The following is a 71244-nucleotide window of genomic DNA, read 5'->3' on the forward strand; positions in this document are numbered from 1 at the left end:
AGATTGCTCGTGAAGGACGGCCGAGGAGCACATGCCACACCCCACCAAGAGTGGGTAGATGCGGGGTGGTCTCCCGGGAAAGCTTGGGCCCCCTCCTGTGGGAAGGCAGTGGGAAGCCTGGGAGCGCCTGCCGTAGGTGGATGCCGGACCGGGTCGGCTGCGTCGTGGCAGAACGTGGCCGCGCCGGGCACGGCTGCTCGCCTCTGGCACTTCCCCCTGGCCTGTCTGTGGGTGCTCTGTATTTGCACGGCCCGGGCCGTTCCTCCTTTTGACTTCTGGGACTCCTCCGAGCAGGGCTGGCGGGGCTGTGCATGGAGCACGGAGAGTTTTCACGGGCTTCTTGGGATTTGGGGCGGTTTTGGGTTTGGGGTTTGGTTGGATTTCGTTTGGTTTGTGCGTGTCTGTGAGTGGTTTCTTTGTTGCTACTGCTTTATGTTGCCTTTTTTGTTTGGAGGTGTTGTGGTTGGGGGTGTGGTTTTATTTGTTTGTTTGTTGTTTTTATTTTGCTCTTCCACCGCACTGCAAGTCGCCCTCTTCCCAAGTATCTCTAGCTGCTTGGTAAGCAGTGACCTTTATTAATGCTACTCCTCTCAAAAGGCGCGTTCCTCGCCCCTCGCCAGGCAGCTTTGACTGCTAGTTTGCGTGACCCTGTGTGGAATTCACATTTTCCTCGAAGTCTTCCGTGAAAGTTTCGCCCCGCTCTAGCGCGACGCCCCCCCACGCAGCGGGGCTGACATTGTGCTTCTCTCCCTGCTTACTGTGTGCCAGTACAGACGGTCAGAGACACCCAGAGTCACTTTCCGAGCGGGAAACCATGCATAATTTATTCCCGTCTTTTCCCTGTAACGCGGGCAATGCCTTATTCGGGCGAGGTGAACTAATCCTGCCGTTCGCACTCGCTCAACGGTGACCAGCATCCCGCGAACGCCCGCTCCCCAAAAGCTTACTTTGGAGCAGTGCAAGCCCTAGCAAACACTCCCCCCGGCCCGATCCTCCGCCCGCAGTGCCCGGGGAACGGGGGGCATCCCGGCACAGCAGACCCTGCGGCCGCCCCTGTGCGCCCGGCTGAGACGCGGCTCACGGCGGGTTCCAGCAGCTGGGCGACAGCGCCGTGTCCTCCGGATGGCTCTACGTCGAAAAGTCGAGAAACGCCAGCGGATTCGGGCCGGTTTCCAGACCGCCCCCCGCCCTGCCCGGTCCGCGGGGTTTCTTTGGCCCTTTGGCTGAGCCGGTCCCTTCCGGCTAAATGTTATTTGCAGCATATGTTTTGCACATTCACTCTCTTTCGGTCTATTTTTCTGGGCGCTAACTGCTAACACCTCATAGTCACCTTGAAATTTCCTCTGCTATTTTGCAATTAAAAGCTTAATAGCCCTGGAAACGGAGTTCATGTGGTGCAGTTTACCATCGCTCCGTCATCTGAAAAGCTTTCTACTGGGATCCCATTATGTGCTTGAATAAACCTTTTCGGCGAGCAGAAATGGGAACCGGGGTTGTCAGGTGTTGGGTTACAATGGACTTTCAGGCAGGGGAGGTTTTGCTAACATAAATACGAATCTGGCCCAATGGGTAGATGTTGTCAAATACTAGGACATGGAAACCATTCCCATCAAATATGAGAAAAGGATTACAGCATTATATCAAACGGTTATTTCAGCCTAAACGCCCGATGTGCAGCCAAGCGAGAGAGGGGCCCCCGGCCCTCAGCCAGCCTACCGCCGCGTCGGGCATCTCGGCTCGGGATCCGGCAGCCGCCCGGCCGGCTGCGGTGGCGGAGGCGCCCCGCAGGACCCTCTCCAGCTAGTGAGGAAGTAGGGTTTTCCACCATCACCACCACCCCGCAGGCATTTGCACCCCGTTTCTTCGTTTTGAGGGAACAGATTTCCAAGGGTGGGTGCGCATCATCTTTTACGTAATTTTGTGATAGTTGAATGTTTGGTCCACTTCTTTCTTTTTCTCCCCTCTGTGGGGACCCCCGAGTGGGCAAGAGACGACGCGGGGGAGGCCAGTTGCGAGCTGCAGGGTTCAGTGCATGCACCCCGGCAGCAAAAAGGTGATGTTCCACTAGCGCTGCGAGAAAATGCACTGTTCCCCGTATCTGATGCAATTCACCTCCCAGGCTCAGTGCGATTTACAGATGGAGTGCTCATCTTCCTCACGTTCCGCGCACGGCCCTGGGGAGAAAGATCGCGGTGAATATCTCTTCCTCTAGAAGTAGAAGAGTAATGAGGAAAAGAGCCTAGTAATGAAATACCACGCAAATACCTTTTCAGGATACACTGTGACTTTTATTCTCTCCAGCGAAATACTTCCAGAGTTTTAAATCTGGTTTCGTTATTACGTAGCCTCGCTAAAAGCTTTATTTCGTGTAGCGGTTATGGTGGAGGGAAGAGCAGGGGAGATCTTGAGGCAACGAAATGGGTTCGGGTCCAAGCACCAGCCCCTGCCCTCCCGCGGACGCTACGCCGCGGGCAGATGAACGCTTGCAGTAATTTGTTTCCCCCCAGCCAAAATGCATATAACTTTATCTTTCTTTTTTCCCCCACCAATATATTACATTTGGATTCAAGGTTCTCGCTGCCACACGGGAAATACCCGTGTTTCAGTGAGAAACTCCTCCGCGTACGGAAATGCAGAACATTACAAGTCCGCCGTATGAGACATATCATTTAGGTTTCAAGCAACCTGATTTGCCGTGAATTTCACGTTCCTTTCTATAGCCATCGTTTGCGTTTAGGTAGCTGTCTTGCCGCGGTATGCAGGAGAGGCAGCGGAGCCCATGGGGGCAGGTGCCTACCGCGGCTCTCCAGCTCTGCGGCGCGATCCCGCCGGGACGCGGCCGCAACCCGATTCGGCGCAGTTGTTCTGGGCAGCTCCTGGTCCCGGGCAGCTCCTGCTCTTTGCAGCTCTTTGCAGCTGCAAAACTTTAATAAAACTTTGATCTCGACTCCCTGCCACTGCCTCGCGGCGCTGGGCCGCAGGCGCTAGCAGCCATACACCGTGCCGCCGAACCCGGTGTCCCGTGGGCTTTCGAGGCGAGGTCGACGCAGAGCCCGGAGAAACCTCCTAGACCCCGCTCATCCCTCAGCCCTGGGTGCCTTCGGGGGGTGAGCCGTGCGGAGGCAGGGGGTGGGTGGCAACAGCCGCGGTCCCGGTCCGCTCGGGGACGAACCCCTTCGGCACGGCACGGGCATCGCCGCCGCCCCGACGGCGGGGCAGAGGCCCCCCCGCGCCGCTTCCTTCCCTCCCTCCTTCCCTCCCTCTGTTCCTCTATCTTTCTCTCCCTCCATTCCCCTGTCGGCGCCGGGGAAGGAGGGTGGCGGTGGTGGCGGTGGGGGCGGGAGGGGGGCGGGGGCGGACTGAGGGGCTCTGGGCTCAGCGGGGCGGCGCGGGCAGCGGCAGTGTCTCTCCGGCCGGCGGCAGCGCTCTGCCCGCCGGTGCCACCGCGGCGGGCGGTGCCTCTCCTGCCGGCCTGGGGTCGGAGCCGCGCCCCCCGCAGAGCCCGCGGGCACAGCCGCCCGCCTCCTCTCCTCCATCGCCCCGGCCTCCTCCCGCCCTCCCTGAGGCCTTCTCCTCCCCGGAGCCGGCTGGGCTCCTCCCGCGGGCATGAACGGCTATGGCTCCCCGTACCTCTACATGGGCGGCCCGGTGTCGCAGCCACCGAGGGCTCCTCTGCAGCGGACGCCGAAGTGCGCCCGGTGCCGCAACCACGGCGTGCTGTCCTGGCTGAAGGGCCACAAGCGCTATTGCCGCTTCAAGGACTGCACCTGCGAGAAGTGCATCCTCATCATCGAGAGGCAGCGGGTGATGGCCGCGCAGGTGGCGCTCCGCCGGCAGCAGGCCAACGAAAGCCTGGAGAGCCTCCTCCCGGACTCCCTGCGCTCCCTCCCCGGGCCGCCGGGCAACGCCGAGCCCCCCACCCCGCCACCGGGGCCGTCGCCGTGTGCCGCTCAGCCGCGGGCCCCCGCCGAGCTGGCCGCCGCCGCCGCCCTTCGCTGGGCCGCCGAGCCGCCTCCCGCGCTCCCGGGGCCGCTCCCCAAGGCAGGTGAGGCCGGGCCGGGCCGGGCTGGGCACCGCGGTACCGGGGCAGGAGGGAAGGGGAGGGCCGGGATCCCGGCGGTCGGGGCTCAGGGGATGGGGCCAGAACGAGTAAAAGCGAAGGCTTTCCCTTTCTCCCGACGGGCTCCGTGGAAAGGGAATGGACAGGAATTCCGTCGGGTGCACTTTATCGCTCTTAAAAAGCATGGAACCGCACAGCGACCGGCCCGCTCCCCAGCCAGAATCGCTTCCACCGCGACTAGTGGTCGGCGAACGTCGCCGCTGCCAACCGTCTCCCCGACGTGCCGCTTCTGGGCCCGTTTCCCAGGCCGGCCGGGAACGGGCCGCATCCCGCGTGGATCACAGCCGTATGTCTTTTTGCCGCTCCCGGTCCCGCTCCCGGGCTGGAGTCGGTGCCCGGCTTCCCGCATCCCGGGCATCGGGCTGTGGGACGTCGTCCAAGACAAGACCTGCATAGAGAGCCTCGGACCAAAAGCGGCGCCAGGAGCCGGAAGGCTTCTGCGGAGCTATGACGACCGGGGAAAGCCGGGTGGTGGCAGGGGATGAGCGGGACAACCCAGTCCTCCTGCGCAGGCCTGTCCCCGGGGCGGTTTGCGACAGGTCGGGGGTGCTGAAACCACCGCCTGCAATGGGCACCTTGTAAGTGCGACCTGTCGGTAATACACGTTTCTGAAGGCAAAACTAACGCTCCGGAACCGCTGTCGCGTTCCGTCCGTTGTCTGAACGGGAGCTGACAGTCTTCCACGATAGGGATACTCGGCAGGCAGGCCGCTGCCAGCCCATTGCGCTCCGCTGACAAGCTGTGACTAAATTTTACGCGGTACCCCGAGAGGGGAATGGCGAACCCTGGGCTCCCCCTGCGCGGGCCCGTGCGGGCTATGGAGCCAGTCCGGCCACGGAGGCGTCCACCAGGGCCCCGGCATGGCGCTCTGCTCCTCCAGTACCGGAGCAGACGCACACGGGGTCCGAGGCGGCTTCACGGCTGACTCCGACAGTGTGGCGAGGATGCCGGTGGTTTGGGACCCACTTTCCCTTTTCCGGCCCTTGGCACCGCCTGCCTGCCCTCCGGCAGCCCCGTCCCCCGCATCGCGGCCCGGTTCCGCCGGCCTCTCCCCAGGGCCGGGCATGGGGGTGTTTGCCCAAATTTCCCACTAGTCGTAGCCTCCCGCCAGCGCGGACCCTCTCCGCTCTCCGCAGCCGCGGCGGCGCTTGGCCGGGGCCGCCTCCCTGCGTGGAGGTGGTGGGGGGTAAGGCCGAGGAGGTGGGGAGAGAAGGAGAAAAACCCGCCTTGCTTCTTCGAGAAAATGAAAGTTCCCATGCGCCAGCACGATATAAATCTGTCGGATAGGAACGATATTAACTTGCACTCTCAACTTTCCTTCACCCTGATATATGGACTTCCCGGTTTAAAAGATTACAGTAATCACGGGAGGAGAGTGTAAAATCGAATCTGATAGCAATAACTTTTGGGGAAGGTCAGGCTCAAGTGAAATGTTACCAAGCAACAGGCATTTTGTTTGCAAAATACAATCAAAGTGTATTGATGAGAAATTCTTCCTTGCCAGACAGTCAGCACTTTCTGATAACAGCTTTACGGAGAGAAAAAACAAACAAACAAACAAACAACAAAACATAACGGAGATCTGTATAAATCAAGGCCCTCGGCGCTGCCTCTGCCCCCGTTCCCGCCCGCGGTGAGGCCGGGCTAGGGGGACCGGAGCACCCCGGGACCACCGGGGAGCCTTTCTAGTTACACAGAACTCACCCGCGTGGTCCCCGGTCCCTGATTGTCACCGACGGTTTTTCCCCCAGCTTTTTGTGAACATGAGGATGCATGAGAGCAAAGCAAAAAATATTCTCCTTAGAGGTTCCTCCTGTCACCTGCCACCAGACGCTGTTTAACCACAAGGCTTGTTTATTTCCAACTATCCTGCGTGCTCGTGCTCTGAGCGGCAGGGTTTTCTCTTTCCTCTCTCCCCATTAACTGTAAAAGTTGCCGTAAAAACAGGGGATGAACCTCCTGTCTACCCGGTTTCTAAAACACACACGCGACCCCTTCCTTCTCGAGGACGTTATTCTCGTGAAAAGTTTTTTCACTGCCGAAGGGATATTTCCCGATGTTTGGAAAAATCAGATCCGTTTGCTTTGATTCCTGCTACAATCAGCCATTTCGGTGGGACAGTTCCGAAGTTCTGTTCTAGAAACAACCCCTGTTGCATCTGCCTCTGCTGGCCTGGAATGATTCCTCCTCCTGATACCATGCTCACGAACTTTCCTTGCCCACATGAGTGCATGTTGCATTTCTCTTAGTAGTAGTTACCAAGACTTGTAAACAATATAATGCTATATTCGGTCGTCTGATATTTTCAGAGCCAGCTTCTTAATGCAGCGCAGCTGTCTCTGTGTTAGTTTGAGAACAGTCATTAGTCTCCTACAGAGTATTTAGACCTTCGAATATAGGGAAGAAAGTCTAAAGTGAAAGTAATAAAAAAAACCCCAAACCAAAAACAATACCAAAAGAAAACCCCAACAATCCAAATCAAACTAACAAACAGCTCACTCCTCCAGACAGACAGCAAAAGTAAAAAAAAAAATCAAACCCACCAGCCAAAAAATTCATCCAAAGCAAACAAAAAAGGTCCCACCAAAAACGTAGCCGTAGCTTTTTGTGCAGTTGTGGTATCAGTCTTTCCTAATAATACGACTAAGGAAAACAGCAGGTGCTTTTGAGATAAAAGAAAATCTCTGTTGCGAAAAGAGCTGTCCTAACAATCAAAGAACAAGGTGTTTTAACAGGGAGTCAGCGGTGGGAATATCGAAGAAGCAAATTTGGTTCCAAAATATTAGACCAACTTTTCCAGACAAGTTATTAACTTGAGGAGAATAACTTTTTCCTCTCACCTATTTTAATTTTATTTGGCCCCTTTACAACACTTTACTCACGATTGTTAATGTATAAATAATCAAGAAGAACTGGGGTAAATATCGTGCCAAATTCGTATCAGCTTTATTTATTAATTTGTATTTTACTGTAAATGCATGTACAGTTCTCCCACTGTTCTGTTTCACGTGTATCTGTATTTGCATTGCATCTCTGTAGATCTGGGTTGGTGTCTCTGCACACGTATTATTTGGTGAATACTCCCCATCTTTTATATCAGTAGGAAAACAGTTTCCCTAGTTTTCCCAGGAATCACAAACTAGGTACTTAAATGCAGACAATTTCAAATAGAAGGTGTTGGGAGGAAAAAAAAACACCCAACACACGCACAGACACAGAAAAAAACCCAACAAAACAACCCTCTCCCCCCGCCCCCCCCAAAAAAACCCCAACCCCAGAACCACACAAAGAAACACCCCCCCAAACCAAAACCAAAATACCCCCACAGAACGGCAAAACAAGCCCCACCAAAAAAAAAAAAAAAAAAAAAAAAAAAGCAGCAAACCAACCAAACACCAGCACCACTAAAATACAGCAAAAAGTCGAAGCTCACACAGAATAAAATACAACACCCAAACACCCACGAACGTAAAAAATGTCTGAGGATGAGATTTCTTTCTTGAAGTCTAGAACATCCTCATGTGAAACTTACGAATTACGGGGGGGGGGGGGGGGGGGGGGAAGCTTTGGTGAAGAGCAGGAGGTTGTACGTTCTAAATATAAAATTATTTTTGTACCTGAAAATACAAACATTTGCAATTAATACATGCATGCAATATGCCTACAATTCAGTGCCCACGTAGGGACATTTACAATGTATCTTCACAAATTTTTGTTTATTTGACGATGTCTATTTTGTGCCAGTTTTAAACAAACGAAAATCCCGGTCGCGGCGGTTCCCATGGAGGGTTGGGGACAGTCCCCGGAGCACGCCTGGTTCTCCCGGAGCGCTCAGCGTAGCGGGCAAGGGGTGTTTCGATGGGGAAAAAGCAGTTAAAGCACAGCCTAGCAGACAGGGAAGCCCCGGGGCCGGCCAGGTGAGCTGCCGTGCGACAGGCTCGGGCCCCGGGCTGTGACACCGCGCACCGCCCCAGCCCGGGAATGGAGCCGCCTGACACCGGCAGCCAGAAATGCTCTCAAAAAGCCAGAGGGAAAAATACAACAGCCTTCATGCTCAGTGGTAGCCAACAGAGGGTAATTCTCCGTGTGTTAATAGCAGAGCTTCGATTTAAATCACCAAAATCTCGTTTTCCGGGTCTGTTCCTGCGAGTCTAACAGCCCGGTGAGATACGTCGCTATGACCTGTGCTGTTCGAGGAGACCATCTCTGTGCAAAAGCTAAGAGCCGGCATCTGTGCAGTCTCCTGATGATAAAGATGCAAAATTCAGTGGGACAAGTTCTCAGAATTGTAAGAAAATTTTTTAGGCAAGCCTCATGAGGATATTTTTAAGTGTTCAGAAAACTAAGCAGTTCTGAAATATCTTGAAAATAACATTTGGTAAGGATCAGGGAATATATTAGATATATCTTACCTGATCTGGGAGTGTGTGTGTGTTTGTTTGTTTTTAATAAACACTTTTTTTTTTCTCCCCAATAGTACTTTTTCCCATAAAGATACACTGTAAACGTGAGCATGAGGTATTTCTGCAATATGTCCTCCTTGCATTCAGTCCATTTGGTAATACTGGTCACCACAGTGCAATCTATTTATGTGAAAATTAGGGCTATCATCTCCCTTAACAGCCTCTCTGTCAAGACAGGGACAGGGTAGTTGGATGTCCTCAGACTGCCCGCTAAGCCTTCAATGCACAAATTGTCCATTCACCAAGATTTGTAATAAATGCACAGTGAAGGGATTAGAAGGGAAAGGTAGCGTGAGTCTCAGGTTTTCTCAATAATGGATGAGCTGTGCCAATGCCTTAGCACCTCCTCAAAAGGAGGCACGTGCCAGTTTGCTATCGGCAGCAATTCCCGCATTCTACTTCGGCTGCTAAAGCAGGATTGATGCGCTGAGTGTGTGAGAAAAAGGAAACATACACAGCCGTGTCTGTAATATACAACATGCAGAGCTGCTGCTTCTCTGCACCAGACAGACAGCATAACTGGTGTAAAAACCAGTTCCCCAAACAGGTTACCCTGCTAAAAGGAGTGAGGTCTTTGTAAGGGCTTCTGTATTCCTCAGCTACACACTTATCTTCCACAGCCCAAATTAGCAGCATCCCAATCTCTGTAGGATGGCCCATCATTTCTGCCAGGTGCGTCCATCCCCATGAGGAAAACCTTCCTTTGCCATGCTCATACTGTCCTGTGCTCTGCCAGGATCTCCTCTTTAAAACTCCCATTGTGGTGAGCATACTGGCTTCTTGCTCAAGTCGGGCGTGCTCAGACCCCGACTTCTTTCTATCTGGTGGATAAATTGCTTTAATAGTATTTTTTCATGCTGATCTGGTAAACATTTCACTTAGCCCACTAATGGATGAGGAGATGCTCTGCCTGTTCCTGTGGTGAGAGGAAGGCAGGAGATGGTGAGCACTGAGGCTCAGGTGCTTGCACACTTCTAACTGGTTCCATCTCAGCTGGGCAGGTGGGATCATCAGCACATTTCAGGAATCTTGCTTGCTTCTTACAGCTACTTTATCTAGTTGGGGTGTTTGCCAGGGCCTTGGAAAACCAAGGAAAGAGTTGGATTGGTTTTTGCAGACAGTCCTTCCCATTTGTGTATTCAAAGCACTACCCTGTGCAGTTAAAGTAGACTCTGTCAGCTGCAGTTTGGAAAATGATCCTGTGCCCATGCATTGATGCTTCCCAAGAGTATCATCACTGCGCTCTTTGAGGAAAGCCAGCAGAACTGTGTTCTTGGGAAATAACCATGAACAATCGCAAGCAAGTATATTGACCCCCTTTTGCATAAGCAAGCATTCTTCCCTTCTTGCTGACAAGGAGTCTTATTTCAAAGGATTCCATACCCTGGTCAGGCATTACCAAAGAGTTTTGAGTGTCCATCTGGAGATGGCATGGTCAATGGACTTGTTTTCAGCTCCATACTCAGCTCTCATCCTTCTTAGTTTAGCACACAGAAAGCAAGATACCTGGAACGATTGCTAAGAGAGCTTGTGGGGTCCCCATCATTGGAATTATTTAAAACTCAGCTGAGCAGGGACACAAGCAACCTGCTCTTTGTCTAAGGCTGCTCCTGCTTTGAAGAGGATGTTGGACCAAATGCCTTCCAGACGTCCCCTTCAAATCAGAATTTTCTAGAATATGTGCTTGAATGGGACAAGGCATCAGCCACACTTAAGGATTTAGAGGAAAACCTGTGATCCTTGCTGTGGAAGGAGCCAATTTCTATGGGAGGAACCAGTTTCTTCTGAGCCAGAACTAGGATGCATTTATTTATTTGAAGACTTTTTAAACCTTCAGCCTGTACTTATAATGGAATGGTTCCACCAATGCTGTTGGAGCTGCAGAGGGAATTTTCATCTCCTAAGTGCCCTCTTCAGCTCACAATGAGATCGTGCTAGTGAGGAATCATGATGTGAAAGTGCTGAAGATCCTCTGAGAACTTGGTGGTGTGTTGCTGCCTTGTAACCAGCGAGAAAGGATGTATATAGCATTTTTGATGCAGCAGAAAAATGATTACAGCTTCTTTGCACATGAGAGAATGAGACAGAGTACACCTAGATCAGGCCACATTATTCTTTTGCAGTTTTATTCTCATGAGATGTTGCAAAGATACCTTAATTTTGGAAGGACCTCTGAAAAAAAGCACTTTTTTCCCCTTAGAATCCTGGTCTGTTCACTTTAAGAAGACAGCATCCTCAAATCTCTGTAAAAGCTTTTGGCCTCAGTTTTCTGTTAACTTCTCTGACTTCTCTTTGCAGACATGAATGAGGAGCGGTTGGGTGATGCGAGTGGAGCAGACAGTACTGAGACCTACAGTGACAAAGACACAGACCAAAGGAGTTCCCCAGACATGACTAAAGCCAAAAGTTGCTTCAACCCTGAAAGCCCTGAAATTGTTTCAGTGGATGAGGTTGGTTTTGCAGTTCAGAAAAATGGTGGGAGCACAGAGAACCGTCCAGATAGCCCCAAGTACCACCCAGAGCAGAACCACCTCCTGATAGAAGGTCCTTCTGGGACAGTTTCCCTACCATTCAGTTTGAAAGCAAACAGACCTCCACTTGAAGTCTTGAAAAAGATCTTCCCTAACCAAAAGCCAACTGTTCTAGAGTTGATCCTGAAGGGGTGTGGCGGTGATCTGGTGAGTGCTGTAGAGGTTCTCCTGTCTAGTCGGTCTTCAGTGGCCAGCGGAGAGAGAACTTCTGCAGAATCTGAAAGTCTTGTTTTGCCTTCCAACGGGCATATTTTTGAACACACATTGAGTTCCTATCCTATTTCATCTTCCAAGTGGTCTGTGGGCTCAGCATTTAGGGTTCCTGACACACTGAGGTTCTCTGCTGATTCCAGTAATGTTGTGCCAAATCCTCTGGCTGTACCTTTGCAGCACCCTTTCCCTCAGCCACCACGCTACCCGCTGATGCTGAGGAACACTTTGGCAAGAAACCAGTCCAGCCCATTCCTGCCCAACGATGTCACCCTGTGGAACACCATGACGCTGCAGCAGCAGTACCAGTTGCGGTCCCAGTACGTCAGTCCTTTCTCTAGCAACTCAGCCAGTGTTTTCCGAAGCTCACCCGTCCTTCCTTCCCGCTCGTCAGAAGATCCTAGGATCTCGATTCCTGATGATGGATGTCCTATTGTGTCTAAGCAACCAATTTACACAGAGGATGAATATGAGGAAAGGTCTGATTCTTCAGACTCAAGAATACTCAACACATCTTCTTAGACTGACATTTGACATGTGACAGCTAAGCGATGCTCACAGTGCAGCTGAACTCCTGGCCCCTAAGAGGAGGGATACGTACTCTACAAAACTCTTGCAATTGTATTAAAAAGTGACTTTGCTTGGTATTGTACTATAGCAATAAAGACATAACTTATTTAATTTCTTGCACTTCACTGGATAATGCCAAATAGCAATACTCTGGCTTTAGTGCTGAGTGTGTGTTACAAAGGAAGACTTTATGGCTACCACTTATGGGACTCTAGAAGACTCATAATGGAAATAGAAGCCCAAGGTCTACTTTGTTCCTTAACTCAGAAAAATGGGGATGTTAAACTAGAATACTTGAATGCTGTTTTATAATTGAGAACTCCTCAGGACATAAGAAATCAAGCAAATGTAGTTCAATTGCAAATGGACTAAAACAAGGACCTTATAATCTTATGCCAGTGATCATCCTTGCAATGAAAGAAAAGGCAGAAGAAAGAAATACACACATGCAACTAACATGAGCTGCTTCTGTGCTGTTTGAGCTTGGACACTTTTCAGAGAAATATTATTAAGAGTTATTCTTTTCCCATGGCTAGGTCGAAATGTGTAATGTCAGTGTAAAACCAATTACAGCTGTGAATTGCATGAAGTGTATTGTGAAATGAACACCAGATTAAGCATTGTCAGGTTAATGTAGCATGCTAAGGACTCTAGAAAAATAAACTAAGATGATGATCTTGGTTTATGTCATTTATACTGGGCAAATAACATTCTGAAGATAGAGAGCTGATTAGTTCTCAGCCAGGGTTAAAACGTCCAGCCCCAGCAGCTGCAGTCAGAGGAAACCTCTTTTTCCAAGTTTGGGTTTTGCTTCCCTGCCTTGTAACTTGCAACTGAGATTAGGCAGAAGTTCTCATCAGGGAAGCTGAGGTCTCTTGCATTTGTACTGCAGATATTTCCAAGCTCAGCTGAGTAAAGCAGAGCTTGCTACAATCACAGAAAGCAGAAAACAAAAGGCTCTCCAAATACTTCAGAAGCGTCTTTTTTTCCTATACTGTAGAAGTAGTACAAAAAGGAAATAGGATGTAATAGCGGGCATTTCTTTAAAATAGTGTTTAGCCGAATGGCAGCTTCCCTAAATCTAGAAAAGTAATGGTTTGAAAAATTTATTGCATGATTGCATGCATTGATTACACTGCATATCTTATGTGTGTCTGAGTAACATTAGGAATTGCTTCTGATGAGGAATGCCACTAAGTTTAATGTCCACTTAGAAGTTTGTTAAGCTTTTAGTGTCTTTTTTTCAACTGTTCACAAGTGACTGCATATGCTTGACAATTGACTTTTACAAAACACACCTCTGAATGCAGATGAAATGACTCTCTGGTCTTTCAGGTGTAGGGATTAGTCCCACACCTCAAAAAAAAAAAAAAGGTGAGGCCACCCTGAAGTTGGACTCTTAAGCAGATGGGCTTTAAAACTGTTGTATAAATGTATCAGGCATGTTATCTGGTGTCACTGTTGATACGAATGCCTGTGTTCTCATTTGGCATTTCATGTTCTGTACGTCTTGTGCACACAGTAAATCTTTCATTTTATAAAGGTCCTGAATACGCACAAAAAGGAGAATAAGATAATGACTTTATTTTCCTTAGGGGATAAATTAACTGAAAGATACTTTATCTTGAATAACTTTCCAACCTGTTCAGAAAAGCATTTTATTGGTTATGCTACAGAGCAAAGACATAAAAGCAGGGGAAGGGAGGAAAAAAATATTCCCTTACGGAAGTGTAAATCTGAAAGCATCCGGAGCTTTCCTGAATGCATGGTTTCAGTTGTGTACTGACAGATTTGCCTGCATTCACATGGCACTTATAAACAAATTCATCTTACAGCCACTCCAGAGAAAAAAGTAATATGCAAAATAGATCTCGTGAACAGAAAGGCAGGAGGTAGTTAAACATTGTGCTCCAACACCGTAGAGAAATTGTCAAAGGCTAGATAAGAGCAGACAGGCCCAGGAGCTCCAGTTTTGAGCAGATTTCCTTCCTGCAGAAATCTTAGGCATCACTGTACATTGAATGAAATCTCAGTGGAGTTTTTTTGTTTGTTTTGCTTGGTTTTTTGTGTATTTGTTTTGCTACAGATGATGAATCATCTTCAGCAGAAAGACCAAACTGTGATACCTGCAAGAGCTCATGCCCTCTGTGGTCTGTGGGTTTTCAGAGAAGTGAATTTTGGCATCTTGGAACTGGGACACGTCTTTCAAAGAAAGGTGGCCCTTGGCTTACATGGAATTTACTATTATCACACTTGTGGTGAAAAATGCAGATTTGACGGTATGATTTTTAAAATTCTATCTCTTTTGACAAGCAGTTTTCTGAAAAAGGAAACAAATTAAAATGATCCTTGTCTGCAGTGTTATAAAATAACTTTTGACTCAATCGACAAATATTTTTTTCCTTAAATAAAGCAAATGTATCCCTGTTCAAACAAGAAATGCAAATTTTAATTTTGAACAGTAATTTTTGTTCGACCACACAATATTTTAGCTATACAGGGTTTTTTTTTTTTTTTTTTTTTCCCCAAAAATATGTACTGGCCTGCAATGATATCTTTGAGAAATTGCTTTGTTCATCCAGTTGTATTGTCCAGGCTGGCACTACAGGCAGATAAAATTTTTAAGGATCTCTTGGCATGTTGGCAGGAATCTTTTTCTGCCGACACAGTGTTGGGACCTGTTCCTCAGACCTCTGCTGTGCTGGTGGGTGCTGCCCACCCAATTCCACCATCCCAGCAAGGGCAGCCGCGGGGAGAGGGAACCCTTTTCCTGCTGGAGCCCCATCAAGTCCGGGCCGGCAGTGGCCACCCCAGAGCTGGCAGTCCTCCCCATGGCTCCGGCTGTGCTTTCCCCGAGGCCGGTGACAGCCGTGTCACCGCAGCTGGCGGCAGCGGGACTGGTCCGGAGCCCGCGGAGCTCCCGTGGCGGTGCAGCGTCCCGGGATCCCCACGACTCCGGGACCCGGGAGAAGATCGGCCGGTGCACCACCTAGAACTTGCGTTTCCTGGCTCCATCTTGTGGCAAACAGGGGTATCTCCGCGTCGGAGCAAGAGCAAACGCTGAGGAAGAGAGTACATTGGGATGAAGAGGGTTGAAGCTGGAAGCATTGATGCTCAGAAGCTCCTCGAGGATAAAAAACCAACAACAACAACAACAAAAATTAAAGTATCAAGAAGGATGCCTTGAGCCTGGTGAAGTCTCTGTTGGATCTCAGAATCCAACGCGTTGTTGGGGTTTTTTTTGAGGTCTTTTTTGGGTGCTAGTGCAGCTGTGTCTTTCTTGGAGCAAGGGACATTCAGCCCTGTGCCCTCTGCACAGCTCCCGCTCCTGTCTGAGCAGCCACTCAGGAGCCTCTTTGGGGTGCCCCAAGACTGTTTTTTCTCCTGACAGAGAGGTGATTTCATTGTCAGCTCTCTGGGCAATGTCACAGGAAGCTCTCTCTGCTCGTGGCTCTGCTTGTCCAGGTCTCAGGCCCACCAGACACCAGTGCAGTGGGCTCTGCAGAGGCTGGCTGCTGCCCCAGAGGCACATTGCCAAACCCCTGCTAGCTGACCTCTAGCTATGACAAGGTGGTTAAGGCCAAAAACGATGTAACATTAATAGTTTCTCCCTCAAAGGAATGCCATGGCGAGCTCTAATGCGGTGCTCATGTTCTCTGGTATCTCTCATACCTGTAGATAAGGGAATAGTCAGAGGGACAGCAGGGGTAAGCACAGCACAATGGGGATGTCCTGCGCCAAACAATCCCTTGCCTTGTCCTTGCTGGTGTTGTGCTGCTTTCCTGGGGGTCCCTGACTTGTCCTCATTATGGGTCTGAAGGGCCACCTCTGCAACATTTGTTGTATGCTTGGTGAACAGGCTCACCTGACATTTGTGCTGACAACTTTGAAAAATGACTTTGATTCTCTCAGTATACTGTTTCAGTGATTCATTCTTTATGTGCATTTACTCAGCAGACTGAGTGGGGAAATAAGATTGATGCTAAATTTATATGTTAATTTTAATATTGAAGCTATCCTGTATTTGAAGAATAAGATCAATTCTTCAATTCCATTTCTTACGTGATATTGCATATTGTCATTACTGGAAAATAAAATTATTTCTGAATGCATACTATCTAAACTTCAATTTTAGTGGACACTTAACTTTGACGCATCATTCTTCTCCCTTCCGTATAAAAACTAACTTAATACAGTATTTAACATTCTTGCACTAGTCTGCCACTGGAAGATAACAAAGACAAGCCTCTTTACCCTAAAGGATGTTTTGTTAATGTGCTCCCTGCAGCATTTCTGCACTGTCACAGATTGCATGCATGACTCTGTGTTGCAAACATGCTACAACAGGAATCTTGGTTGATGGTTGTGTCCCTCACTAGAGATTAATTTCATTAATTTCCACATTAGCAGCAGTGCTTGAGAGCCACAGCCACAGCTATTCACTAAGCATGCCTGTGGACAGGCCGAAACCTGACCGTAAGTGGAGAATCCAACCCTTAGATCACTATCAGGAAGCAAATCATGTGGAGGATGGATCCAGAGAATCACATGTACAGAAAGATTTGGCCTCTACAGAGGGAGAGGTACTTTAAAGAGTCCTGCTGCCAGAGACTGGGCTCTCCTGAAGCTGCAACAGAAAGAAAATATTTACAGCAATTTAGGAGTGTGGTTTGCTACTTTATCTCTTTGCAATCTGTGCAGAAGATTAAGCCGACAGATAGGGGGGAATTTTGCAGGGTTATATCCTTGCTCTGCCCTATAACCCAAGGAAGAATTTTCCCCCTCCATGAGATAAAGATAACTGCTACAAGGATTTAATTGTTTTTATCTGAAAATTCTCAAAGAGTTTAAGTGTTCTGTAAATAAGAGAGCAGAACATAGTGTTTACCAGATTGTGTATGGTAAGATTCCCTTTCTGATGTTTTCTCTGTGAGAGAGAGGCTACAGCTTTTCAATGTCTGAACTGTGACTGCCTTCAGCAAGAGTTTTCCTGAAAACCTCAGGATTATACTTAGATAGTCCTGAGCAAACAACTGCCATAAAATGGCTAAAAGTTGTGAGACCTGAGGTAAATACTGTTTGGGTTCTTTCCTCCTTCCTCTTCTGAGTTTATGGACTTTATACATTCCAACTTTCTCCTCTGTAACACCTAGATAAAACCAGAAATCTTGTGACAAAATTGTACTAATTGCCTTTTTATTTTTTTCCCCTCAAGGCAATGAATACATGAATCAGCAAAAGTTTGACGAAGAGTGAGAAAGCAGAATTTAAGACACAATGAAATCTATTCATTCTTCTAGGACTTGTGTGGCTCAGGGTGGTGTGCAGGCTCAGGAGGAGCTGGTCTCCTGTCTCTGGGGAGGGTGAGCAGACTGTGGCACTTAGGCCAGCAGTATGACCTCAGCTTGGGGGCTGCAGCCCCTCAGGAGCGGGCCCATGTCAATGGGAGAAAGGCAGAGTGAAGGGAGGAGTGTGACACCACCATGTTGTGAAGGTGCTTGCGGTAACTGATAGAAGCTTTCCTGCTTTGTTGCACACAGCAAAGCTCAAACCCACTTTTGGAAACATCTTTCTTTGGAGCCTGATCCCTCTGCACATTGCTGACATTCCTTCTTGCCATGGTGAGTATAAACCTGGAAGAGTGAGAGATAAAATTCATCCTACACAGAAAAACATAAAGGAGAAATTGAAATACTCAGAAATACTTCTGTGCTATTTGTCAAATCTAGATGTTTTTATCATTTATGAGGGCTAAATGACTCATGTGACAAGGGATGCAGAAGCAATCCTGACAGGCCATTGTACCTGAGGGAGCATTGTAATAAAAATTTAAGTTTCTCTGCCTCTGCTTATTGATCTTCTGACTCACTCACTAGGAACAGGCTCCTGAAGGGTGCTTGCAGCTGTTCACACTGTACAGTTAGCAACTTTCCTAGCAACAGAAACCAGTTGGTTGTTACCTTGAACGTGCCTTTTTCTCTAGTAAAATAAGGACAAGGCTTAATGTCTGGTGTGGCTACATATTCTATGTATAAAAAGCAACATGATCACAAGAGAAATGTTCCTAGACTACAGAAAGCTATTCTACATGGCTCCATCCTTACTGCAAAATCCTATTCAGGAGATTTTAATACCCTTCCATAGATTTAACCCAACTCACAGCCCAGTTACTACATTTTAGACTGTGTGGCTTAGTCATTAATACAGTTATGGTCAGTTACATGTAAGTTATGAATTTTCTTCCTTGCTCTTTCTCCTGTAATTTCTCTTTTTTTCTAATGATCTGCAGAGATATAAACAAAAGGAATATTTGGCCACATGTATTTTGCTTCTTTTATCTCCATTATCGCCAAATAACTAATTTTCAGAAAAAGGGTGGTATGGTTAATTTATTTTTAATTTTTCTCAAAAATTTAACAAAACAAAAGTGATAGGTTTTCTGAGGCTCCAAAGGGAAGAGAGCATTAGTTTCACTTACCCACACATATCTCTTTCTGCTATTCTCACCTATGTTGGTGAGCACAGTACAGGCATCAATCACTACAGCCCTTGCAAACAACTGGGAATTGGGCTGGATTTGGGGTTGCTTTGCAGAACTTTGGAACACATGAGGAGGGAGGGAGGAAGGGAGGGAGGGAGGGAGGGGAAGGGAGGGAAGGAAAGAATAATTTCTGACCTTCAATGCCTTCTGGGGAGTGGGTCTTTCCCAGGCTCAAGCCGGAGCTATCAGACTTTATGCCCACATTTCTGTTGCCTTGAAAAGGGAACAGAGTGATCTACACCAGAGCCAGGAGCTGCTCAGAGCTGGTCTCCCTGTGCTGTCCTCATGCCTCCCTCCTCTCCCAGAAAGTTCACCGCATGAGTATTTAGCAGACTTGCATGGTGTATGTGTATGCAAAGCTATGCCTAATTCCCAGGTGATTGGTTTATTTTCTGACATAGAAGAACTCAAGTAAACACTCTGCTTGTTGAATTATTGTTTGGTGCTCATGTATTTCCTGATATGGCCATCACTGCTCTCTGTTGTTTTAACAGTTTTTAATTTTTCTCTGCTGTTCTCTTGTTCTGGCAATAGGAGAAGTAACTGCGGTGGTGGGTGTGGTGAAAGGCAGTACAATCACCACCATCCTGCTCCTAGCGGCTCTACTCTGACCCCTCACCTCCTCTGCAGCACCACTCCTCCAGTGTTTTTGCACACTTTCTGAGGCCTGAAAGTGCAGGTCAGCTAGTTACTGTGACCGGGTTTTAATTCATCTGAAGAGGATTAAATTGCTGCCTGAAAGAACTCAAATCACTTTTTTATTTCACCAGTACCCCAAATAACCACTGATGCTGAAGAACTGGTGACTGCAGTCATTCAGCCCATGGTTCCCTTCTCCTCCTTAAACTGGAAAAGTGCAATTGCAAGTTCAGGCAAAAATGAGAACTGTGTGTACAAGATATTTAAGAGTTCCTTGGGAAATAGGTTATATTTTTCCCTTCCAAATGTCTGGAATTTCAACTGTGTTTGAATTCATCCCTGAGTAGATGTTAGAGGAGGAAAAAGTCAGTTGCAAATGACTGTAACATATATTACTCAGACCACGTAACATATATTATTAAAACAAATACCTAAAGTAAATGCTTTCTTGCACAACGTGACGTGGACATCAAAAGCATGGCCTTGTCCTCACACAAAGTAAGGCGGTCTGGCTATATTTCAGCCAAGTACTGGATGGATTTGTAAGGGCTAAGGAGCGGCCACTAACTTGGGGCGGGAGGAGAAGAGAGCTCGGCCCTGAGACGCGGCGCTCCTCCCTCCAGCCGATGGCCCCACCTAGTGACAGCGCGGTCACAGCACCGCCGCGGCCGCCGCCGCCCCGACGGGCGCGCCCGGCAGTGCCGCTGCTGCCGGGGCTTGTTATGGCCCGGGGGTGGCATTGTGGCCCGGTGACCTTGTGGCTGTGTGGTGTTATGGCCGGGTGACGTTATATTGAAGAAGGAAGGGTCTGTTCCTCCCTGATTCTGCGTGGCTCTGGCAGCTCGGCCAGGGGTCAGTTTGCGCTCTGCTTAAGGGGTCAGCTCAGTGTGGCGAGGAGTGGGTGGCACGGCGGGTGTCACCAGGACTCCCTCCCCCTTGGGGCTGTTTTTTCAAACCTGAAGACAAGAGGGCAGGCACCGTGGCTGGCACCGGCTTCTTTGCAGCCCCTGCCCACTCCTGGGCAGCATGTAGCTCCCACGGTGCAGTGGGAGTTCCCATATGCCTTGGATGCTTATATGCACAAACAGCTTCTCTTTGACCTCCTCTCTCACAGAAAGTCGAAGATGTCAAACGTATTTCTATTATCCTGTTTGACTGTGGAAGTGGGCCCAACAAATGAAGGAGGAATGCTTGAGGAAGGCTGTCGTGGTTTAACCCCACCATCACTTAAGGAGCATGCAGGCACTTGCTCAGCCCCCAGACCCCAGATAGCAAGAAAAACTGGATTAAAAAAGTGAACCTTGAGTGTTAACATGAGAACGGTTCAAAAATTCAAACTAAACTAAACTACTATCACTGCCAACAATGATGGTAAAAACAATAACAACACTTGCAATGAAAAGGACAGGGGGAGAGAGGAATAAAACCAAAGAGAAAAATTGATGCATGGTACAGTTGCTCACCACCCACTGACCAATACCCAACCTGTCCCCCAGCAGTGATCATCTCCTCCTGGACGACTATCCCCCATTTATATACTGAGCATGAAGTTGTTCTATGGTGTGGAATATCCCCTTGGCCAGTTTGGGTCACCTGTCCCAGCTATGCTCTCTCCCATATTCTTGTGTCTCTGCTCGATGGCAGAGCACAGGAATCTGAAAAGTCCCTTACTTACACTAAGCACTCCTGAGAAATAACTTGAACATCAGTGTGTTATCACTATTCTCCTACTAAATCCAAACCAGAGCACTGTACCAACTCCTGAGAAGAAAATTAACTCTATCCCAGCTGAAACTAGGACAAAGCAATATGACAAACCTTTGGTTCATCTAGTATATTGGGGTTTCAAGATATTTGGCACTGCCTTTCTCCTTTATCATTCAAGAGACTTATTCTTTTCCTCAGTATGTAACCAAAATTTTACATTTTTCTTGCTACTAGGCAGCTGAATGATGTCAGTGGGATAAAGTTAATTAGTGTCTGGTCAGTCCAGAGATGTTCAGCAATGTTAATATAGATGTGGATGATGTGTATGCCCTTTTAACTGAGGTTGTCTGTGCTGGACTACTACCTGCTAGCTGCTTTTTGATGTGAAGATGTAAACCTTTTCCCAGTTACCTCTGTCTTGGACATCTCAGGCCTCTTTTTTGCTACTTACTATCTTGATCTCTCTTGGCTATAGTCCATACTAGATTATTTTGGTGTGCTGTATCACAAGATGAACTCTAAGTCTCCTTGGAAAGTAGGACTAGGTCAGATGCAGCAGCTTGTTTCACATTCTCAAATGACAAATATTTTGCAGTCAAAACAAAGTGCCTGTGGTAATGTCTGTTGTACCTACTGGAAGATTTATCTAGGCTATCTTTCTTTTCATGCCAAACAGTCCCTATTATGTCCTGTCTATGAAGCAGTCCTCCTGAAAGGCTGATAGGATGAATTTCATCCCCTTTACCTAAAAAATATCCTAACTGCCTTGCTATTTGACAATGCTAAGGTCTCAAATCTGAATGAGGGACAGGATGTGTGGGTTTGATTTGCTGTACTTTTAACTGTCTCTGTGTCTGGAATAAATGTAGGGATTGGCCTGTCAGGAGGCAGGGAGCTGTGAAAACTGCAGGTCACCAACATTTCTTGTACATCTCTCTCCAGCTAAGCTCTCCACTTCAACAGGATAGGAATTTCCCATTGCCATTACTTTTCTGCTAATTCCAATAGTAACTCCAGATGCTGGGGAAAAAAAAAGATTCAGGCAGTTCAGTAAACGTTCTGCAATATGGGAAGCATATGCATTGGGACATTTTCCCGACATTGACACAATTAATATCATTCACTTTAACAAATCTTTAGTGTTGGGAGAGATGGCAGTAATATCTAACACTTTTCACTTTATTTGCTCGGGGTCTTTTGCTTTATGCTTAGGAAAAAGGCAGTACAAGAAACAGTGGTCTGTTTTGGTCTTGCTGCCTTTGTAAATCTTTTTTTGTGTGGATGCTCAGGCCACCAGTGTTTTGTGAGACAGTTTCTGTGGAGAAGATGGTTGCCTGCCTGTCTCCAGTGTGCAAGATTTTGGAAAGTGGTTAGTTCTGTAAATAAACTCATTTTCTAAACTTACATTTGGTTCCTTCTCAGTAGAGTCAACCAGTGGGGGTTTTTGCATAGAGATACCTTGGTCTGGTTTGTTTTGAGCTTGACTAGGATGTTCATTTTATTTGGTGACTGCTTTGCTTTATGTTTGCATCATTCTGAGGTCCTTGGCTGACCCAGAGACCCATCAAGGGTATATTTAATAACATAGCATTTCATTACAGTGAAGTGAGTTCACTATGTAACACTTTTCAATGGTGCACATAAAATGAAGACTAAACCAAGGATAGTAATACCTTGGATGTGGCCTCAAGTGAATTTCCTTATGGACTTCATTGCTGAGTGTGGTGTTTTCTGATTTTCCCATTAACAATAACATTTTTTGGAACACATCCTCTTTCTCATTCAGTAGTGATATTGAGCTAACGTACAACACAGAGTGAAGTTTATGTTACCAAAACACATTCCCTGAGATGAGTGCCAGTAGGTTAATATCATTGTAGGGATTTTGTGGAGAACTCTAGTGTAGATTGTTTTACCACAAGAAGCTTTTCTCAAAATTCTCCTTCATGCTCCCTAAAGTATCTCTGTTCACACAAAATAAATCCCCTTACCTGTAAGTAAAATCCTTTCTTCATAAAACGAGGCCTGTTCTCAAACTGTCTTTCCTGTGCCCTGATTTCTGATTGTCTGTGACTTCCCTATAATAAAGCTGCTGCTTTATAATGCTCATGGTATACCTCAAAAGGATAGTGCTGTGTTTATGGCTGAGCATGGTTTGCACTGGTAAAAGTTCTGATTCTTCGTCATGGGCAACTGAAAATAAAACACTGGAAAATGTAATAAACAGATGTTCTGCTTGCCACAGCAGTTCCCAAGTGCTGCAGTATTTATATCCCAGAACTGTCCCTTTCTTCATATGATCAAGGCTCTTGTTTTATTAGAGATGTGCCAAGCCATAAAGCCCATTTCAGCCTCTTTAGCTGTGTCTGTTACCTTTACATGTGAGAAGCAGGAAATGACTACAGAGCACAACATCCTGCAAAGGATTATGATTGGACTTGCCTGCTTGTGTTTTGGCATTGATCGGAGGCTGTTGTAAAGTTTTAGGATTGCAGTGTGCAAGGTTCAATTCAGAATGCAAGTTATTAAGTTTGTACTCCTAATATTAAAGAGCTGAAGGATCATTTGCCCAACTGCAAGAATGGCTTTGCCTGAGAGCAAGTTGTGAGAGGTGATTGTTGCGCTCCTGATTTTGGTCATTCTTGTCTGGTGTACTAGGAGGTGGCAAAGTGATCTGCAGTGCACAAGTGCCTTGCCGTATGCTGATCTGGCTTCTCTGCAACAATAACAAATTGGTTGTTTATACCAGCACATCTGGCTTGTCCTGGGCATGTTTTTTATTGCTCAGATGCTGACATGGTCTGACAGCTGAATGGCAGGCAAGCTATGATGACATATTATATACTGAAGGATGTGACACAGACCCCCAAAAATATCTCTTTAGATGCTGTTGTTTCTTGATTATCTTGAATTGCCTCACAGAAGTCCATAGAGTATGGTTGCACCAAAAGTTGGTTAAAATAATGTATTGAAATATTAATATATTGAATATGTTTTTGCATCCATCAAGATGCAGAGTGGCCACCTTTAGCTGTCAAGTTAAAGTAACTTTTCTTTTTGACTGCCAGTATGGCTAGAGCACCAAGACCATGCCAGTTTCACATGGTAATTGTAAATGTGCTGGCCTCATTAGGCCACATATTCTAATCTATAGACAATTGAACATAGGAGAAAGTGGCTTTGTCTATGGATTAGAATATATGGCCAGGAAGACACAAAAAAATCCAGTTCATGGGAATGAATATTTAACATAAATTGTCTCTGTCAGATTACACAGACATAACTGACTATAAAATCATGGTCTGTAGAGTAAAAATAATTCAGTGACAATGTGGAAGTGGTTTTGATGCTTCTTTTCTGATTGTAATCATCCATTTGGGTTCACACTTCTGGGGTTTGCAACACATACTCTTTAACACACAAAGCCAACTCAGCTCACTACAACTACAATTACTACTGTTTGCAGACTTGGCTGCACAAGTCGTTGGTTTCTAGCTGGTGTCAGCCATGCTGAAAAACCAATGAGAAGGATGAGGCGAGCCTCAGGTCCATGACTCTACCAGACCCCACTCTGCTAATTATTAATTGCTATCCACCATAACTGGGATGATGAAGGGTAATCCCATGCATACATTCAGAACACAGAGTTGTTTTAGGACATTTGCCAAAATCAGCACTAAAGAATTGCTGTGAAGTTGGTGGCTATTGACTGATTTGCTAGAAGGTGAAGACGTATTTTATTTATTTGTTTGTTTGTTTGTTTATGTTGCCATACTTGCAGATTTCTGTGATGGTATTTTTAATATTAATAGTAAGAAAACAAATATTAGCCTGTCACTCGAGGTTTGAGCTGAGGGAGGTTGGGATGGGGAATAAAGGTATGTGCAAGGAAGACAGCTGTTCCTGAGACTCCAGAGGTTGCCCGGTAATGAGAAAGACTGAGCAAAAAGAGGAAACAGAGCAGATGTTGTCTTCTGGAGGTACCAGTGCTTCATTGGAAGAATTATGTGGGTAAGTGACCTTCTCCCACACTACTGAAGGGCAGGAAACGTCACATAATTTTTGCAGGGAGGCACATCATCAGGGAACAGAGCTAAGGGTTTTATGTTATTTGGTGCATAGAAGGATCATTTTGTTGGTTTTGGCTATGGAAAAATTGCATTCAGCATCTGTTGCTATGATTTTTCCTTGGCTCTTTGAGAAGGTCTGAGGCTCTTCTGGGATTTCATCCCCTCCATGCTGATTTGCACCTCCAGATTGCAGAGAGAAAAGTTGTCTTGCTGGCTGGTATGCTGGTATGGTAGCATTTCTTGGGGAGAGAGGTCTGTCAGAGCCAGGGGAAGGCAACAGCCCTGTCTACTTTTCTGCCTTCTCTTCTGTGGAGGAATTGCACTGAGACATGTGTCTTACACACCTCTCACCAAACTCCCAGCTCCTATCTTCTCTACCAGATAGGTCATGGAGAGAAAACATCTGCTTGTCCAGGCTGGTGCTACTCCATCTCTCATTCCCTGGAGAGGTGCTTCAGAGAAAGTTTTGATGTGAGATTCCCAGGGTGACCCTGGGCTGGGCTGGCACATTGTCCAGCAGAACCTGAGTCTTGGGTGGGTGTTCCCCACAGCTCCTATCAAGAATGAATTAGCATTTTCATTCTTGTAAGTGATACGTTTTAAAGTAAACATCCCTGGGTTCCTGTGATGTGTAACTAATGGAGTGCTAAACTCTCAGGGCTGGTTTAAGACTCAGAAAATACATGTGTTGCCAATCCATCATGTTCCTAATACTAATTAACATAGCAGGGACACAATAAAGCCCCAGAACCTGCACACATTACTCAGCTCACGTTACCACTCTATAAGAGTCTCTCTATTGACTTAACAAAAGTACACATTGGAAAAATTGGTCTTTTCTGACTCAGCTAGACCTATTCAGCCAAAGAAGAGAGCTGAGGGCTCTCACTTATTATTGTCCATTATTATTCTGGTATATCATGGAACAGAGTTCTCAAATAGTGAACAATGACTTTTCTACCTTTGCTAGTATTTGTGTGTGTTACCTGCTGCAAGGCAGGCAGCCCTAACACAGGCAGAGCGGCCACTGATTTGTGGAGTGATGTCTGTGTGTTGGGGGGCACATTCTGCTCCTGCACAAATGAAAAGAAGACCTTATTTGTTGATTTGCATCCGTGTTATTTGCTGTTAAGTTGCAATGAAAATCTTATTGTTCTTAAACCTTTACTAATATGATTGTCCCAGGCTTAAAGTACTTCCTCAGCAGAAAAGGCAGGAAAAAAAAGGTAAACATTTGATTGAAATCCATTCTTGACTAGATGAACATTTATTTTTAGGTCCCAGGAATTTTTTTTCTTATACTAAAAGACAGTGACATCCCTGCAATTCCCTGCAATATGCTCCTTTTAATGTATGGTAAAGAGACGCATGATGTATAGCCAAAGATAATCTGGAAAGAATCTGGACAGCAAGAGGTTATCACAATTGTGTTGCAGTTCTCCCTAAGTGGATGCAGTCTGGCTTTGTGGAAGTCATGGGCAAGCTGCCCTTTACTTCCACAATTTCATGGTTAGGATTTTATGGTGCCTCTGTCTGAACTCAGTAGAGTTCACTCACCAGCACTTGAGGCTAAGGTGTATCTCCTGCTGTTGCACATCATTTGGTGGGCTGATTATAGATAGTATTAGTTTAATCATTATGGCATGAAAACCTGGTATGGTGTTGGAGTGATGCCAAGTTTTGCCAGTAAAAACACCACTACAAATGACTTGGGCCTTGGGTATATTCTCATGTATTCTCACTTCTCAGTAAAAATTTTAGATTATTAATTTTTTTCCTGAGCCAGTTATTTGTGTGTGTGTCTTGCTATCATAAATGTATTTGAAAGAGTTTTCTCATTACTGTTTAGAAGAGGGAGCCAGTATTTTATAGCTATATATCGCCCCAGTTGTGTATCATCCAGGTCTCTACTAAGTGGTTAAACCAGATGGGTTCAACTGGATGGACGTTCTGACTGACATGCTAGCATTTCTGTGCTGCAGTCCAGTACAGGATGGAAAAGGTCTCCTACAGGCCAGGAAAGTGTCCCTAAGGAAAATATCCCTTAGATGAGAGTCACAGAGGAGATGGAGATGTGCAGAACAAAGACAGCAAGGTGGTTCAGCCCCAGCTCTGTGGCACAGCAACTCCTCTCACCTCCTGTATGAGATGAATAGTTGAAGAAGAACTGGCAACAAACTCTTGAAGCCCAGTGTTTTGTGGATCATACTGTCAGTGAACAGGTCATGGAGTACAGGTAGAATCTCTAAACAGCATGTTGTCTTCTCTTTTAAGGCAAAATTAATGAAATATGGACTTTATCCAATTTCCCTGGCAGCTGGCACAGGAGGTTTTCTATTGACTTCAGCAGAGCTGGTTAAAGACCTTTACTCCCAGAATTGGTCAATTTTATGCACTGAGTGGCTTGACACTTTGCATAGTTGATATGATCTTGGATGTCCAGAGACCGTGAATTACCTAAGTGTCACAGATATTAAATCATGAAGTAGATGACAGTGTCCTCTGTATGTCATATGATCTTAGTGCACTTTGTGGGATAGTCTCTTTTATTATTGCCAGTAATCATAAGTGCTGAAAAAATACCATAAGTAAAATAGCATTTTAGAGTACAATGCATTCAATGTTCTTAATATATATACACATCTGCAATATGTTAAACTCAGACTTAAGCCCATTTAATCTCAGGTATTTCAATGGGGTGTCTGTATGGAATGAAGGGAAAAGTCTGATCCCAGAATCCTCAACGGCCACACCTTTCAGGAAGACTTTATGCCTTAGATTTCACCTAGATTTGTGTTTATAATAATAAACACAGCATTTATTAAATATATATTTATAATAAATTCCATGCTATCAACCGTCTGTCTACTGTAGGAATAATTTAATGTACTGCTTGCCTTCTCTTTATGATTTCAGAAAACAGCGCATCTGGATAAATCTGACATATGGGCATGTTTGGAGCCACAATGCTAAATGCCTGATAAGGGTTCTCTCTGCCTAGAGACATGATCAGGATCTATTCCAAGAATCAAATTAAAGCCTTTCAATGAGCAGGTGCTCTTGCGAGAAGAAATGGGTTTGAACACAGCTCCTGTGCTCCTCTTCACGGATATAAGCCAGAACAAGAATGGAGACTTCGGTTCAGCTCCCTTCTGCCATGGGACAAATTCACAAGATCAGGAATATATACCTCTGCCTGGTAAGAGTGTGTGCAAAACCACTTCTTAGCACTGCATCCAAGAGTGCACTAAAAGCAGGGCAAGAGAAGCAGGGAATGAGATTGTCCTAAATGCCCCTTAGCAGGTAGGTGCTGTGTCCAGCTAGGGCACCAGCTTCTCTGCCTGTGGGGGCAATACCACCCCTTCAGAAGCTGACGCTGGTGTCAGCCCTCCATTTGTATTGGCTCTGGGAAGAGCCAGAGGTCCCAATGATGGCAGCTGAGACAGAGTTTGGAAGGAGTCTTATTCATTCCCTCTCCAAAATACTTAGTAGAAATGTTGTAGAGACCAAGTGTGGCATATTGAAAAATTTTTCCAGTCTGCCTGGGGTACTTAAAACACCTCCAATGAAAGGGTTCTATTTACAGAGTCCTAAACAGAAGATGTGCAGAAGTACTAGCCAAAAAAGAAGAAAATAAATTTTAAAAGGGCTCTGATTTTATTTGTATAGTAGCAGAATTCTCTTCTACCTCAAACATCACCTAAAATCTTGTGGAATGGGACTCTGCACCCATAAATGCTTTCTTTTAATTATGAGAGGAGTTTGTGACATGACAGCATCATATTTGCTGTATTGGGAGTACACGTCTTGCTGTTTTCTCAACTGATGTCCAAGAATCACAAGAGTGAGAGTTCTCAGTACCTCCCCATACCATGTGCTGCAGAGATAGATCTCCTTGACTGCGAGTTACAGCACAAGCTTATCTGATTTTCAGTGTTTGTTCTTACAAGGATAGATGGTAAAATCCTTCTGAGAGCTTTGGTGGAAATGTCACAGGTGGTGATGTAGCCCACTGTGTTTTCTGCCAGTTTTCAGAGAGCCCAATTGTCTTGCATTCACTCTGACATGTTGTGATTGTTGAGATTCATATCTTCCCCCTTTACCATCTCAGGCATCTGTATACTCCACAGCGGATCCACAATGAGGCAGAGTCTGATACTTGTATTAGTATGGTACAATATCACAATCTAAAAATGGTTCTACAAAGCTTTCTTGCTAATTGGAGAGTAACAAATGCGGCCTAGAGACCCACATGTATCATTTGGCCTGAGGCTGGCTGGCTGGCTTGTTTTACCTGATATATTGCCAGATTTTGATGCTGTTTTTTGTGCTGACTGCTACCTCAGGTCATCCTATTAATTTCAGTAAGGCTGCTCAGAGACTGCAATGCTACAATCTGGCTAGTTGCAGTTATATGATTGAATTTTTAGTGCTAAGCACAGCATAGCCTACCCAACTTATTTGATTTAGCAGGTGTCTTATTGGCATTTAAAATATTTTACATATGATTATAATGCATCCTGAGGGAAGAAAAACAAAACAAAACACCACAAACCAGTTTATTAGTAAGACTTCTTGCTGTTCTGCTAAAATATGGCAATCAAAAAGACAATTTATGTTGCAGAGCATTGACCTTTACTTTCCAGGACTGTAAAATAAAACCCCAACCCCCACACTTTCTGCATCTGGTTGACATTTGAATAAAACTGCCAGAGTGCAAACAAATTTTGAGAAAACATCTCCAGCAAACTCTGCACTGAGTCTAAAAATATTCTTGGCTAAGTAACTTTTTAAGGCCATATGTTGAAAAAAACCGAAACCCCAAAACTTCACTAGAATTTATTGCAACAAGAGATTTGCCAAACTACTTAAGACATTTGGGAAGATTATAGTGAAGTACATTAGTTGCTGACTTGACAATTTGCTGTGCTCACTGCTTGCATAGTGGATTCTTGATATTCATGCTGAGAGCTGATCCAACTTTCTAGTACATTTTAGCAAGAGACCTGCCAAATGTCTACTGGCCTATTAAATCCTGGCAAACCAAAGGTCAGCCTTGTTTATGAGCCCCAGCAAAGCTGCTACAAATGGCACACAAGCCCTCCTCATGCCTTTTTTTTTTCTTTTTTAATTCAAAATTTTAGCACAGGATTGGATGGGGATTGGTTTGGACTGGTTTTGACTTATAGTCTCTCTAGGTCTGCCCTCATATCCCCTGGCCACGAATCTGGAGGCTGCAGAAGAGGCTGCTCTATTTCACTGAGATGTTTCTTCTTGCTTCACCAAATGACCACCAGAACTGTGTGGTCCTGTTTGCAGAGGCATGGGCCAAATTGTTGTGCCCCCTCGGTATGGCCCAATAAGTGAGCAGAGCCTCCAGCTGCAGAGGGCACAACTGCCCTTCCTCTACACTTCATTCCTTTCCCTTCCTAGAGCTCATCCTTTCAGCTGCCAGGGTGAGAAGGATTGTAAATGGGAAAATCTGTTGCACCCTGTCTATGTCCATGTGAATCCTTTCAGTGATGACTCTGGACTGCCTGTCAGACTTTCACTAACTGTGTCAGAAGCGCCAGTTTTGCTCTGTTCACCCAAACTGCTTTTGATACCATTCCAGTTTAGTAGGACAGAAGATTATCCTGGTATGATAAGCAAGTCTTCCTATAAAGAGGCTAACCCTTGCCCTCCTTGCCAAAGCAAACATTCTTACAAAGGCAGAGGTATCACTGTCACATACAATAAAATTTTCTTCCATTATCATGCTATAGTGAATATGTTACCTCAACGTTTCTTACCTCCTTATAATATGTATTTATTATATTTACTTGACTGGCATATAGGAAAACCAGAAAATTCCTCCTCTGACTCTGTACCTACAAATATGTTAGGCAGCAATATATTTAAAACATAAACAATTAAATGCTCGTTTAAAACAGAATATCAAAAGCCCCTCAAAACCAAAGATACCCACCCCAAATCCAAACTGAAAAACTTGCTTGTTAAAAATATTCTAAGGTATATAAGTTTAGAAAGGTCTATGTCATGAATAAAAATCTTATCCAGGTTTATTTTAGTGCTAGGGTTTGCTTAAATGCTATTTACAAGAGACAGAGGTTGTCTAACACACATATCTATATAAAATCGACATTTAACAACAACAAAAAAAAGCCTGCAGAAGAAATCACGGTTTGTACAGATTGTATAGCACAGGAAAAGGTGATGACTTGGTGGGGGTTTTTTTTTGGTGTAGGTTTTTTTTTTTTCTTCCTTTTCCCTATCCCCCTCCTCTACTTCCCACAGCTGAGATCACCCGCAAAATGTCAAACATCTTCGCTATAGCAAATACACGGTAACTCGTGGAGGAGAACCCCTTCCGTCCGGGCCCGATCCTGGGCTGGATCTGGGCGCAGGCACGGCGGGACCCCCGCCCGGGCACCGGGACCCGAGAAGGGCAAGGAAGGGGCCGGCGGGCGGGGCGCAGGCAGGGGCAATTTGTTTCACATTAAACGGTAACATCTCTGACCTAACAAGCGGCTGGGATCGCCCGCGTTTGTCATTGCAATCTGCCCTCGACGGCGCGGAGAGAGGGCAGGATCAAAGCATTCCTCCGGGGAAATTGCGCCCGGAGTTGCCGTTTGGTTAGCCTGCCCTAACCTCGCTAATAAATTTCCCCGGAGGAAGGGAGGGCTGGGGAGGCCAGGCGCGGGGGACCGCGGCACTTGCACCTGCACCTGCCCGCAGAGCCATGATGTAAAGCAGGGCCTAGCGCTGGGCGCTCCGGGGCCGCTAGCCTTCGGGCTAGGCGAGTGTGCAGCCTTCACAGGGCCCCGGGGCTGCCGCTAGCCTTCGGGCTAGGCGAGTGTGCAGCCTTCACAGGGCCCCGGGGCTGCTCCTCCGCCCCTCGGGAAAGGGCGCTGCTGCAAGAGGCGCAGCCCCGCCGCCTGCGAGGCCTGAGGAGCCATCCCCGGCCTCCCTCGGGGTCTGGCACGCCCCCACCCCGCCTTGGGCAGCCTGGCTCCTGGGGGCACCCCCGTGGCAACGCACGGGAGGGGAAGGCGAGGGCGAGGTTGCGCGGCGGAGGCTCTGGAGGAGCCTCGGAGCACCTCAGCAGCCGCGGCCGCGGGTGTCGGCCCCGGGCCCCGCAGGCATCTGGGCTGGCTCGGCGGCGGGGCGTTGTGCTGGGAGCGCTGTGCGGGGCAGGTGGATCACAGCTGCACATGGCGGGCTTCAAAGCCCCTCCTCGCGTGGAAATCAGCGCCTTTCCCAGCACGGCACGGCGCCGCATGTGCCCCTGTCAGCTCACAGCGGGCACGGCTGACGCCACGGACCAAAGCGGAGGACTGAGTGGGAGAAGCAGCGCCGGAGATCGCTTTCCGCCTTCTCCCGCGGGTGCGTCCCGCCGGGGGACGGCAGAGGCACCTCTTCTTCCAGCCTGGAGAGAGAGAGGAGTGGCTGCAGGGCAGCTCAAACGCGCTGCGGAGCCGAGCGCAAACAACAGGAGCAGAAGAAAGTTATACAAACACGCTTTAAAATCGTGGCTGGGTTTCACAGCTCCCTGTGGATAAAGTAAACAGGAGGCGAGCTGTTTTGTAATTTACTCCAGCGGACCACAGAATCGTACTTTGTAATTTGGTGTCGGTTTACAGACAAAGGCGACTTCTGTTTCCTAACCTAGCAGGTCCTTTGTCATGCTTGTGCCTTTTAAGAGGGACCCCAAGGGGGAAAGTGGAATTCCTTGGGTATTTGCCTTTTAGTCATGCTTGTAAGTCAAACAGTAGCCGGGCTCTCTTTTGAGATGAATAATACCTGCCGTCGGGGGATGCGCTTCCTTCTTCCCGCTCTCCCGGCGGTGCGGCTCGAGGACGACAAACGTCCCCGGGGACAAAGCCTCCCTCTTTCCTCGCGGGTGCCCGCAGCCCGTGGCGCGACGGGAAGGGCTGGTGCCCTGCTGGTGCCAGCTCCGGGCGCCGGGTCCCCGCCTCCTCACGGAGCTGCCCGCCTGCGCCACTCGCCCGATGGCCTCTGTCCCGAAGGGCTGCAAGAGCAGGGTTTTTCCGTGCCGAACCGGTGGCCGGCAGCTGGTCCGTGTGCTTACCGTGAGTGGATGCCCGTGTTTATTATATACATGAATATTGTCCGTATTTATTATACACACGCCCTTCTCAGGGAAAGAGCAAAATATTTTCCCTTTTTAGGAAACTAGTTTCGGCCATATGTTCTGCATATCGTTAGACTGCGATCAGAACACACTGGTGGGAAAATAATGTTCTCCCGCATGCCTTTTTTTTTTTTTTTTTCCTGGGCAAAAAATGTTTAAATTCACCAGTTTTTCCCCTGCCCGGTGCTCACCGCGGCCGAGGTGTTTTCTGTCCATTTCTGCCTCTGGGAATTTCTATTTTCAGAAGCGGAAGCACGGAGCTCTAGCATCTCAGTGGCACGACTAAGAGTTTGTGGGTCACAATTTCGGTCGCTCTCTAACTTGGGAGAGAATGGACATTACCCAGCTCCCAAAGAGCAGCTTCCATCAGGGAGGGGAGGGAATAAAGTCAGTTAGTACCTCAGTGGTCGGTGGAAAACGTTCCCGCTGAAGGGAAGGAATGCTAAAAAATAAACGAGTATTTTTCCTCGCCTTAATTCCCGAAAGGAAAGGATTCTGCCACATTTTCAGATTCGGGAAAACAGGCCATTGCTACGCGTACCTTCCACTCGCGGGTCAAGCAACGGGAACGACCGCAAACGAAAAACGCGGTGGCTGTTTGAGGCTTTTAAACCCGCGCCCCCGGCTCGCTCCTCAGGTAGGGGGACGCCGCCCGCCTGCGGAGCGGGTTTCTTAGCTGTGACCATCACGAGCTCTACGGTCTTTTCTCCCTTCTTTTCCTCTCCCACTTCTTTTTCGCCCCGAAATGAAAGCTCACCCCCTCATCGCCCACTCCCGTTTCCGCTCCGCGCCCTCCCGTACCCACGAGCGGCCGGCCGGCACGCGCGCGGGGGGCGGGGCTTTGGCCGCCCGGGCCAATGGGAGCGGCGGCCGCGAGGCGGGCGCCCAATGGGCGGCGCGGGCGGCGGTGGCGGGCGCTGATATCGCGGCGGGGCGGCGGCGGCGGGCGCTGCTCCTCGGGGCGGGCGCGGCTCGGCTCGGCTCGGCTCGGCTCGGCTCGGCTCGGCTCGGCTCGGCTCGGTTCGGCTCGGCCCGGCCCGGCCCGGCCCGGCCAGCGCTCACCCACAGCCGCGCACCGCACGGCCGCTCCGCCACGCAGCCAGCCCCCCGACGGCGCAGCGTCCCGGCTGTCGGGGAGCCTGTCAGCCCCAGGTACGGGGATCGGGAGTTCCTTGTCTCCGGCCGGTCTGGGGCAGCGACGCCTTGCGAACTGCGGGGAGGTGGGGGCTGCCTGCTTCCTGCACTACCTGCCTTTGGTAAGTGCAGTGTGCAGGAGCAAGGACGGGGAGGTCGTGTGGGAGAGCAGGTGAGGGTCTGAAGATGCAGCTTCCGCAGAGAGCTCTAGGAGCTCATACTGCCCTTGGTTGCTGGAGCGGACAGCGGCGATGTGTGAAGTCCAGCTGTCCTCTGCCTGTCTCCCAAGTTTGAACGCAGCTGGCAGGGTTCTCGGGATCCTGTAATAAGCAGGACCCTGTGAAGACCTGACAGACTTGTAGCGCTGCAGCGCGGGGCATTGCCCTGGCACGGTTCCTCCCACATCCTTCGCTGCAGGAGACGCGCTGCTGCCTGCGGCGGGCGATCGCAGTTCCCCGCAAGCCGGGGCGGGAGGGAGGGGGTGAGGTGTCCATCGTGGCTAAACTGGGCCCCGCGTGGGTCGTGCGCAAGAGACCCGAGCTGACGGTAAGGGGGAAGACGACATCCCAGGCGGTCTCTGCCGTGACTTCCCGACAGGGGCGCATCTCGGCGGGGTTGCAGGCGGGCACCTCGGAAGCCGGGCGTGCTCCGGCTGCCGTTCCGCCGCGGGGGCGGGAGGCCTGACCCCTCTCTTGCAGCTGCGCCGCCGAGGAGCCATGGCTGAAGAACGCGCCGCCGCCGACTGGGAGATCGACGTGGAGAGCCTGGAAGGGGAGCCGGACGAGGCACGCGGCGCGCCGCGCGGCAGCACCGGCCCGGAGGAGGAGGAGGAGGAGGAGGAAGGCGAGGAGGCAGCGGCGGCTCCGCGGCGGGGCGAACCGCGGAAGCTGAGCCGCACGCCCAAGTGCGCCCGGTGCCGCAACCACGGCGTGGTGTCGTGCCTGAAGGGACACAAGCGGTTCTGCCGCTGGCGCGACTGCCAGTGCGCCAATTGCCTGCTAGTGGTGGAGCGGCAGCGCGTCATGGCCGCCCAGGTGGCGCTCCGACGGCAACAGGCCACCGAGGTGAGGGGGGACGGGAGGCGGCGCGACACGGAGGGACGGGACGGGCGGCCCCGGTCTGACGGCGCCATTCGATCGGTCTCTTAGGACAAGAAGGGGCTGACGGGGAAGCAGGCAAGCCTGGAGCGCAAAGCCGTCTACCAGAGGCACGTCCGAACGCCCAGCCTCTTGGCCAAGAGCATCCTGGAAGGTAAGAGCATCCCCTGCCCCCCCACGGCTGCCCTCAGCCCCGCAGCGCCGCTGGCAGCGGGGAAACTCCGCTTTGCCGCGGGAGGACCCACACCTCCCGTCCGAGGCGCGTCGGCTCGGGAACGCGCGTGAAACGCAGCGTCCTTTCCCGAAATAGGCATTAAAGCGCGGCCCGCTGCCAGCGCCGGGCGACGGAGGCTCCTGCCCTTCGAATCGATGTGGCAGAATTTCAGTTCCGTGCCCCCTCCGCCCAAAATAATGCCTGAAATGCTAGCAACGGTAGTTTGAAATTTGAGTGTTACTGTTACAAGCTGGCAGTCTTTTTACATGGCTGCCCAGCAGTGTTTTGCAGTGCAGGGTAATTTATTTGCGGGTATTTTTATCAGCAAAGGAGTAAATTGATTCATTTTTCTTTTAATCTGAACACCTAACACAGCAGTACCGTTTGCAACATTATCAATAGTAAGAGCTGCATAATCGGGTGCTTAATTTTTTTACTGTCAAAAATATTAACTGTGGAAGAATGAAATTTTAAATGTCGGTATTTTAGTGAAAGGGTGTATTTCTTTCCCCATACCCTTTTGGGACTGTGCACGTATTTATTCCTATGTCTGCTTTAATTACTTTCCAGACTATATCCCTATAAATCACTGTACTTCTCAATTCAGTTTTTTTTTTTTTTTCTGAAATAGAAAGCTCTTTTCTTTGCCTATGCAAGCTCTGTTAATAGTTGGTCCTTTTAGAAACCTCTAATTTACATCTACAGTTCACTCTTCTGAAAACTCTTCTGTATTCTTTCCTCTAATTTATCTTAACTGTCTTTTTCTTTTCTCCTAGTTCTCCTTGGGATATTCTACCATCTCTAGCAGTCTGTACATAGTGATTCATCTTTAGAAAATAGAAAAGACACCAGCTGTAGATATAGGTATCTTCATTGGAAAAGAGGAAACCTTTTTGAGAGGAATGGGGATGAAAACAGGTAAAATCCTGTTCTCCGGACTCCTGTAAATAGTTCCATTTAGTCAATGGAATTGCTTGTCTGGGTAGAGCAAACAGGATTGGACCTTACCTGTTATATTAAATTAAACCAAGAAGTTTGGTAATTGAATACACTGGAAACTAAATTTCTATGTTTTATTGAAGTTCTAGTTCAGAAGAAATAAAATATTTGAATGCTTTGTATGTGTGTTAAAAGTGAATGGTTATCTCTCTCCTTAAGCCTCATGATGGAATATCAGTCATAATATACGGCTGGGCTTTGTCTTTTTTTTTTTTTTCCCCCTCCCTCTTCGATCTGTTTGTTTGGAACTGCTATTTAAAAAGTTACAAATCAGCTAGCTTTGAGGGATACTACACATGTCAAAAAAGCAGGGCTTGTTTATCTACACCAAGGAACTGAATGTGCCTGATTGCTAAGCCTCTGTGTCATGGTGACTTCTGTAGGAGCTGATGGCGACCAGGGTCTGTGGCAAGTGCACAGTGCTTGGCGGGACTGGCTCATGGAGCTGTAGTACAAACACAGCTTTAACGTTTTTCTTAAGTGGCTTCATTCCTAATACTGCTTTGTTGTTTTAGGTTACCGTCCTATTCCAACAGACTCTTACCTGGGAGGGAATTCACCCTTGCCACCTCCTGTAAGTGACAGGATGAGAAAGAGACGGGCTTTTGCTGATAAAGAGTTGGAGAACATTATGCTAGAGAGAGAGTATAAAGAGAGAGAGATGATGGAAGCTACACAAGCAGCTGCCCTTTTTCTCCCTAACCGTATGGTGCGTGGAGCTGAATACAATTCATATAAAACAGCCTTCAACACTTCTCAAATTGATAATCCAAACAAGGAATTTTCCAATTTTTTACCAACCTGCCTTGATCTAACGATGCAGTATTCAGGACCTAGCAACATGGAACTAATTTCTTCGAATGTCAGTGTAGCTACTACCTACAGGCAGTATCCCCTGTCTTCTAGGTTCTTAGTGTGGCCAAAATGTGGCCCCATTAGCGATGCTCTCCTCTACCAGCAATGCCTGTTAAATGCTACTGCTGTACAAGCTCTCAAACCTGGGGCAGGTTGGGATGCCAAGGTCTCACAAAGTCAGGACTGTCCAAACACTGAGCATGACATCATGCCTCCAAAACTGGAAAATTCATTCGTTCTGACTCACACACGAGACATTCAGCAGTCACGTAATGAGATACTATGCCTTCACCAGGAAGCTCGTGAGAGGTCAGCGTTCTCTCCTCCAAAAAGGACTTTCTCCCAAATTTCTGATAAGGGTTCTCTGTCTCCTCAGGAACAGACATTAAGCAAGATCAGCAAAAACAGTACCAAACCCGCTCCACCACTCAAGTACAGTGCATTTCAGACACTGTTCCATCAGACATTTCCTGACACTCCAACAGCAGAGTTAAGAATGTCATTTGTGAAGGAGACTTTTGAAGATGCTTCTAAGAAATACAGAGAGTGTGCTGTTAAAGAGAACCAAAAATACAAGTTTACTGCAGACAAATGTGCAAAAGACTTCTTTGGGGTCAAACAGGCCACAACAAAATTTTCAACAACTGAGCCACTGTCATTTTCAGTTGAATCCATCCTTAAACGACCTTCTTCTGCAGTTACTAATGTCTCTGAATGAATAAACTTCCAGAGTAGAGAGTTTCTAAGCTTTGCTTTCTGCAGAATTGCTCCTGCTTGCCTTATCTCTTAAAAGATTTTTAAAGAGGAATTTCTGCAATAAATGGTAATGCTTTCTTTTGTTTCAAAGTGATGTACATAACTATGCATGTTTTCTGAAAAACAAATTTAATTTTTTTAAATTGAAATTGCATGTGCCGACTGTAAAGTGTTGTTATTTTAAGCAGCACTTCAAACCATTCAATAAAATGAGTTTACTTACAAGCACAGACTGATCTCTCTCTTGTCTCTATCATCTTGCAGGCAAGTATGCCTTGCTTTCAAAATACAGTTTTTATCTGCCATTATAACTGTACTTACTGTTTAAGTTGCTGGGGTAAGCAGTCATTTCTCCTTTGAACCTCCAGTAACTATGAGAAGAGGTAAGAAGAGTGCATGGAGGCTAGTGTGAATTCACAAGAGTCTTTATTTACTTAAGTGAGGTTTGGATCAGATTCCATATGCCTTTCTTATTTTGAGGGGGGAGTGCATGCTAGCATAAAAGACTAGTCTATTCCACATCTCTCTAAAAGCTTCTGTTGCTAAAGCAGGAGAGTTACTGGATTGGTTTTGAGGGGAATGGCTCTAGTGTGCTTTTGAATGAAAAGTCAGCATTTTTTGAAGTTCAATTTTTGAATAAAAAGTCTGCTTTTTAGAATTAGTTTTAAATTTTTTTTTAATTTTCAATTCACTTTACTTTGAATTTCTACCCCCTTGAATACTTCCCTTCTGAGAACATTTCACTTTTGACCAGCAAGAGCCTGAGATTCTTAGTTTTTTAGTAATTGAAATGACCTTCAGGCTATAAAAATGATGCACAGAGCCATCACTGCTTATGAGAAATCAAATAATAATCTCTCAGTTTTTTAATTCCATGTCTGTATTTCCCATGTAGAAAATAAAGATAGAAATAAAAGAGAATATCCAATAGAATTTATCTGAGAATTGAAATGGCCTCAGGGTTATAGGAAAAGGCATTGCTAGATTTCATTAGGACAGAGCTTGAGGCTTTCTAAATTAGTGGCTTTGTAAGTTTTTTCCTATATTTTGCTGCTAGTACAGCTAGCGCTAACAGGTAATCCCTTGGTTACTTTCCTTAATATTTTAATCCCGCACACAGTGCTCATCCAATTGAAATGAGCTGATGTTTGTTCTTGGTTTTCTAGGGACAATTTCTGTTTGGTATTTGTGGGCAGAATGTAATTTTTTCTAATTTTATTACACTCCCTGCACAGGTTAAATACTTATTTTGCCTGTGAATTCCAGATTCTGTAACTAAGTAATCTCTCCAAGAGTTTAGAGTTTCTGTTGGGAGTGGTGCTGCAGAATACAAGGACCATTTTTGTGTTTGGGAGGAGTCATCTGTCCTGAGTGCTTTTCTAAGCCATTTTGTTAAAGCAATAGACAGGTTGGAGAAAGCACATTTTACATAATGTGTAAATTTTTGTGTAACACATCTTACAAAGCTCATAAAAATTTTATGTCAGGAATGTAAAAAAACTTGTTGTAATTTAAAAGACTCCTGGGCACTGGCTAAAGTTTCACTTTTCAAAAGAATTAATATCAACATTTTCTTAGTGAAAAATAGGTTTCAAATACAGTGAGATGCTTTCCATTTTTTCAGTTTGTCCTTTATCCAGTTGCCATTAGAGGGAGTTTTAACTTGCTTGAGCTGAATCTACTTTTTAATCTGTTTAGCAGTCAGACCAAATTAAGCAGCTTTTACTGGGAATAAATGGAGAGAAATTCTTCATAATTCATATTTGCTTGCTTTCATCACTGTTTCCTTCTTTGGCTTCATTGAACATTAAGTATTAAAAAGCGAGTTTTACTTAAGCAGGGCTTCCTTTGTTTTTAAAAATATGACTTGTTTTGTTTTTTGAGCTGCTGGTATAAACTAGGATGACAGATGAAAGAAAGTTCAACAGTCTATATACTGAACCAATATCAGATACTGGAATTAGTGCCACGTAAATTTTTTTTTTTTTCCTGACAGTGTATGCATCTAACATTGTTCAATTTTACATCTGAAATATTTTTCCAGGCAACCACTTGTCTTTATTCATACTTTGATAAAAAAGACTAGAAAACTAAAGCCCTCTGAAAGACTGGCCCTCCTGACCTTTTTAAGAAAAAATTGAACTGAAAAAATTCAAATTCTGAACATTTACTGAGAAGTTGTATATATATGTATATATTGATATTTATGTATGCACACACACATGTCATGTTTTAACCCCAGCTGCAAATATGTACCAGGCAGCTGCTCACTCTCTCCCCCACCCTCTCCACAGTGGAGAGTCAGAAAAAAACCTGTAAATCTCATGGGTTGAGATAAGAACAGTTTAATTATTGAAACAATAACAACAATACTACTCTGTAGTAGTTGTAATGTCATAGTAATGAAAAAGAGAGAGGAATAAAACTGAAGAGGGACAGGTGATGCACAATACAATTGCTTACCACCCACTGACCAATGCCCAGTCCGCTCCCCAGCAAAAATCAGCCACTGGGCACGACATTCTGTGGTGTGGAATGGCCCTTTGGCAGTTTGGGTCAGTTGTCCGGCTATGCACCCTCATGGATTCTGGTGCATCTGCTCAACGCCAGAGCATGGGACACTGAAAAGTCCTTGATTTTGGGGAAGAACTACTGAGCAAAAACTAAAATATTGGTGTGTTGTCAACATTATTCTCATACTAAAATCAAAACAGAGCACTGTACCAGCTACTGAGAAGAAAACTCTATCCCCCCAGCCAAACCCAGGACAACACACTGTTATATATAATATATGTATGCCCCAGATTTTTTACTCAAATTTCAGTCATCAACAGAGGAGTGACATTTCTATTACTATTTGAAAAAACTGAGGTGACACTTGGACAAACTGTTTGCTTCGATAACAAACGAGTTAGAGTCAGCATTTGGCTACTGTTTCTTACAATTACTTGCTAATGTCTTGCTTCAGTTCCATTACATCACCCTGTATTTAGTTTCCTTTTCTTTCATAGACCCTAGGCCCTACTTCTCATTCATCCTGAAAGCTTGTTGCATCCTGATGGTTTTTTTACCTTCCATTTATTAAAAGTTTGTATAAAGTCTGTTACTCACAGGGAGGATGATTAGTAGCTTGAGCAAGATAGCATGTACCCAGACAGCATGTGATTTTCCTCACAAAGTTTTACAGTGGTTATATAGCGCTCTTTAAGCCATAGGCTTCTCTAGAGCAGAAGTAGCCAATTGTCCACATCTGCTGGTGCAGCTGTGCAAACTCATGGAAAAGAGGAGCAGACATTGCCCTGAAATTGTCTAGCACTTACTGCAAGCCAATGTCTTGCTGGCAGTTAGTCAGCTGTTAAAGTATCTTATGCTCCCCTATGCTCTCTACTTCTTAAATACAATTTCTGTGGCATTTTTGGGGTGTGTGGATGTCTGTATCTCCTATACAGTGTACAAGATTCACATTTGTGCTGTTGTTATGGGTGTCAGTATTTCTCTTTTGCTCCCCTTCTGACAGCTTTTTTCATGTGATGGTAGAACATGCCTCTTGGGAAGTTCAACTTTTGGGGTTTGGACAGGAGGCTGAGAACCTCTGCTAGCTGTGGAGCACAAAACAGCTGTGGAGCACAAAACAGCTGTGGAAAGTAGTATGAAAAACAATTATTCACTAGGTCTGCAAAATAGCATGCCTGGGTGAAGGCGAAGTCAGAGACAACCAACTACTTGTTGGAAGTATGAGCCCTCCATATACATGCTGAGACAAACATTTTTACAGGTGCATAGAGGTGTATAAATGCAGACAAATAGAGGAATTCAGAATTAATAGCACCCCAGGCAGTGCCTGGCCTTACTCCCCTGGCCCAGGGGAAAGCTGCCTCCTTCTGCCCTGACACCTTTTGTGTGAGAGCAATCCTTGAACATAATCAGTTCTGGAGCTTGACTCCAAATTTTGGAAGTGGGCTCCTGAAAGTGGATGAGAGTACCCTTCCTTGGCAAGGAAAGCACTTAGCCTCAGTGTTGGTGGTGCAGACCTTAGGCTGCCCTTGGGAGGTAAAGGCAAAGCAACAGCTTTCAGTAGTGCTTGGGCAGGAGCGGGTTCACTTGGAGAAGAGGTAGAAAACTGACAGCTGCTGCAGTGACAGTGCTTGTCCCTCATGAAAACTGAGCACAGGAAAATTGCAATGGGGGCTGTGGAAAGTCGGGGGAGAGTCCCTGCTCAGTTGGGTGGGTTGCCAGCTTTCTCCCAGGAATTGGCTTCTCAGAGGTAACTGCACAAGCACTGATACCTTACACAAAGTCTGCCTTAAAATTGTCCTTTGTCTTAGATGTCTTTGAAGCAGCAAGTCGAGATGCTGGGCTTGAAAAGATTAAGGCAAGATTACTGGATAAGCAGACACAAGTCACTCAGCTGGTGTCAAGACCCAAAATGCCTTTGCGTTCTGGCCTGAGAATAAGATAGCCCTGTGCTGTCTGCTTGTCCTTCTGCTCTGACAAAGACTTCTCTGAGTTTTGCAGTCGGAGTTCCTCATCTCCTTGGGGTCATAAAAGCAAGTCACTTTTTGGCCAGCTGTGAAGGACTTCCTTGTATAGTTAACAGCTCTGGAGCTTTAACATTAACCAGATCCCAGGTGTTATTTTTCTGGAATCAGAAAATTTGACACTGTGTCAATTTCTTTATTTTAGGTGTAAAACAGGGAGGTATGTTCTCATTTTAATTTGACAGCTTGTTTGCATGACCAAGCCTTTCACTTTCTGTACCAAACACTTTCCATTCAGCTGACCTTGATGTGAAAGCTGGCACCAGGAGTCACTCCCCATAATGTATGAGATTCACTGTATCACTGAGTTTCTGCTATGAATTTCTGCTAGCTGAACAGAATAAAGTACTCATAATGCCTCCTTTAACTCAGATAGTAATGATCAGCCATTTTTTATTTGCTTGCATTGAAACTTGGACAAACTGTGGCTTATGCAAGAAAGGCTGCTGGGAAAGCATGTGTGGGCAGGTGGAAACCAGTGACAGGAATGTCAGTGTGACTGGAGAGACAGGAACCAATTAATAAACAAAACTTCCACAGTGACCAACAGAAAAAAAGGAATGGTTCCTCATATTCACTTATGTTGAGATATGATGCTGGAAGAACTGAAAGAATGAAAAAAATGCATTGGAAAAGGGCAATGGCCCTTCCCCCATTTTTAAAAATAATAATTTCCATCTAAGAAAAAGCAAAAAACTGCATAGGCAAGCCTACTGATATGTACAGCAATAGGAGCCCAGTAAGATATGCACTTATCCATACAAGATGGAATCTAGAAATAATTTCAGAAGAGATACAAAGGTTTTAGGAAGGCTACATTTTACAGTCACATTGTCTGGCTGACAGCCTCTGCATCTATACCTTACTGCATTTAGTCAAATCTGGGCTTAAACTAGTTACTAGATTTTCACTCATTCCTTGTCAATTCAGGTGGGCAGGAAACAAGTAGGTTGAACTACTGCCATGTGTGATACAGTTTCTGTATTTGTGTCTCAGGAGCTAATAGTGGCACCCATTACACCCTTCCTGGTTTTCATCTACCCACAGAACCCCCTTCATGAGTCAGGCAATCTCCACTTTAAAAAGTCAGACAGAAGACGTGGGTGAACTGTCTACCCTCAGAGATGGCTTGCTTCTGAGTAGCGAAAATCACACTGGGAGTTCATCTTCTGTGGGAAGATGATGTAAGTACTCACAGAATTTTTGTAGCATAGATTTAGAAAGACCAGAACTATGTATACAGAGAGAAGCCCAAAATCTTAGTGTAAACTACATATAGGTAAATCCAGCCCCTTTCAGGAAATTTTAGACTTGCAGCAGAATGTGTGAATGGAGAGCTGAAAAAAAATCTTCAGAAGATCTTAGTGAGTGTCTTGGAGATGACAAATGTACGTGAGCCTTACACTTTAACCCATGTGCAAAACCATATTTTATTTAACCTTTAATTTAGAAACTTTACACTTATTATCATTTCAACTGCCCTTATCCTGTAAAGCAGTACTGCTTCCTCTAGTAGGTCCTCAACACATTTAGTAGTTGGAACTTAGTGCTGTGTGATAGAACCACAGGGTAGAACTGTGGTGGCACTGAGGCTGGATGGCAGCTCTGGAGCACAGTGCCACTCCTGCCCACAGCAGGTTGCTCAGGGCTACATTAATATTGGATTGGAGCTATCTTTAAGGATGGAGACTCCACAGCCTTCCTAGGCTGCCTGTTCCAGTGTTTGAGCACCTGCACAGGAAAGAAGATTTTTTGGTTTGGGTGGAATTTCCTGTATTCCAGTGTGTGCCTGCTGTTTCTATTCTTCTCCTGGACAGCACTATAAGATCTGTCTTCTTTTCTCCCACTATATATATATACAGTGATAAGGTCCCCTGAGTCTTCTGTTCTCCAGGCTAGAAAGCCCAGTTTTCTCATCCTTTCCTGATATGAGAGACACTCCAGTGCCTTAACAATCTTCAAGGCACCTTTGCTGAAATCACTCCAGTATGTTCTTTTGTACTGATGAATCCAGCACTGGACACAGTACTCCAGATGTGTCTCACAGGCTGAGTAGAGAGGAGGGGTCAGTTCCCTCCATGAACTGGCAGTGCTGCCAAATGCAGACCAGGATGCTCTTGGGCATATTTGCCAAAGAGCGCACTGCTGCCTTCTGGTCAACTCCGTGCCCACCAGGCCACCGTGACTCAGAACATGTCATGAAGATCTTGCATGTCCCAATATTTCTAACATTTTCACTGGAATTAAATAAATTCTTCTTAAATCATTGCATACTATATTTATGATGAGCACTGATTCTTGCAAGAGCAAGAAGAAACTACTTCCTGTAACTTTAGTACTGACAGGTCTGAGAAGAAAGTAAGAAAAGGAATAGTTTTGAAATTCTGGAAGCATATAATTACCCATACTGCACACCTACGCAAACCTGAGTGGTTTAAAGGGATGCTAAAACTTCATCTTGGGCTCAAGATGAGGTAGTTGTGTTAGAGCACAACTAAAAAGCTTTATGCTAGGGAGTTCCCTCAGCTTCAAACACAATGTCCACACCATCGCTTACTCTGCCTTTCCATATTTCTCTTTTATAAATGGATGGAGAAAACAGGACTCATAGTACAAAATTATTTCTATTCTCTGGCAAACCCGTCTAGGATTTGAATTCAGGAAGGCAGGGCTTCATACTGAAATTGCCTGCCTCTAGGATGTGCACAGAGAGATATGATAGCTTGGTCACTTTGGAAACTGTGTGGAGGTACAGGAGGTACAGGAGAAACAGGAGGTACAGGAGAAAACAAGATCAAAACTGACAAGAGCAACTCTCCCTAGTGGCTGGTGGGTGAGCCGTGCCTGATTTCCACCTTCTTCCTGGCCTTTGAGAAGGTGGGGAATGGCAACAAGGCCCTGCTAGTGGTCCAGCACCCGCACACTTCCCACAGTGCCTGCCCCTGCTGGCCAGGGAGAGCACAGCCACAGCCTGAGCGCCGGCCTGAGTGCAGGGGGACAGCCAGTTGCTGCCATAGCCGGTGGGTGGGTGGCAGCCAGTTTTGGAACATGCTGATGGAGATTTTTCCATCAAAAAGCTTTAGTTTTTTCAGGCGCTGGATTATCCCCTCCATGCAAAACCACTTGCTTACAAAGCTGCTGTGTCCTGCATGAGCAGCAAATCTTGACTAACAATTTGCAGATGTAACAGTAAGGGAGCATGCTCTGCTGGGTATGGAGGCTTTAGTCAGAGGCTCTGCAATGCAAAGAAGTGAGAGGAAAGAGATTTTTGGGATAAAACTCTTCTTCAGTCTATTAAATTACCTACTCGGAATTAGAGGAGAGTGGCTCAGGGATTTTGAACGAAGAACAATAGAGAATAAAGCCGTGGGGCAGTGAGCATTATACAAAATAATTTAACCTCAAAGCCATGATGGTGTAGCTAACCATAAAGGGGTTTGTGTCTAACAGAGGATATGAGCCGGAGGTTATGCTGAGTGCATGATCTTCTGTAATTTATGGCAACCAGTAACAAGTCCAGGCTTACAGAAAGGAAAGCACACATATGTTAACAACCGGGTCCTTGTAGCAGTATCTTAATTCAGCTTCTGGTGTTACTCCCAAGTAGTGGGACAGAGCAACTCAGAGTTGTCTTGTTTGTGGGAGCAAAATGGGAAGGGGAAGGGGGAAGCTCTGCAATGCAGAAATGAAAGGCAGCTAATCTTTGCACTCCCCCACTTCTTACTGCTCACAGCACAGCAGCTCACACTTCAGCACTAAAGCACACAGTTGGTTGATATAGCTTAATACCATTCCAGCAGACACAAAACAGGTGGAATATTGGCATGTGTTTTCTTAACGCAGTGCGGTGCTTGGTGGAGAGGTCGCTGCGTTTTCCCAAAAGTGTCCCTGGCAAGGGATTGCTCTGGCGGTGCCGCTTAGCACGCTAGCAGGCTAACTTTCACGCCTGTGCAGATGGAGGCATGAAAAGCACATACTCACACTCAAGCTGGACAGCTCATGCGTCACCAGAGACAAAGAGTCAGGAGGGGTCTCTCTATAGCGTTCCATGGACGAAGGTTTATTGCAGCCACGCAGTGAAGGGGATCCAAGGATGAAGAACCCAGCACTATGAAGAGTCCAGGATTTTGTACGGGAGCAGGGTGAGCATCAGGGACCAATGGTCTGAAGGTACAGGGGTGGTACACAGGCGGGACTTGGGTGGGGGAGCCAATGGGGAAGCTCTGGGGGAGCGGTGACGGGCAAGGGCCAACAGGCCAACCAAACAGACTGAATCTGCATAGAACCATGAAGCCTGATGTGGGAGGCTTTCTTTCTCACCCTGAGTTAGGGCGTGATCTTAAATTTTGGAGCTGGCTCAAACGGGCTTCTCTTGTTCTAAGGCTCTTTGGCCCCTCGACCATCACAGCCACTGGCTCAACCGCCACAACATTTTCTTAGCAGTTTTTGCTTTATTTTTTGCTTGTCACTCACTTTGACACCTACAAATGCGAAACAAGCCTTTCCACAAGACACACATTGGTTGAAGCCAGGGTCTCAGACAACAGAAGGTTGTCTATGAACTGGAGTCTCTGTAACACAACTAAAAAGAATAGGGCTGCCTCCTTACCATTTTTTCTCCGGGCATGGAGACATCCGTGTGGTGTATCTTCTTTATGCAACATACTATATATGTGAAATTTGTTGAATTTGCAGTCCTTGAGAATGCTGCTGTCTGCAAATGAACTGAAATAGTTTCCAAGTGAAGTAAAGTAGATGCGAAATAGTTCGGAAAACTGTGTTAAAACCACATTTGTTCTCATGTGCTCTCCCTGTCATCATCTACCATGCAGTTAATCACATGTACCTTTCTAAGCTCCTTCCCTTCCTGCCGCACATATTTCATTCTGTCTAGGACATACCAGTGACTCCTCCAACATAAATGGTTGGTTCCTTGCTTTCCTTTGCAAGCTGCAGGTGTTGAGTATCAGCACTACTTGTTCTTAGGACTGGGCTCTTGTGCTACAAAATGGCCTACTCCAAAGTGACTTGTAAAGGCTTTCTGCAAAGCAACCAGATCAGCACGCTTGTGTGGAAGCTGCAAATCAAGGAATAATAACGTATCTCCTACAGCTGCAAAATACCACACGTGGATGAGGATAATCCCTTCATTCGGTTCTGAACACAAAGTCCCACCACAGAGTATCATAAACCATGTGATGTCCTTGAATGCTGGATTTTTCATTTGTGCATATGAAGAAACTGAAAAATGTGTAAAATGAAAATCACATGTACAGCAAAGCAGCTCTATAATGCTGGAAGCTGGTAACATCTGAAAGTGAGTAACAAAACTGACACATAAAGATGTGCTCTGAGCCAATTTACAGCAAAGGGTAAAGATCATACTGCATCTGAGTCAAAACAGGGTAGGTGCTACTCCTTAGTGGCTGTACATCCAAAGAGTCTCTTGTGTACTGATTATACCAGAAAATGTATGGAATACATTACAATTGTAAACGTTACTCTGTCATGTTATTTCAGAAAACACCATGAGAGTGGTATAAAATATAGGGCTCAGCCTTTCAACCTGCTATCGTAACTGTCCCAATTTCCATTGTTGTCAAAGAGGAAGCAGAGATGCTCATCTCCACACAGCCACCTTTTAGAAGACGTAAGTATTCTGACAGAGTGAAGGTTTTCAGTAGAAGCATTTCCAGCTTTTCTGGAACACTGTGCTTTCTGGGGCTTGTTTGGACTTAACAGCTGAGCCCAGAAGGCGGGTCTCCAAAATGCTTGTATGGTGCATTCTGCAGTTGCTTATTGTGCTTGCTTAAATGGAAGTGGTTATCTTAAAGCTGCTGTGCTGTTGGTTTGCTCAAGAGCTTCCAAATGTGGCTTAACTCTTCAAAGCAATAAACCCACCCCCCAAAAACCAAAAACAAAACCAAAAAAGCCAAGACTCCATCCTATGTCTGATATTTTATTAAGCTGCTGATCTGGTGAAGTCCTTCCTACAGTTATTCTGAACCGTTCCCTCCTTGCTGTTGTTTTATATGGAGGAAATGTGTTCCTGTGTTAAGCAAATACAACTACAGTGTTTGGGAGATTAAAACCACAAAGCAAAAAGCTGAGGTACATGCAGAAACCTGTATATGAAATTCAGATAAAATGAAGGCCATCTGCAGTGCCATCCACTGCATCTTACTGCTAAAAATGTCTATGAAAAGAAGATACAGTGAATAATGAGACTGATGTTTGGACCAAAAGGAAGGCCATGAATCCTGTATTCAACAAATCCAGGTGACAGTACATGCACGTAAGACAAAGTCAGTTAACTTCTGCCAAGACATCATTAGAGAACTTTGATATTGGAAATATCCTCTTGTTAAATTCTTCTAGATTTTAAATTGCAGAACAAGATGTGTCATTGGTGCAGAAACTATCATAATTTCCAGTACTGATTGGCAGCTCCTCACTTTGACAGGGAGACTGGTGGCTACTTAGACTTAGTGAGAAGTAAATACAGGCCATCTGCTCCTAAGAAAAGGGCAGAGAAATTCTGAAGGAGCTGGAAAAGGCCTTCTTTTGTCTCTGCCAGCTGAAGGGTTCCAATTCATGGACCCAGGAGACAGAGAGAATCTAGTATGATAATGCATGGGAGCACCAAGATGTGTTGCAGTTTCTTTAGAAAAACTTTTACCAAGAGAAGGGTTGCATGCTAGGAGCCATCCATGGTCAGCATCTGGTGATGTATTGCTAGTCATTCTAGATCTGGGTAGATTGTGTAAAACTTGGCTTAGACAACAAAGAGATGGCTTCCATATTTCAGCCTGGTTTTCACAGACTGCAGGAGAACAACATCCTGTGCAAGCAGGATGTCTACCTCTGCTTCAGACAACTCAGTTGTGCGTTTGTGGGCTGGGCCTTTGGCTTTTTGTTATGGGGAGTTTGGAAAAAAAAGCAAGAGCTTCCAGAGGTCTGGATCAATGTGTGGGGGTCTGAAATGACCTGAGTGCTCAGTTCAGTTCCCACCAAAGCTGCTGATGAAACTTTTCTCTCCAACCCTCACCTGAAAAGTGGGAGAAGAGCACTCCAATTACAAGGACAATTTCATGGGGTAATGCCCTGGTGTCAGGAGCCTTGGTGCCATGAAGCCTTTACCCAAGGCCTAGTAAATGTACTCACTTCTATGTGTGGAGAGGAAAGGGTGAATCTGCAAATGCAGCCTCTGTATCCAAGTGTCTGCTTGTCAGGCTAGCAGCCTGAGGTCCTACTTCTTCCTGCAGGGTAGAAGCACATGCAGAGTAATAAATTCTTAAAAGTGGGCAACCTCACCTCTATATATATAGGTCACTGTATTAACAAAGTGATGCAAGACCCTCACAGTTCCCCCAGCACATATACAGATTTCCAGATCACTGATATTCCTCCTAGGCAGAGGCAGCGTGGTGCACTGTGTCCTGCCTAACAGGAGAGACCTCCCTGTGGGATGTGCTTTGGGAAAGCTTGTTCACCTCCTTGGTTTCTCCTCTACAGCCCCATGCTGAGGGTAGAGACACCTTGCTAAGACTGATGGACTTCAGTGATAAACACCGTGTATCCTTTTTTGCTCTGATAACTGAGAAAACTTTGTAAGGGCGGTAAGCAGTTCCATCGCATGAGAAGGTTCTCCAGCAGTTTGAGGGAACATCAGGAACTTTTGGTTGGCTTGTTGGGACAACAGGGTGAAGCAGGCTGTAGTAGGGTCTAGAACAGATCCCTTACCCTAAGTTGTTCTCAGCTGGTGCCAGGAGTGCCACAGCAGTGAGGTTCAGAGGTTGGTCTCACAATCTACCCAGCACCACACCTGGGGGCAAAGCTACATCCAGACACCTAACATTTCAACTCTCTTCTCTCACTGCTAACCCACGCTCTCTGTGGTAAAGTAACCTTAACCAAATGTAATAAAAACAAGCTTCCACATGCTGTAATCACTAGACATGTTCCCTCTCAAAAGGGACATGTACACAAAAAGAGTGAAGGACAAGCCAGGGATGAGAAAAGAGTCATGTAAAATCACTTTAGCATGTGGTTGCTAACACCAAAATCTTCAACATTTATTGTGTGATGCTTGGTGAGGTAGTTTGGCCTTCAAATGCTTTGCAGAGTTAGCAGAGTCCAACCAGGCCCCTGATAAGAAGCATGGCTTGGAGCTGACTGGAACATGTGCAATGATCAGTGAAATTTCTTCAGGACTCACCTTAAAAGCAATAAGCTGAATAGTGAACCCTGAATGAACTTTGACTGAAGTGTTTACTTCAGTACAATCAAGTGACTGGAATAATAATAATGATAATCATCATCTTTACTGTTGCAATATAATTGCAACGAAAGTTAGCTAGATACTCTCAAAGCTTCTTGGAAGGACTTCCTTATAATTTACACCCCATAGCTGAAATACAGATCCTGATAGACTCCTACCATACATCTGTTCTCCTGACTTTTTAACCATAGAGTGCTAGTTTATTACTGAGCTTAAGGATAAAAGAAGCAAGAAATGAAAGTAAAAAAAAAAGTTTCCTCTCCACTAAGTACATTCAGATGTCAGCCTCCAAGAGCCCTATACAATGTTTCATTCCCAGATTATTTTACCTTCTTATGAGGCAATGTTGTTATCAAATAGGTTTAATCATAAAAGGCTTGGGTTTTTAAATGGGGAAATATTATCTGAAGATGTTATCAATAAAGTAAATTAAAATTATCTGCAGTGTATCAGTATGTCAAAACTTCCAAAAGGACAGATTTGTGAAATAACTGTTATTGAGTCTACCATCGGTCCTTGTTTGATGAAAATTTTCAAGAATGCCCAGGCTGGAGCTGGAAAGTCCAGCAGTGACTCGTGCTAAACATGAACATACACCTGCTGCAAAGAATGCAGGTGCCATTGTCAGTTGTTGCCTAGGGGGAAATGTAGCTGACCACTGGACAGCTTTTAGAGTTTGTGCCATCCCACAGAGTGAAAGAGAATAAATTTTTTCAAGAGCTTCCGAGAAAACTATTTATATTTCCATATCCAGCTTTGGCAAGGATCCTTGCTAGCAGCGTGCAGGGGCTTCCCACTGTTCACATTCCCAGTCCAGAAGGTGTTCGAATATGGCATTTACCTGTACCCACAACAGATCCTCACTACACAAGAGCACATGTATATTTATGTCTTGTTGGGCAAGACTTCATTGGAAGTGATAACGTTAACCTTCCTCCAATGGCTTTAGTTTAGCCAAAAGAGCATGTCAGCTAAATCAAACCTCCTTCTACCAGTTTCAGAGACAGACAGGATTTTAACAACTTTTGCATTTTTACAACACCTTGCAGTTGCTTCTGATTCTGTAGGCAGTCTGGAATCACAGCATTTGGCTTCTTCTGTGGGGAACTTGAACATCTCAGCAGAAGTCTTATGGTCTCATGGAAGGCTTAGTGTGGTAACAGGAAGGGTGTATAGATGCTTAAGTTTAAAACTAAATTTGAAAAGCCTAGATATTGATTTGTGGACTCCTTTTTAGTATACAGAGCACCTTCTTTCTGCTCTCAGCTCCCTACTCACTTTCCTGAATGTCTTTTCTCAGAGGATACAGGAATTGCTGAAGCCACTTTCTTTTCTACAGCCTCCTACATTTCTTGGAAGAGTCTGACAAGACAAATCCCTCTTCCATGCTCCACTTTGTGCAGCTGTGGTAGCCTTAAAAGAAAAGGATGAACTCTAAAGGCTCTTTATTACAGAGCTACATTCAGAAATAGGTTAGTTGCTCAAAACGTGGTAATACCCAAAGTACAAAGATGGGGCTAGAGACCACTAAACTGTCTTGTGCCCAAAAGTAACTCTTAAGAGCTCTTGAGGGAAGTGGTGTAATGGGTGGCCTTCTGGCTGAGAGACTGGGAGGTGTTTAAAAGCACTTCTAGGAAAGCTGTGTGCACACATACTCTATCAAGGCGAGAATGGTACCCTCATGCTCCCCTGTGTAAGCTAGCCAGCAGTAAGACAGTAGCAAATAATCTCTCTAAGAAGATTAGAGTCACAAATGAAATGTCTGTGCTAGGGATTTAACTTTTTGATGCCTGTTAGCCCAAGTAGCAGGTTGTGGGCTGTAATTACTTGCTTCATTTCTCCCATGGTATACACAAACTGTGCTTCAAGGGTGCCCCAGCATGTGACTAGATAGCTACAGGAAGAGAAAGTTAAATAGATCTGAAGTATAGCAAACTTTTAAGTTAAGATGAAGGTATAACACAGCTAGGAGAGCATCCCTGCTGTTCCCACCCCATTACTGCCTAATAAGGAGTTACAGGTAAACTCTTCATGGTCTCTCCTTCGACATCTTTCTGGTCCTGAAAGTCTCTTCTGCATGTTGTCAGAGACTAAACCTGCTGCTTCCCTCTCCAACCTGAAACACTCACAGGTTCCTTGCTAGGGGCACACACCTTCTCAGGCTCCTCTACTTGAAGTAAATGATTTAGTGGTTCTCTTTAGAGTGATCACCAGCAAAGTAGGCAAAGGAACTGACATATAAATTGCAGTAATTTGGGCTTGTAGCTGGCACCTGTGGGTATGGCCCTGGCAGCTAATAAATCACAGATGGTCTGATAAGCCTCTGACTTTTCTATGTTCTGCAGGCAGGCAGCACCAGAGCAGGATCTGCCTCTCAGGTACTCCCACTGCTCATAGCGCGCACACTGCCTTGGCTGACAGAGCAGGGAAATGCAAAGCAGCCAGAGATGGGATGTGTGAGGCTGACCTCTTCGGCAAACTTGAAGCTTGTGTGTTCTGTACCACACAAGGCTAATGCTGCTGGTCAGAGAGAGAGAGAGGAAGGAGCACAACCATCTTCCCAAGAGCTGTCTTTCCTGACAGCTTAGATGTGCTTGAGGAATTGCTATGACAGCAGTTGGTGGGCAGGAGTTCCTTGCTGCTGAGAGCTTTCTCTGCCAGTACCTGGTTGAGGCACCATGTATTCTCTTCATTGCTACTACCCTAAAATTTCTGTCCCCTTTCTAGTCCCACAGCCATTCCTTCCTCAGCTGTGCCCCACCTCCAACACTGCCTTCCCGTTCTCCTTGGGCAGATTTTGTCACATCCATGTATTTCACGCATCAAACTTCTTCATCACAGACATCTTAAAACCATTTTTATGGGGATTCCTAGTGCAAGAGCTTCTGTGCTGCAGTGAAAAGTGCTCCTCTACATCCACCTGTATGCCATCTATAGGCTGCTTGACTAATACTCTCCCTAGCAAGTCTTTTTATTTCCCCCTGTGACGTATGCATTCAGCAGATTTTAGACACAAACTGTTGTTGCTGAAGTCTGAGACTATGACTGGGCCTAGAAATACCTAAGTTCCATCAGCAGTTTAGAATATAAGGTGTCCACTCTGAATTTCATGACTGACTGGAGGGGTCTCCATAACCCTTCTGCATTTCTGGGGTAAATAATTCTAAATTTATTTTAATTCAATGTGCCTTTGTATGTTTCATCCATGTAGTAAGTAATAGAATGGACCTTGCCATCAAACTTTGGTAAATTGCACTTTTGCAAATTCATATTAAAACCATTTTTGCTAATAGCTCTGACAGTGATTCTCTAAGTGACCTAACCTACTCCTTTGGGACACTCCTGGTAAGGTATTTACTCATTCAAAGGCTGCTTCCACCTCCTCTCTACTCAGCAAGTTCTGCTCAACTGAGCTGCAACTGAGCCTTAAGCCTACTAAAAGGCCTGTCTTATTCCCTGACATACACTTCCTTTTATTTGGTAGTATGACTCTGATTCAAGTTTGATAATGTATGTCTTTTATAACTTAGGCTGTAGGACTCGAGTTCATTCTAACCTACTGTGAGTTTTTCATGCTAGTTGTGAGTGAGCCTCCTATATATCACAAGTAATCTGACTTTAGCAAATAGAGTGCTTCCATGTGGATGGGCATGGGTCATAAGGGTACATGAAGGCATGATTTTTAGGCTGGCACTGCTAGTTCTGCATCTGTTTCTCCTGTTCTTGCCCAGTGAATTTGCCCTCACCCTTTACAGCTGCTGTTGTGAACCAGGAGGTCACACTCTGAACGGACTGGTCTGTGTGAGCACTGCAGACACATTCCCAGCCTGCTGGCATCCACACGGCTGCTTAAATCTCATGTTTTATGCAGGGACAGAGCTATTACGTGTGTAAAGCCAGCTTAAAGCCCACACCCCCTTCTCTACAGTGGCATTTTCTCATGGTGATTAATACCACAATCAGCTTTGCTTGCTGCTTTGTAATAAAGCTCAAATTTGGGAACAGAGAGGCTGATTCCCTCTGCTGATAACAGAGAGCTGAAGGCATAGCCATCTGAATCTTATGATGATCTTTGGCCAGGTCTTAAAATGTTTTCTGCTACTGCCATCCAATATGACTGTATTAAGAATAATGTTGCTGTGATGCTTGAGGGGACACAGATTTGAAAGACAATATATAACTGCAAATGAAGTCACCCTTTATTGTGCACAAATACAAACACTGAAAGAATTGATGACTTTTCTTTCAAACACAAATAGTTTGTTTAGGTGATGATCCACCCTGAGAAGCATTGCTTTCTCTGCATCTGCTCACCATTTGTGCATTCATAAAACAACAAACCATTAATTCTCAGCAGCTGTGGAGAGGTAGAATAGTGGTCTCCTCTCTTACATTCTTTTTGAAGACACCATCCAAATTTGATTTTTTTTCCCCAAGTTCATGTGTTCTCGGTCTTACATCAATCGTGAGCTAGGGCTGACTTCTTATCACCCTCGCAGTTCAAATCAGAGAATCGTGCCCGTTTTGCGGCAGCTTCCGGGTGTTTGGGATGGATGTGACCGGGCTGCAGCACAGCTCTCAAATCCTCTGTCCTCGCTGCCCTCCTCCGCTGGCCGCAGAGCGGTACTGCCTGCATCCCCGCTCCGACCCTCTGCTTACTCCTTCCTGAGGCATCCACCAGCGGCCTGCCGCAACCCTATTTCTCCCAGTGCCCACTAGATGACGCCTCTGATTTTAACAGGAGCTCGTAACCGTAAGAGTGGAAGATTTCACAGTTTTGCTTTTAATTTTCCACATTCTGAGTCTCTCTCTCTCTCTCTCTATCCGTGTGTGTGTGTGTGTGTGATGCAAAGAAGACTCGAGATCAAGTAAAACAGGAAAACATCTTCTCTGGAGTATTTTTTCAAGGACTCTGAGGGGGAAGAGATGTATTTTGTACATTCACACCCTGTCTCTTCCTGGCTTGTGGAATACCAGATTGTAAAGAGACATGGTTAAATAACCTACTGCAAATACAATACTGTTGACACGTGCAACCTGAGACCAAACTAAAAAAGAAAATTAAAAACCAGCAACAAAATCAGCAAACAGGTACATTACATGCACTCCGTGTTGTAGTGTATACCTTGTGGATATATGCAGGAATAAAGGAAATGGACAACCGAGTTCTCAGTTGCCAAAGTCCTCTAGCTGCTGATATGCCTCAGAAATGCCTGCAGCAGTGCTAAGTCAATGCCCTAGTTAAAGAATAGCAAGGGACACTCCTTTTCACCTACCTGACTTTTTAGCATAAATATATTTGAGTCTATAAAATCAAGACAGGATTTTATTTTAAAGTTACACAGTGCAGCTAAGACTAATGTTAAATACAGACCATAAAAATAGATTGACCAGTCATTGTTACCAGTTACAACAAGTTCATTTATTTAAATTATCTCGATTGGTTTATAACAGGCAATTACAACTTCTTCCTCTAGGAGCAGGTGCTCCTGTTTCATTTTGTTATTTCTATTCTGCAAGTGACATTGTAAATGTGGGTGGGGAAAATTAAAAGTCTTACACAGCAACATGTTCCTATGCTTGGACAAAACAGCCTTCAGTTTGCCAAAGGCTGAGGGTGGAATCCTGTCACTTGCAACTTGAAGTGTTGGCTGTGGGAGGACTCTGCAGTGAGAAACACAGCACAAATGGGATGTGGCTGTTTTCTCTGACGGACCTGGGCCAGCCCCTGCAGAACTTCAAAAAGAACAGGCAGAGGGGAAAAGTGAGTTCTAATCAGGAAGAAGTAACTGATCATCATGATAGTTACAAGCAGTCACATATACCATCATGTGAAACACGTTTTCTGAAAGATATTTCTTTCCAATATATTAAGAGAAACTGAAACTGTTTACAGATTCACCTTCCATGGCTTTTCTTTTTTAACCCTGGGACTCTTGAGACTGCCAAGTGATTCCTGTCCTGATTTCATTGTCAGTCTTCCTGAGAACTTCAGAGATGCCAGATAGGACCACTGTTGGCCAGCAGTTGAAGGAGTAACTGTGCTGTTTCATTACCTAGATGTCTTTTTTTTTCATACGTGTGAATACTAATAATGCCCAGAGAATTTTAGATTAACCCAGTTTCACCCTCTATGCTACCAATTATTGCTACTGATCAGCACTTCTATTGCTGTTTACAGCCTTTTCTGTAGTGCACAAAACTGTTTCTTAATGTGAAAAGAGTAACAAGCAGGCAAATTGCCCTACACATCTCCAAATGGCAAAAGTGTTCAGGACTTCCTTGTGCATTAGGAAGAAGTAAGAATGGGCATATGTCCAGCATTTTTTCCCATCCACAAATGCATCCAGGCAGCTCAGGTCATCGCATCACTTCATACTTCTGAGTACTCTAAAACATCACAATACCCTTACATTCACAGTGTAGGCAGGCTCTGACTTGTAACTCCTCAGATCTGTCTGAGAAACTTAACTTCTAAACAGTGCTATGTACCTTTCCCTGCAATAAAGCCTCAATAATTCTGGGGGTTCATAAAGGGGAGGAGATGTCTAGACTATGGCCTGAATTGCTTTTCTTTCCCCTTAGCTGGGTAGAAAATGGATAGAAATGAATGTGATGTATTAACATCCACTCCTTTTACTCACTGTCCTGGATCATGACATGGGCAAAGTAACATTCCAGTCTGCAGTTGTTAAAACATGCTGTCTAGTACATTGCTTGACATGGCTTGCTTTCTTTGGTTAAACAAGACCTACAAGCAAGCCTGCTAGACATGATTTTCCCCATTTTTTTTTTTTTTTTAACATTCTTCTGCAATAGCATTTGAAGTATTTTTGCCTCTGGCTAAAGAGACAAGTTGAATTTCTTAGTCTCAAGATGGTGTCTAAAATTCTAAAATACAGCTGGATAGTAATAAACCTGTTTAAAAGTTAGAATTCAGTCATGCAACACAGGAAGCAAGTTGCATAGACTTTGCTTCCAGTTCAGGGCCTGAGCACTCTGTAGCCACGTGCAGCCCACAGGTGATGTGGAGAAGCACTCCTCTTGCTTGCCAGGCATGAGAGGTGCTGCATTGGTTTTGAGGTTATACAGGAGCTGAATAGCAGCTCTGCTTTGGGTCAGTTATTTGTCTTCTCATTGCCAAGCATGAGCAAGCCTGAGCATGAAAATCCTGGTAAGATTGCTACACATAGGCCAAAGATGGTGCATAAACTCTCTGTCAGAAAGCTCTTAATGGGGCTGTGGTGTGACTCCAGAGAAAATGGTGCTTTGTTGAACCAGACTTCTCTGAAAAAAGAATCAGGTCCAAGATGAAAGGACAGTGAGTTCTCATCATCATTTTTATGACAAGTTGTTATGGAAAGGATTTCTACTGTGAGTGGCATGAAAATTACTTATTCTTTGTCTTCATCCTTTCTGGGACCGTCACACTTCTACTGCCATGCCCGGTGATTTAAATTTCCACAAATAACATACTGTTCCTCTTCAGCAGGTCTGTTCATAGCACATAAGGCTGGTAAATCCAAAATGTAAATCTGGGAGCCCATCCTGGAAGCACTGATTATAAGACCTTGTACTTGGATGTTCCTCAGACCATCTTTCAGATCATACCCACAAAACCTCTCCCAGAAGCTTGGTCTCTTTCCAATTTCACTGCATTCATGTCCATTCTCTCATTGAACCTAGAAAGAAAAATAGGAGGAATGCTCTTGATTCATGTTGAGTATGCTCTTATATGCTTAAGCTCTTTGAAATCAATAGGAGCGTTTGTATGCAAAAGTGTTGTTCAGCACAGATAAGAAACACAGAATAAGGCAAATAAGATGAGTTGAAGTGTTTGTTGCATATCTGCTGCCTTCTGCAATGCCATTCAATCAGAAAGCATTTAAAGAGGCTCTAAAAACTTTAGTTTGGTAAGAAATGCCAAACATGTCCCCTACAATACTTTTAAACAAATGTTATTGGTAAGGGAAGTATAAAAGCTACCATCTAATGCACAGCAACTTGGATGGGGCAGAACCCTCCCACATCTGTTGCAAAGAACTTCTCTGTCCCTTTTTTGCCCATTATCTAGCCACAGGACTCTACCTGTGCTTCACAAAGAGCAACTTTTGCAGTGTTTACACAGGTGGGCTAGGCAAGGGGGTGTGAAGGCTTTTGGCAGCTGTGCAAAAGCTGATGTGAAACTATGAGAACATGTACATTTCTAGGGTTGAGTTATTTAAAATACACATTTTTGAAAGTGCAGTGAATTGAATTCCATGCTTGCAAAAGATAAATATAATGCTAACACAACAGATCAGAGACTGAAGTCTGGTATTCACTCAGAGTGGCTCTTTAAACCTTCCTACAGCATCTGCAGCCACCGTACCTCCACCATGGTCTGGAAGGATTACTTGTGGAGGGTGAGAGCTTAGCTCATTTCCTCTGCCCTTGCAGGCCTTGGTCTTGCTGTTGAGGCTGCTGCTCATGTGATAGCCTGAACAGCTGGTGTGTAATAGGAATATTCTTGAGGAATTCAAATTGGGGACTTAGATACGGAGGGGCTGCATCCCCTGCAGGAATTACTAGACTTGGAGTGGTAGGAACTGAATTTTAGGGGTTCTCTCTGAAAAGAGAAAGGAGAACCACAACATGGAGGCAGGGAGGGAAGTATGGCACCTTATGGCCACCTTGAATCTCCTGGGCTGCAGTGCTGGTGGGTCAAGGTGAGCAGCAGCAGAGGCCCAGTTATGGTGTTCCAGTGGAGCAGAAGTAGAGGCAAGCTGCATGCAGAGCTGGGCAAAAGGCTGTGCTTAGTAAGCCTTTCTATCCTCCAGGATCAGAGGTGGGGACAGAAGGAGATGATAATCACCATCACTCCCATTCAGGGCATTTTTGAGTTTATTGTGCATTCCCCCATTCGTGCATAAAGCAAAACACAGGGAAGGAGGCAGACAGAGGAAAAATTGACCAGGGAGAAGGTGGCTGAAATGGAGACGTGCTCCTCAGAATGCAGAGCTAAATTCATGGACCGTATTCCTGGAGCTGCATGTGGTTCAGGATGGCATTTAGCAGTTGTTCTACTGTATATCCTTCTTTGGCACAGATGGACACACAGTGAGCAGCAGCTATCCTGGTGAGGCCCAGGGCTGATGCTCTCTGTGCGTTGTACAATAAGTTTCTCTGAGGTAGCTCAGGCTGTTTTTCATGAATCAGGGATCTAATGGAACATGGATTGCTGCCATGTGTGAACTACAGACAGACTGGGCTCAGCTCCACCATAGCTTGCAAGGGGTCTGGAGAGAGATACTTTTCTTGTCTGCCCTAGCTTTGGGTCCCTGTAGATTTCAGTGCCTTAGGATCTGCCCTAGGGATTGAGGTGAGGGCATCCCTGCTCCCTGTTCAATGAATGATGCCACTTGTCACTCTCTGCTGCCCTGCCGTGGGTTGGATATGTTCTTTCTACACGAGATGTGATCATCAATGAGCTCCCTGGTTGAAGCAAACATGCTGAGAAAAGAAGTCTAATTGAGCAAGCCAAAGCCATGAGATCAATTCATCTCAGGGTCAGTGCAGGACTGAGGAATTTCCTGGCCCTCAGTTCTGTGCTCCAGCTACAAAGATGCATTTCTCATGTGATTAGTCATAGAATATCATCATCATCATTACTTCAAGATGAAACTGTGGAATGGCAGCAACTAGAGTTCATCACACCTCCCCCCACACCTATTACCTTTGTTTTTCATTTTCTCTACCTGTTTAAGCTCAGATTCACAAAAACTTTCAAACCTCCTCTCCCTGCATTTCCCCAAGCTGTTGTGGTGTAACACATACTTCTGGGGGGGATGCTGCAGTATTTTAGCTTATGACTAGCATGAAAAAATTTGCTTTCCTTGCAGAACCTCCCAAGAGAATAACCCAGTTTCTGGCCAGTCCCTCCCAGCATTGCTTGGCCTCTGAGATGGGTGGGCAGGGGAGTGGGAATCTCCTGCAGCATCCTGGTGCCTGCACCCCTGCCAGCAGGAAAGCTGGCAGCTGGGGACCAGGGCTGGGGTTGCCTGGGCTGTCCTCTCTGCAGTGTTTTCAACAGGCACTCATTAACCATGGTTGGGCTGCTTAGTGTCAGGGCCCTTATTGTGCCAGTTCTGCTACCTTTATAGGTTGTGCTACTTAAGCTAACAAAAAGTTTGTAAGGGAATAGGATATGAAACACATAAATAAAAGTATCAGGTATCCCTAAAACATGTGTGGATTAAGCTGGTGAAAAGGTGAAATTTTTCTTCCCCATGAGTTAATGTCTATTTTTCTTGGAAACTGTAGTTTGAGGGCTGCCCCCCTTTTGCTGAAGTGATAAAAGATACGTTTTCTTATCTGAATGCAATGACATTTTAAAAGGCTTCCTTTGTTGTTTCTAAACCTCCATGTCAACAGTTATACCTCTTATACAATTTTCTTCATATTTACTTAATATAACTCTACATTGTGTTGATATAAAACTAGACAGCATACTTTTGACTTCTCAGTACTTTTGTTAGATGAAAATCTTTACAATGCCAGACTAATCTTTCAGGAGTGACAGCATATTGGCATGGCATGACAATTTAAATCCATGTTGGAATATGTTTATCCATCACCTGGCATTATGATACTTTTTTTTTTTTTCCTACTTCTGGCTTCTAGACGCTGTAACTTTTGTTTCAAGCTGAGTGTTTTTAAAGGTCAGGTGTCTCACTTCTAACTCTTCTTTACAAAAGAGTTTTGAAACTGTTTATTCATAGATATCAGGAAGGTATTCTCAAATGAAATAAGAAAACCCTTTGGACACAACTTTTATTTTTCTAGCCTTTGTTAGGTGTTTTCTCTGTTAATAATTTACTTGTGAGTTTGAACAGAAAAGGTTTATTCTGTGGATGTAAGGATGAAAAATTCAATTGTTACTTTCTAGTAAATACAAAAGGAACTACTTTTTCAGAAAAAGAAGCATTAAGATTAGCTACATTTTGGGCAAAAGGGAGGGAGACATTCTGGTGTGGGTAGAGAAACTAAATTAAAATTAAAATTCTTCCAAAACCATTTTTTTCCATCAGTAACCATCAGCAGAAATTATGTCTGCAATTCTGCAAAACCATACCTGAGAATCTCAACCCTAATAGTCAGACACTTCCTCTATTTATTAGAAGGCAACAAACACATGACCTGCCTTGTTTCACTTAAAACTTGTTTAGAAAACACCACACTTTCCGCTCTTCTGAGGACATTTGAATGATTAATTGGATCTACCCATCAGTTTAAAACTCCTTCTCAGGATGGTTATAATGACGCACTGCCTGGCACTCCTTGTCATGAGCAGCAGAGTGAATAAGCTGTGGTCAGAAAGGGACAATAGGTTTAGCCTGTGACTGAATGGAACAGAAGGAGCAACCATGAGTGGTAATGAATGTTATATGGAAGATGCAGAAGGAAAATTCTGCATGGATGCCAGACTTCATTGAACAACTGACTCACCTTTTGTTCCCTACTTCTCTTGTGTTCTCACTCAGCCCTTGGAAAAAGAGCAGACATACTGAGACGCTGTTACTTTTCATCCTCCACTAATCCACTGCTGCTGTGTGTTTATCTGTGACAGAGCAAAGCTAAGATTTTGCTTTTTCCTCTTCTTTCGCTATGAAGACTCAAAGTGCTGGGAAATGACTTGGGTAGTAGTTTTGAAGAAACAAGCAAGCTAACAATCATCACCAAGAAGAATTTTCCCCAGAAACTATGGATTAATGATCACACAGAAGACTATGGGGTGAAAATTCTTAAAATGGAAAATACTGTGTAGCTATCAACAAGGGTGAATACTGAAAGAAAAATTAAAAGGAGAATACAATTCTTCCTTTACAGTAGTGTAAAGGAAGAAAGAGGGAAAATACAGCTATTCAGGAAAAGTTATAGATAAATTCCCATGCTATGAGCTGCCTGAAGATGGAGTGTTATTAGGATTTGTTTTGATAATATCCAGTATGAACCTTACTCACCAATATAATAATGGAAACCAATTTGTGTGTGTCACTTTTGCTTGCACATTTTCAGGGATAGGTTCCTGCTGGGTTAGCCTGCACTATGATTTCTGCTATCACTGTTGACTGAAAACAAACCAAAGCAAAGTTAAAATCCTGCTCTTTACAGCCAGCCTGGAAAAACACTACCAAAAGCAGCTAATCCTGGGTTTTAGTGTTCAGTTAAAGCCTACATGTGAACTGAACCACAGATAGAAAAACCCACCTGCATCTATCCCATACTTCCGAGTGGTAGTCCTGGACCTTGGGCTCTTTGAGAAATGAACTTGGTACGGTTGAATGTCTTTAATGCCTCAACAAGCGACATCCTTGCTCATGGCTTAAGATATTCTAAGTACTGATCTTGGAAGTAGCCCAGGGAACTCAATCATACAGGTTTGCATGAGCTGTGATTGTTTGATGAATGATATTTCACAGGAAAATTAATTCTAGTTGTGTGAACAGAAAAAGAAGTAAATGTTTCTGTTTTCTCATTGTCAATGCTCCTGGAAAAGAGCAAGAAAGAGTGTGTGTAGTCAGAGGAGGAAAATGCCCAGAGCAGAAGGGAAAAGAGAACAGAGACGACTTAAAATTATTTCAGGTGTTATTAAAATATCCTCTGGAAATAAACTGTTCCAAAGCAAGCATCACAGCTGGAGACTTGAAGGGCCTCTCAGGTCACAGAGATCAGCTTCCAAAAAAGTCTCAACCATGATTTAGGATGCATCAGACATGCAGCCAGAGGTTAATTAGCAATGAATAGCTCTCTGCAGCCATACTAAGAAACTACTGTAGCCAACGTCTGTTGAACTTAGCAGTGCTCACTGTTGCAAGAGCGACCTGAACAACCTCAGCCTTCCTGGCTTGTCAGCTTTGAAGGGTGTTTAACAGGTCATCCATTGCAGCAGTGGATTAGTGGGGATGAAACATGTATCATTTCAGTTCTTCTCTCCCAGCAGCAAGCAGCTGATGCCATGGCATGTTAAATATCTTTATTCAAGCAAACGCTGTTCCTTTTGCTTTTGCTGAATAAGTGCAAGTTCACCTCCGTGATATAGAAGTGTTGCTGGCACACTGACTGCTGTAAAAGAAATGTGTATTGTTGTCTGGGATTGAATGGCTGTTTAACACAGTGGTGAAAACAGAGAGCTGTGGAAAAGTTCTTAGAGATAATGGATTTTCAGTAGCCATTCTTGAGTTCTCCTTTCTAGCTGCTCATGTTACACAGGGAGTGCCATTTACATTAGCGATCAGCAAAGTGACCACCCATCTAAAACCTTATTCAGCTGGGATGGTTCGAACAACGCATCCAGGTATGCCGTGACAGTTCAGTGGGAGCCTTGACTTGCTGTGAAGTTTTTAATCACTCATTACAAAGGGGTTTTGAAGGTAGGATGTCCTGTGACTTCTCTGCGTGCTTCACAGAGCAGGCTGTGGCTAACTCAGTGTTCTGGGTGCAAACAGCAAACAAACTCACTCCACCACTTGGTCTCAGTAAAGCAAAGGCCATTTCAGGTCTGGCAAAGACAGATTTTTGCTGTTCTCCTCTTTTGGCTGGTTTGGGCAATGGTTGTGGTTTCAGAGTGGTGAAATGATGATTTTGATCCAAGGCAGCAATATTTATTCATACCTTCCTCAAAATTTGCTCCAAAGTACATCTCAGAAAGAAAATGTGTTTTCTGCAAGCAGTTTTAATATGTTATAGACAATTTAAAAATTGTTAATCCCAAAATCACAAGTAATTTACACATGATTTTTTACAACCACCTTTATTTATTCACCTATTTCCAGTCCAGTCTTTAATTCTCTTTATCATCAGTGACTTTACTAAAGATTGAAGTTAGTTTCATCTGTGGTGCCCATCATGTGTAGGCCACTGGAAATACAAAATTTATGGTTCCTTTCCAGTGCCTGTTGACTATGTCAAGTCCATGGGGATCCCCTGGAAATTATACCTCAGATACACTGCATCTGTATAAAGTAGCTGGATGACAACTTTTCATGTATTGCTAATGGAAAATACAATAATTATTTTTGCAGTTTGGAAAATCTCCCTTGAGATGTATATATTAGCAATACTTTTATAGAAAGGAAGAACTGTAGCGGCAGAAAATTTACAGATAGCTCCTGTAATGGCATCGACACTTTAATCTTTTCTGCCTTAGGGGTGTTGATGAAATATTGAGATGGTGGTGATGAGATGGAGAACTATGCTTCTTGAAGTCTGTGTCACTGGAATTGCATTGCTTGCCCTTTCCTTTTAAAATGGCAAGAAAAAACCCCACCACGACTCTGACTTTTTCTGCCTGTGATTGCTAAAAAGAAGAAAAGCCCTTGGTATTGAAGGAACTTTTTGTGCATGTGAAAATTTGGATTCTTATGTCCACATAAGAATGAGAAACACCCAGAAACTGCAGACCTCTACCCAGTACCCAATGAATTACATTTGTGGTAAAACTCACAACCTTCAGTGGCATGATAGGGAAGACCTTCATAACTGTGCACCAATATTTTCAGGAATCGCTACACTAACGAGCTGTGATAATACGTGTCTTGGAGCTTTTGCCAGGTATCTTGATTCCAGACAGGACGGGGTTAATTTTTGCAATATCCAGGAGGAGCATGGTTAGGACCCAGAGACTTTTCTATACCATATCACATCATTGCCAAGGACAGCAGGAAGGGAGTCTCTTCCAAAGAGAAGGGTTTCCTTCTGGTCAAGTAAGCATGACTGAGGGAGAGGTGGTGTAACACTGGTTCCAAGCTGGAAGGAGTGGTTGGATAATGCAGGTTCCAATCCAGAGGGAGAGGTTGAGTAATGACGTTTCCAAGCTGGATGGAGCAGTCGAGGTTGTGTGGCTTTGTTCAGGTCAAGCTGTGCAGTGAGCATTTTTGCAAGTGAATCACTCTCTCTTTTGTACACTTTGTTATGAATATTGTTGCTGCCACTGTTTGTTTTCTTATCTCATTGCTCTTTCCAGTAAATTGTTCTTATCTCAGCCTGTGGTCTTGACCTATTGTGCTTCCAGTTCTTCTCTATCCCACTGCAGGAGGAGGGGAAGTGAGCAAGCAGCAGCATGTTTTGGGGAGTCTCAGGGGGAGCACTAAACTGGGGAGTACCCTTTCTAAACCATGACACCAAGCTTTGCCTGAGCTGTGCTTATGGTGCTGAAAGCCTCCTGACAGAAAGTGTCTAGGATGGCTGATGCCCTGGACTGACCCCAGAGAAAAGAAGAGAGAAAGGAAGGATGAACAAGGAGCTGTGTGGCTTTGACAGCAGGAGATGCGACAACTTGCCAGGCATGTGCCAGACAGGTCATCCTTTCACCTACAAAACATGGACAAAAAGTGGGCAACATCCAGCAGCAACAGTGAGGAACTCCACTTCTTGTCAGCCAGTTTCCTGACCAGAAAGAAAAGCAAATGGCGCTTTGAAGGAAATGAATGGCTCTCCTAACTTGGCGTCCCTTTGGACTCCCAGGCCTTCCATATAACATCTCTGGAAACAGAACAAGTGGCAACACAGAGTATGCTAATGAAAGTCAAATCCCATCCCTAAGCAGAGATTTTGGTTCCTGAAGGGAGAAGTGCCAGCATCTTCATGGAGTTCATAGTGACAACCTCATGCTGCAGACTGGCCCTGGGTAGCACACGGGTGTAATAATGAGGGGCATCGGCATTAACTTCTGAGGTAAAATTCTGTTTAAGTAGCTTGCCTCTTTAAAGAATTATTATCTTAATTTTGGTTGATTTCTAATTTCTCCATAGCTTGAAATGACCCAGGTTTCTTTTCTTTCTGTCTTTCTGTCTTTCTTTCTTTCTTTCTTTCTTTCTTTCTTTCTTTCTTTCTTTCTTTCTTTCTTTCTTTCTTTCTTTCTTTCTTTCTTTCTTTCTTTCTTTCTTTCTTTCTTTCTTTTTTTTTTTTTTAGGTAGGCACTCTTTTGTTCTGCCCAAACACTTCATTTCGCAAGAAAAAGATGGCCTGATCAAACTTGCCTTGGTAGATGTCTGACTCACTTCTGCTGGGCTCTTTCCACTTTGGCAAAAGGCTCCAAAACCTTTATGCACATTGTAGACATGAAAAGAGCAGGTGAGGTGTTTAATATGAGAGACAGTTCCCTTGTAGGGCAACAAGGTGGTGGGAAGGAGTCTGTGTGTTTAAGGAAGACCAGAGTGGTGGAACTGACATGCTGAAAGTGGTACTTGTATGCTGAATTTCTTTCAAAACTAATGAGTTGTGTAACTATTTCTGTTGTAACTGTTTAAATATTTGAATTCTTCAAGGCTTTTTGGTGTTCAGACATGGAGTAGGAACAATAGAAAAGAGGAAATAACATTAGCAAATGTTTTTCTCAGACTTTGATACTGTGACAGAAAAGCTCATAAATGATCTATGGTCCATTGAACCTCTTCCAGTACTGCTTGTAACTTTTAATGACTATGAAGTGTACTCCATGGGTTTCAAAATGAAAATTGCTGAAAAGAAAATTCTTTTATTTGGAAGGGAAAGAAAGTCATAATTCCACAGGGAGTCTCAATAAATGTAAGTGAGACAATAGAGAGGGAATATTGTGCAACTGTTTGTATAGCTGAATGTATATTATTTTTCTCAGATGTATTGACTTTATTTCCAGTCCTGAATAGCTTAACTTTTAGAACATTAGTATAACAAATGTACAAATGTATACCATCACTAAAAATCTCTTTCCATATAAAGTGCCTCAAAACCAAAAAGGGAGTATTTAGTATTTTATTATTCAATATTAATAATTGACAGTTATCTTTTGAAGTGGCATTCAGATAAATAAGCAATATATCACATGTAGAGTCTCCATGGAAGAGAAAATGGTTGAAGTCCATACTGAGAAAGATTTTTCTGATGACAAGTGATAAGTCATTCCATCTAAAACGTTTCTTCACCTTGGCTCTGGACATGATACCATAAAAAGTCAGTCCTTATCTTGAGGGCATTTTTTCCCCCCCTCTACTCTTGCACTGAAGCAGAACCTTGTCAGCATAGGAGTTTTCATCATTAGCATGAGTCTTTGGTTTCCTGAAACACAACCGAAGAGAGTGCTGTCAACGGGAGAGCAGGGGATGAGTGGTGAAGGCAAGGCATGGCTTCTACGTGATTTGCTGAAACAAATGCAAGCAAGAAGGAGGCAGGTTGCATACTCCACGTGGCAGAACCATATGTTTTTGTTCCTGCCCGGTCACCTGGTGACTGGTGATCACCTGGTGATCATGTCTCCTTACCAAAATCCTTTGAGATCAAATTGTACTTAGCATGTCACTGAGACTTATTGATACAAGTTCTACTTGATAGAAAGTGTTTTGCCCTTGCTTTGTTTGCTTTTCAGAAAAAAAGGATGTCTGCTGCTCTCAAAAGATACTTTCCACTGCCCAGTTTTATATGTGGTAGTGAAAACTGTCCTAACACTCATAATATCTTTCAGTAGTGTTCCTCTCAAGGCTGACATTTTTTCTTGCATAAATTCCCATCACTCTTTTAAAGAAAAAACCTTTTACCCTTCTGACCTTAAAACCTGGCCTTTAAAACACCTCTTTAGCCATTGTTAGTGCTGCTTTATTTCTCTGCTAGGTCTGTTCCTAATTTTCAATATTTCACTTGTGAGTGGCTATTCAAGGATGAATAGTCCAAACAGAACTTCAAGAAGTTACCACCACCAGCTGAGACACCGTAACGTCCATGGACATGTTCCGAGTTTGCCCCTGTTGCAATCTAGTTGGACATAACCTACACTGCCTCTATTGTTTCTTACTTGTGATGTGGTATTCCACCACAGGCAGCATCTTCCTGATAGCCTTCAGAGCCTTTGACCTCACCTAGCAATATGCCAGTGTGATCCAGAAAGCAAGCACTGGCGGTTCCCATTGATTTCTCCCCTTTTCCATTTGGGTGTACGCAGTTACAGTTTCAGGCCTTAATTGCTGAGGTGCACTTGTGAAACGTCAGGCACAACCATGTGTTACATGTACGAGCTAGGTAAGTAAATGACATGTGTCATAGTGGTATACACTGTAGCTGGGCAAACACTGTGAAAAATCCCTTCTACGATTAGGTATTCAACTGCTAAATTCTTTGGCTTTACCCATGCCAAATTTGTTCCTTTCTATATGAATTTTTTCTTCCAGGGATGTTCCACTCATCAAATTTTATTGGCACACGTGTGGGTGTGGAGAAAACGGTACATGTAAATATTCACTGAGACTGAATTTTCAATGTGTAGAAGTACTTATGTCAGTTGTAGGTGCTGGATCATTCAACTCCTAAGTGTCAGATCCTCAGGAGTGTTTGCCTGATGCCTTGTATGTTTCAAGGAAAGGCAATGTTTGTGAAAGCAGCTCAGAGACAGTCTTTTAGCTCCTTGGAACTTTGAATTAGTGAATGCCAATACAATCCCAAAGAGCAAAAAGATTGTCAGGCTGTTAGACCTGCAAGTCATCTTATATATCAAATTGTTTCTGCTCTAGTCAAATCAAAACGGTAAGAAAAGGCACAAGAGAACTCCTTGGACTTGTGGTAACTCCTGCTAGCATCCAGCTGTGTCACTTGGAAGTGTTGTGGTATGTGCTTTTCTCCCTGGAAGCTTGTCAAGTGGAAAAGTGGGATCTTTGTTTTGTAGGATAAGTATTTTTGGGGTGATAAAATTAAACACTGTCACTCACTTCTCTTCCAGAACATTATTGTAATTAACAGTTTTTCCAAGACAGAATTTTGATGGTAAACTATTTTTCCATCAGTTAAAAAAAAAAATTACAGGTTTTAAAAGCTTGTGATTATGCTTAAAAAATGTGTGAGAATGACACATCAAAAACATCAAAGTAAAACCAAATACAACTGTATGTTGCTTTATTTGAAAAATGATTTGCTCTTTTTTACTATGAAACCACAACCTAGTCCTCTTCCATGACCCATTTTTTTGTGATGTAAAGGTGCCATATTGCTTCATGCATGAAAGTTCCGGATACTGGAGCTAACATCCAGGGTATTGGCTTGGACTTGCTCTGCCATAATTGATTTACTGTCTTGGGTGAGAAACCACATGGAACAGCCTCTGAGCATAATTATGACCAATTGCACCTGCACTCCACAAAGCAAATGCTACCAAAATCTCAGCATAATTCTACTCTCTGTGGTACCTGAAAAGAATAAATCACTGAACGACTTCATGGAAAGAATTTTATTTCTTAGAGGAAATCAACATTTTTCATGCACTGCTCCGTAGTTCAGGGAAATATGGGAGCCAAGAAATTAAAGAGCCCATGTGAGGCGGTGGACTTGAGCTATGCTATTTGATTTGTCTCACTGTGGTCACACCTCTGCTGCTCAGAGGAGCCTTTGGAAGTGTAACAGGACCCTTCATTGTGGTGTGAAGTCTATCATGTTGAAGCAGAGAAGATACATCAAAAGGTAATTTTTCCTCTACTTTTTTAAAAAAAATTATTTTAAGAAATGTTTTGAATTACAAGGCAACTAATTTTGTTTCCTAATCTAAATCTGTATCCTTATGTGCCTTTTGGGACAGTGGTAGTTACATTTTCTAAGGATGTTTTTCTAGATTCAAAATGCAGCTTGTGTTTGCTTATATTTAATTGCAAAATTCACAGTGCTGTTTTCATAAATGTGTTTGAAAGTAAGTAAGAAGCACATATTGCAGTTAAATACTATTTGTTAAAGATGTCATTAAAAATTTTTGTTGAAATATTTCCTGGGGGAAAAGTCTTTCCAGTGAAACTTAAATCTTCCTCAAAATGCTTGTTATTTTTGGAGAAATAAAGCATCATCCCATCCCAAAATTTGGGGTTTTTTTCTTACTTTTTGAAAAAGATGACAATGTTGAAAAAATCCAGACAGATGTAATTTTTTTTCTTTGGTGCGGGGGGGGGGGGAGTATTAGGAAAAATAGAGTTTTCTGAGCAGCTGTGTTTCTGACAGACCTACCATAATAAATCAGCATTTGTCAGTAATCAAAGAAACTACTATATCAGGTATCAGACATATTCTAGTTTCAAGCTTCCATGGGATTATTAGAAGCAACAGCAAGCAAAAATATAGCCAAAATGTATTAAAATACTTTCCTTAAGTGGAAATTAAACCCTAGCCTTCTCTTTGCTGCTTGCTTTGCACTCTTGGCCAAAGCAACCTCATGAAAGTGTTGTTTGGCTGCTCTGGTTGCACCTTCAGGTTGCACCTTCAGACCCAGGGCTCCTCAGGCCAGGGAGAGCACTTGGCATGTTTCAGTGGAAATTCATGGAGAAGCACAGAACACAGGATGGGCTTGGCTGTCCGTGGCTTGCCCAAGCTTGGCCCAGCCTC

The 71244-nt window shown here is 44.9% G+C and overlaps 2 protein-coding genes across 3 annotated transcripts; both read left to right on the forward strand.

Annotated features, from left to right (window-relative positions):
• The first annotated feature begins 3606 nt into the window (after positions 1-3606).
• DMRT3 (doublesex and mab-3 related transcription factor 3) lies at positions 3607-11846 on the forward strand. The gene is made up of 2 exons (XM_069002297.1): positions 3607-4045; positions 10882-11846. Exons 1-2 carry the CDS (start codon positions 3607-3609, stop codon positions 11844-11846), a joined length of 1404 nt encoding a protein of 467 aa, XP_068858398.1.
• Positions 11847-34001: 22155 nt separating this feature from the next.
• On the forward strand, positions 34002-38286 carry DMRT2 (doublesex and mab-3 related transcription factor 2). Of its 2 annotated transcripts, none has more exons than XM_069002302.1 (4): positions 34002-34158; positions 34839-35204; positions 35289-35391; positions 36966-38286. In XM_069002302.1, exons 2-4 carry the CDS (start codon positions 34857-34859, stop codon positions 38021-38023), a joined length of 1509 nt encoding a protein of 502 aa, XP_068858403.1. In that variant the 5' UTR covers positions 34002-34158; positions 34839-34856; the 3' UTR covers positions 38024-38286. The 2 variants fall into 2 exon arrangements, with proteins under 2 accessions (XP_068858403.1, XP_068858402.1); XM_069002301.1 differs by lacking the exon at positions 34002-34158 and adding an exon at positions 34167-34262.
• The last annotated feature ends 32958 nt before the right edge of the window (positions 38287-71244 follow it).

The sequence above is a fragment of the Aphelocoma coerulescens genome (genome assembly GCF_041296385.1).
Source record: "Aphelocoma coerulescens isolate FSJ_1873_10779 chromosome Z unlocalized genomic scaffold, UR_Acoe_1.0 ChrZ, whole genome shotgun sequence".
In the NCBI taxonomy this organism is placed as follows: domain Eukaryota; kingdom Metazoa; phylum Chordata; class Aves; order Passeriformes; family Corvidae; genus Aphelocoma; species Aphelocoma coerulescens.

Excerpts from the sequence above, each read along its gene's own strand:
- DMRT2 (XM_069002302.1), top strand. The coding sequence starts at position 34,857 with ATGGCTGAAGAACGCGCCGCCGCCGACTGGGAGATCGACGTGGAGAGC. Across the intron at positions 35,205-35,288 it reads GACGGCAACAGGCCACCGAG|GACAAGAAGGGGCTGACGGG; the intron begins GTGAGGGGGGAC and ends TCGGTCTCTTAG. Across the intron at positions 35,392-36,965 it reads GGCCAAGAGCATCCTGGAAG|GTTACCGTCCTATTCCAACA; the intron begins GTAAGAGCATCC and ends TTGTTGTTTTAG.
- DMRT3 (XM_069002297.1), top strand. The coding sequence starts at position 3,607 with ATGAACGGCTATGGCTCCCCGTACCTCTACATGGGCGGCCCGGTGTCG. Across the intron at positions 4,046-10,881 it reads GGGGCCGCTCCCCAAGGCAG|ACATGAATGAGGAGCGGTTG; the intron begins GTGAGGCCGGGC and ends TTCTCTTTGCAG.